The sequence below is a fragment of the Neophocaena asiaeorientalis genome, unplaced genomic scaffold (assembly GCF_003031525.2).
Source record: "Neophocaena asiaeorientalis asiaeorientalis breed wild unplaced genomic scaffold, Neophocaena_asiaeorientalis_V1.1 scaffold385, whole genome shotgun sequence".
In the NCBI taxonomy this organism is placed as follows: domain Eukaryota; kingdom Metazoa; phylum Chordata; class Mammalia; order Artiodactyla; family Phocoenidae; genus Neophocaena; species Neophocaena asiaeorientalis.
The window spans coordinates 205,224-277,312 of record NW_020175013.1 but is presented as its reverse complement, the minus strand read 5'-3'; positions in this window follow the sequence as shown (position 1 = coordinate 277,312).

Genomic DNA, 72,089 nt, shown 5'->3' with positions numbered 1-72,089 from the left:
AATTGAAATGAATTTCCAGTAAATTCTTCACAACTCATAAATTAACATAGTCCTGTGGGCTCAAAACGAAAGCTTTAGGTCAGGCATGAGAGAATTCAAATTGCAAGCTTGAACAGTTTTCAATAATAATTGAAAATACAGTTCATACACTGTAACAATTCTCTGAGGCTTGCTGCCAAATTATCTGTCATTTTCATAGAACTGATTTTATTTCTTTTTAAATGAAAGAATTTTAAATTGTTTTTACATGGTGGAGGATAGGTGTGTGAGCAAATTTAATTTTTCAAATATGTTGAAAAGGAATAACTTCTTAAAAGAAAAAGCTTCACAATGTCTCATATTAACCATATTGATAGTTTGAAATGTATTTTTGAAAAACTGTAGAAAAGGGCTGGGAATACACATGCTCCAGGATTCTGGAACTGGAATTTCCTTTGCATCTTACTTTTTCCTTTGTGCTCAATTCTCTACATGTATCTACTTTCACAACTGTGGGATCCATAGGTTGTTACCAATGTTTTGCTTTTTGATCTTTTCTGGTCACTGTATTGTCAACAAATACTATTCATTGCTATTTCAAAATGATCTTATATACCTCAGATAAGATACAAGAAAAATAAAATATTCTCTAACTACTTACTCTCTATTAATATCTGCTAGAATTTCAGTTTTCCATTATTGATGGGAGTGGAAGTGGAGCATGGCACTGTGAAAGTACCATTGTTGATTTAATACACTAGTTTTTATGTGTCCTATATTTTTGTTAAATCCTACCGTAAACTATAAATAGATAATGTAAAGCCAGTTGTTCTGAACCTCTCAAACTCTGTTTCTTCATTTGTAAAATGAAAGTGTGATCAGCTGAAAAATGGCCCTTCAAAACTATCAGGTCCTAATATACAGATCCTGTAAATATTATCTTACATGGCAGAGACTTTGCAGATATGATTAAGTTAGGATCTTGAGATGGGGTGTAGTAGTTTACTAGGGCTGCCGTAACAAAGGACAACAGATTGAGTTGCTTAAACAATAGAAACTTATTTTCTCACAATGCTAGAGGCTACTATCCAAGATCAGGGTACCAGCAGAGTTGGCTGCTTCTGAGGTCTCTCCCCTTGGGGCTCATAGATGACCATCTTCTCCCTGTGTTCTCACATGGTCTTCACTCTGTGTGTGTCTGTGTCCTAATTTCCTCTTTTTGTGAGGATACTAATCATATTGGATTAGGGCATAAACTAATAACCTCATTTCAACTTAATTACATCTTCAAAGACCCTATTTTTTTTATTTGTTAAACAATTTTATTGAGATACAGTTTACATGCCATAAAGCTCCCCACTTAAAGTGTACAATTCAGTGGTTTTAGCATATTTACAAAGTGGTGCAACCATTACTACAGTCTAAGTTTAGGACATTTTGTCCCCAAAAAGGGAGGCATAGCCACTAGCTGTCAATGCCATCCCACTAGGTCCCCCAGCCCCTGGCACCCACAGAGGTACTGTCTACAATTATGGATTTACCTATCCTGGACATTTTTGTAAATGGAATTTTACAATTTATGACTTCACTATCTGGCTTCTTTCACTGAACATAATGTTTTCGAGGTTGATCCATGTTGAGCCTGTATCCATATTTCGTTCCTGTTGTTGGCTAATCATAGTCCATTGAATGGAAGGACCACATTTCATTTACCCATTCATCAGTTGATGGACATTTGGGTCCTCTCCATAAAGACCCTATTTTTAAATGCAGTCACTTTCTGAGGTACTGGAGATTAGGATTTTAATATATGACTTTGGTCCAAGTGGGGGCACAGTTCATCCCATAACATTCCACCCTCCAAATTCATGTTCTTATAACATGCTAAATTCAGTCACCTGATTTCAATAGCCCCAAAAGTCTTAATCAATTCCAGTATCAACTCAAAGTCCAAAATTTCACCTAAGTATCATCTAAACCAGATAATGGGTGAGACTTGAAGTATGGTTCATCTGGAGGCAAAATTCCTCTTCAGCTATGAGTTCGTGCAGTCAGACAGATTATCTGCTTCCAAAATACGATGGTGGGACAACCATATTATAAACATTACTATCCACAAAGGGAGAAATTGGAAAGAAAAAAAGGATGAACCCTAAAGACAAACACTAGTCTTGTAATAAAGAGACAGAGGGAAATCTGAAACACAGAATGTAATGTGAAGATGGAGCATAAAGAGATGTGAAGATGCTGACCTTAAAGATTGGAGTGATATGGCTGTAAGCCAAGGAATGCTAGCAGCTGCCAAATGCTGGAATAGGCCAGAAATAGATTTTCCTCCAGAGCCTCTGGAGAAAGTATGGCCCTCTTGACACCTTTATTTTGGGACCTGTGCTACTGACTTTGGACTGCTAGCCTCCATAACTCTGGAGAATAAATTTCTGTTGTTTTGAGCCACCAAGTTTGTGATCGTTTGTTACAGTTGTCTGCAAAACTAAACAAAACCAATAAAGAGAATAAAATCTATATCATAGGATTTTTGTAAGGATAAAATATAGTAATTTATAGCACTTTGCACTGTGACCTGCACGTGAAGATCTGGTCAATGAATGTAGTTCTTCAGCTCTTCTTTTTCCATATCTTCACAACCACACAATCTGTCTCATCTTGTTTCTCTAGGGCTCACCCCAGGAATTTAGATACAGTCAGTGAATTTAATAAATATTATGGGTCATTAAATCAAGGTGATAGCCTGAAACATATTTCTACTACTTTTCCCGGCACAATTTCCTTTGTTACAAAGGAAGAGAGCAGATATAAGAAAAGAAACAAAGATCTAACATTACTAGAAAAAGAGTATCTTCAGAGGGAACAGAACTTTTGGTATACTGGAAAGATAGAAAATAAATAGGACACTCAGTTCTAATGTGGAACCTCTTTTCATGAAAAACAAATAGAAATGGTGGTTAAAATATTTGTAAAGAATTATATATGTTCATAGCTCTGCTCAGTAAGAGAAAAAGAAATCCCCAAGTGCCAGAATAAATGAGAAAACTTCTAACACGAAAGAGCTGGAATTCTTTCTCCTGATTATCAAATCAATGCACATTCATAAGAAAATATTATGAAACTATATAATATAGTGATGGAAAATCTCTCATTATCTCAGTCATCAAATATAAATTCTACTGACAGTTTTGGGAATATTTCACTTGATCTTATTCTTCCCTGCATTTGGTAACATTTGTATTTCTTTACTGACATACAAGAATCATGCTTTATAGTTCCATTTATATAAAGTTCAAAGTAAGGCAAAAACTAACCTACTTAGAAGAACTAGAAACAAAATCCCAAAATAGGTCATGCAATATACACCTCTTTGCAACTTACTTCTTTCACTTAATAACTCTTGGAATTCTTCCCATATCACTCTTTATAGACCTATTATTTTAATGTTTATTTAACATTTATATAAAAGATAGAAATGAACTAGTTTCTTTTAGTTTAAAAAGCACAATGTGTTTCACTTGATGTACTTTCACTGGCCAAATTAGAGTTAATATTCTAAAAATTATCCAGTAAAATATTTCTCACTTTCATGTAAGCACATTCATCTTTTCACTTATCTTCTGTGGTTTTTCTAAATCAGATAACTTCTTGAAAAGCACATTTAAAATTTTTAATGTTATATAATTTTATTTTCTTTTTAAAATATTTTTTTTTATTTTAAATTTTATCAAAGTAAAATATACATGCAAAGAGTACATAAATTGTAAGTGTTCAGAGAAGTGAATTTTCTGTGTGAATTTTTAAAAAATGAACATAATCATGAAAACTACCATTCCTATAAGAAATAGAATATTACTAGTGCCCCCAGGGCTCCTACCCAATCACCAAAAGTTGACTTGAAAGTAAAAATACTAAATCAGCCATATCTTCAGTCATTTTTAACTTGAACAGCTGGGAATAGAAAGCAGAAGGAAGCTTCTGGCTGCATTTCTATTTTGATAAACATGCATTTATTAATGAACAACTTCTAATGAAGAACTTTAATGATTGTCTGGAAGAATTATTCTCAGGGCTCCCTATAAAGTAGGAGAATTCACAGCAGCCAGAGGGAGAGAGATGCCAGACCCATGAAAAACAACCAATGATATAGCATTTTGGAAATAGGAATAGGTATGTAGTCTAATGCTTTTCAGATTATGTTAGTGGATGCGTTGTCCTTCCAACGAAATTATGAGTAGAAGATTATATGAAGTCATCTAGTTCAGGATGGTACATGGAACACACATCTGTCTCGCATTTCTTCTGGAATTATCTTAAAAACAATAAAAGAATAAAAAAGGGTATTAAGAGCCACCCATTTGGAAGTCTTTTCATTATCTGTACAATGAGAGTTGTACAAGGTATTTCCTAATAACCTACTTTGCTTTCATACTGAATTTTGTTATTTTTAAAACATTATATGGCTTCCCTGGTGGCGCAGTGGTTAAGAATCCGCCTGCCAGTGCAGGGGACATGGGTTTCAGCCCTGGTCCTGGAAGATCCCACATGCTGCGGAGCAACTAAGCCCGTGTGCCACAACTACTGAGCCTGCGCTCTAGAGCCCATGAGCCACAACTACTGAGCCTGCATGCCACAACTACTGAAGCCCACTGTGCCTAGAGCCTGTGCTCCGCAACAAGAGAAGCCACTGCAATGAGAAGCCTGTGCACCACAGCAAAGAGTAGCCCCTGCTCACTGCAACTACAGAAAGCCTGCATGCAGCAATGAAGACCCAACGCAGCCAAGAATAAATAAATTTTTAAAAATTACATGATTTATATTGGCATCACTATGGAAAATAAGTGAGAAGTATCTATGTTATATGAATAGATTGAAGCGCTGGTGACAAGACGGTAAATATTGTGTTGAATCATTTTATGTGCGTGGCCAGAAAAAAAATCTTAATAAATCTTCCACACATTTTAATATAAAAATTAAAGGTATCTACAGTTACCTGATAATGAAAAGATAATTTCTAATTTTAAAACTACCCTGAATATGTCTAGCCATTTATCCATTAATAGCTGGAAAAGGAATTTCAGTGTTCATTGTGTAGGGTACTTATCAATACAGAAAAGGAAGTGAAATGGAGGATGAGAAGTAGATGAGAAGAAAGAAGGAGTGAAGGAGGGAAGGAGTGAGAGGGAGGGGTGGGGGAGAGAGAGAGAGGACCTTCCTAGAATCTGTTTTTAAAAGTTTGAACCAGTCTGCTCTAGTTCACAATAGTGTGTGTGTCACAATCTAAAAACCTTAAGTCATTCTCTGTGTAATTTTTTCTCAACGAACATATATATGCACTACTTTATATGCATTATGTCAGTTATTCATCACAAGAGCCAATGAAAGAACCCTTTGCATTTTGAAATTGAAGAAACTTAGGTGTAGAAAGGTCAAATAATTTTCCAGCATCATCAGGATGAATGACAAAGCTGAGGATGAAATCCATGACTGTCCTCTAAAGGTTACATTGTCATCCGTTCTGGTATGCATCTCTTGTCTTCCCAGTTAACAGACCCCTCCTAGTGATTACTGAGGAAGGACAAAGTGAGAATATTTGACAGATACTTTCGGAAGGTATATGAATTGTCAATGGAATGTCAATTATTTCTAAATTAAAGGTTATCTTTTCCTGTACTGTCTTCTTTGGGTGTTCAATTTGACAAACTAAAAAGTTGGGAAATTTTTCAAAACTAAGAGAATGGACTTGAGGATATGGGGAGGGGGAAGGGTAAGCTGTGACAAAGTGAGAGAGTAACACTGACATATATACACTACCAAACGTAAAATAGATAGCTAGTGGGAAGCAGCCGCATAGCAGTGGGAGATCAGCTCCGTGCTTTGTGACCACCTAGAGGGGTGGGATAGGGAGGATGGGAGGGAGGGAGATGCAAGAGGGAAGAGATATGGGAACATATGTATAACTGATTTACTTTGTTATAAAGCAGAAACTAACACACCATTGTAAAGCAATTATACTCCAATGAAGATGTTAAAAAAAAAACTATTAGCAATCAGTGGTGTTTGAATAATCATGACTCTACCAGCTGCATTGTACTTTCGTATTTATTCAAACTACAGATTGTTGCGGAAAGGTAAAATTGCCTAAATTAATGTGTTTTGTGATTTATAATACCTCTTTAGTGAGAAATCTTTAGGTTTATAAAGCTTGTTACCCAAATGTAATTTATTTTAGTGATTGTTATTTTAGTTATGATAAAAGTTAAAGGAGGAAATCTAGATGGAACTGTTGTGTGCTATACTGGACACCTACCTTAAAGAGCAATGTCAAACCATCAGTAAACAGCCCACAGGAGCCTTGGCCTGTTTGCCCCCTTCTGTTTTCCTTTGCAGTGGGTAATTTCTTATCTACTGACACCCTTTATTACCTTTAGTCTTAGATTATTTTATTGTTTGTTATTGGGTATATTTGCAGATTGGGTAGGATTCTTTGGAGTTACACAGTGTTTTTATGTGATAGATATTTGGTTTTTATGTTTTTTGGGTTTTTTAAAGACTATTTATGGTTTTTTATCTATTTTAAATTCTCCAAAGGCATTAAATGGTCTCTAACGTAAAGCATATGGTTGTTTTATTTGTTTTTAAATTAATTTTTATTGGAGTATAGTTGATTTACAATGTTGTGTTAGTTTCTTTTTATAATTTATGTTTCATTATCTACTTTTCCTCTCTATGCACTTGGACATTTTACATGAATGAAATAATAATATATGGTATGTTGTGACTGGCTTCTTTCACTTAGCATAATGTTTTCAAGGTTCATCCTTGTTGTAGCCTATATTATTACTTATTCCTTCTTATTGCTGAATAATTTTCCATTGTATGGATATGCCACATTTTATTTATCCATTAATCAGTTTATACACAGTGGGATTGCTTCTATCTTTTGGATTTTATAAAGAATGCTACTATAAGCACTCATGTACATGTTTTTGTGTGGACTTAATGTTTTCATATCTCTTAGATGTATACTTAGGAGTGGCGTTTCTGGTCATATAGTAACTCTGTTTAACCATTTGAGGAACTGTAGACTTTTAAGAAGTGGCTACACATTCCCACCAACAGTGTATGAGGGTTCCAATTTCTCCACATCCTCACCTGTACTTATTGTCTGATTTTTTTTAATTTAATTTTTTTATACAGCAGGTTCATATTAATTATCTATTTTATACATATTAGTGTATATATGTCAATCCCAATCTCCCAATTCATCCCACCACCAACAGCCCCCCAACCCCTGCTTTCCCCCCTTGGTGTCCATATGTTTGTTCTCTATATTTGTGTCTCTATTTCTGCCTTACAAACCGGTTCATCTGTACCGTTTTTCTAGATTCCACATATATGCATTAATATACAATATTTATTTTTCTCTTTCTGACTTACTTCACTCGGTATGACAGTCTCTAGGTACATCCACGTCTCTACAAATGACCCAATTTCATTCCTTTTTATGGCTAAGTAATATTCCATTGTATGTATGTACCACATCTTTATCCATTCGTCTGTCGATGGGCTGTTACATTGCTTCCGTGTCCTGGTGATTGTAAATAATGCTGCAGTGAACATTGGAGTGCATGTGTCTTTTTGAATTATGGTTTTCTCATGATATATGCCCAGTAGTGGGATTGCTGGGTCATATGGTAGTTCTATTTGTAGATTTTTAAGGAACCTCCATACTGTTCTCCATAGTGGCTGTATCCATTTACATTCCCACCAGCAGTGCAAGAGGGTTCCCTTTTCTCCACACCCTCTCCAGCATTTGTTGTTTGTAGATTTTCTGATGATGCCCATTCTAACTGGTGAGAGGTGATACCTCATTGTAGTTTTGACTTGCATTTCTCTAATGATTAGTGATGTTGAGCATCCTTTCATGTGTTTGTTGGCAGTCTGTATGTCTTCTTTGGAGAAATGTCTATTTAGGTCTTCTGCCCGTTTTTTGATTGGGTTGTTCGTTTTTTTTACTATTGAGCTGTATGAGCTGTTTATATATTTTGGAGAGTAATCTTTTGTTGATTCATTTGCAAATATTTTATCCCATTCTAAGGGTTGTCTTTTCGTCTTGTTTATGGTTTCCTTTGCTGTGCAAAAGCTTTGAAGTTTCATTAAGTCCCATTTGTTTATTTTTGTTTTTATTTCCATTACTCTAGGAGGTGGGCCAAAAAAGATCTTGTTGTGATTTATGTCAAAGAGTGTTCTTCCTATGTTTTCCTCTAAGAGTTTTATAGTGTCCAGTCTTAGATTTAGGTCTTTAATCCATTTTGAGTTTATTTTTGTGTGTGGTTTTAGGGAGTGTTCTAATTTAATCCTTTTACATGTAGCTGTCCAGTTTTCCCAGCACCACTTATTGAAGAGGTTGTCCTTGCCTCCTTTGTCATAGATTAGTTGACCATAGGTGCATGGGTTTATCTCTGGGCTTTCTATCCTGTTCCACTGATCTATATTTCTGTTTTTCTGCCAGTACCATATTGTCTTGATTACTGTACCTTTGTATTACAGTTTGAAGTTGAGGAGCCTGATTCTTCCAGCTCTGTTTTTCTTTCTCAAGATTGCTTTGGCTCTTCGGGGTCTTTTGTGTTTCCATACAGACTGTAAAATTTTTTGTTCTAGTTCTTTGAAGGATGTCCTTGGTAATTTGATAGGGATTGCACTGAATCTGTAGATTGTTTTGGATAGTATTGTCATTTTTACAATACTGATTCTTCCAATCCAATAGCATGGTATATCTCTCCATATCTTTATGCTATCTTTCATTTCTTTCATTAGTGTTTCATAGTTTTCTGAGTACAGGTCTTTTGCTTCCTTCGGTAGGTTTATTCCTAGGTATTTTATTCTTTTTGTTGCAATGGTGAATGGGATTGTTTCCTTAATTTCTCTTTCAGACATTTGTTTTTAGTGTATAGGAATGCCAGAGATTTCTGTGCATGAATTTTGTATACTACAGCTTTACCAAATTCATTGGTTAGCTCTAGTAGTTTTCTGGTTGCATCATTAGGATTCTCTATGTGTAGTATCATGTCATCTGCAAAGAGTGACAGTTTTACTTCTTCTTTTCCGATATGTATTCCTTTTATTTCTGTTTCTTCTCTGATTGCTGTGGCTAGGACTTCCAAAACTATGTTTAGTAAGAGTGGCTAGAGTGGACACCCTTGTCTTGCTTCTGATCTTAGAGAGAATGTTTTTCACCATTGAGAATGACGTTTGCTGTGGATTTGTTGTATATGGCCTTTATTATGTTGAGGAAAGTTCTCTCTATGCCTACTTTCTGGTGGGTTTTTATCATAAATGGGTGTTGAATTTTGTCGAAAGCTTTCTCTGCATCTATTGAGATGATCATATGGTTTTTCTCCTTCAATTTGTTAATATGGTGTATCACGTTGATTGATTTGTGTATATTGAAGAATCCTTGCATTCCTGGAATAAACCCCACTTGATCATGGTGTATGATCCTTTTAATGTGCTCTTGGATTCTGTTTGCTAGTATTTTGTTGAGGATTTTTGCATCTATGTTAATCAGTGATATTGGCCTGTAGTTTTCTTTCTTTGTTTTGGCATAGAGTTGCTTTTAGTAATCTCTCATGATCTTTTGTTTTTTCTGCAGTGTCAGTTTTTACTTCTCCTCTTTCATTTCTAATTCTGTTGATTTGAGTCTTCTCCCTTTTTTTCTTGATGAGTCCGGCTAATGGTTTATCAATTTTGTTTATCTTCTCAAAGAACCAGCTTTTAGTTTTATTGATCTTTGCTATCATTTCCTTCATTTCTTTTTAATTTATTTCTGGTCTGATCTTTATGATTTATTTCCTTCTGCTAATTTTGGGGTTTTTTTGTTCTTTTTTCTCTGATTGCTTTAGGTGCAAGGTTAAGTTCTTTATTCGAGATCTTTCCTGTTTCTTAAGGTAGTATTGTATTGCTATAAACTTCCCTCTTAGAACTGCTTTTGCTGCATCCCATAGGTTTTGGGTCGTTGTGTTTCCATTGTCATTTGTTTTTAGGTATTTTTTGATTTTCTCTTTGATTTCTTCAGTGATCACTTCGTTATTAAGTAGTGTATTGTTTAGCCTCCATGTGTTTGTATTTTTTACAGATCTTTTCCTGTAATTGATATCTAGTCTCATAGCATTGTGGTCGGAAAAGATACTTGATACAATTTCAATTTTCCTAAATTTACCAAGGCTTGATTTGTGACCCAAGATATGATCTATCCTGGAGAATGTTCCATGAGCACTTGAGAAAAATGTGTATTCTGTTGTTTTTGGATGGAGTGTCCTATAAATATCAATTAAGTCCATCTTGTTTAATGTATCATTTAAAGCTTGTGTTTCCTTATTTATTTTCATTTTGGATGATCTGTCCATTGGTGAAAGTGGGGTGTTAAAGTCCCCTACTATGAATGTGTTACTGTTGATTTCCCCTTTTATGGCTGTTAGTATTTGCCTTATGTATTGAGGTGCTCCTATGTTGGGTGCATAAATATTTACAATTGTTATATCTTCTTCTTGGATTGATCCCTTGATCATTATGTAGTGTCCTTCTTTGTCTCTTCTAATAGTCTTTATTTTAAAGTCTATTTTGTCTGATATGAGAATTGCTACTCCAGCTTTCTTTTGGTTTCCATTTGCATGGAATATCTTTTTCCATCCCCTTACTTTCAGTCTGTATGTGTCTCTAGGTCTGAAGTGGGTCTCTTGTAGACAGCATATATATGGGTCTTATTTTTGTATCCATTCAGCGAGCCTGTGTGTTTTGGTCGGAGCATTTACATTTAAAGTAATTATCGATATGTATGTTCCTTTTACCATTTTCTTAAATGTTTTGAGTTTGTTTTTGTAGGTCATTTTCTTATCTTGTGTTTCCCACTTAGAGACGTTCCTTTAGCATTTGTTGTAGAGCTGGTTTGGTGGTGCCGAATTCTCCTAGCTTTTGCTTGTCTGTAAAGCTTTTGATTTCTACATCAAATTTGAATGAGGTCCTTGCTAGGTAAAGTAATCTTGGTTGTAGGTTCTTCCCTTTCATCACTTTAACTATATCATGCCACTGACTTCTCACTTGTAGAGTTTCTGCTGAGAAAAAAAAAAGTTTCTGCTTAGCTGTTAACCTTATGAGAGTTCCCTTGTATGTTGTCATTTTTCCCTTGTTGCTTTTAATAATTTTTCTTTGTCTTTAATTTTTTTTAATTTGATTACTATGTGTCTCACTGTGTATCTCCTTGAGTTTATTCTGCCTGGGACTCTCTGCACTTCCTAGACTTGGGTGGCTATTTCCTTTCCCATGTTAGGGAGGTTTTTGACTATAATCTCTTCATATATTTTCTCAGGTCTTTTCTCTCTCTCTTCTCTTTCTGGGACCCCTATAATGAGAATGTTGGTGTGTTTAATATTGTCCCAGAGGTCTCTTAGGTTGTCTTCATTTCTTTTCATTCTTTTTTCTTTATTCTTTTCTGTGGCAGTGAATTCCACCATTCTGTCTTCCACGTCACTTATCCATTCTTCTGCCTCAGTTATTCTGCCATTGATTCCTTCTAGTGTAGTTTTCATTTCAGTTATTGTATTGTACATCTCTGTTTGTTTGTTCTTTAATTCTTCTAGGTCTTTGTTAAACATTTTTTGCATCTTTTCGATATTTGCCTCCATTCTTTTTCTGAGGTTCTGGATCATCTTCACTATCATTATCCTGAATTCTTTTTCTGGAGGGTGTCTATATCCACTTCATTTAGTTGCTTTTCTGAGGTTTTATCTTGTTCCTTCATCTGGTACATAGTCCTCTGCCTTTTCATTTTATCTATCTCTGTGAATACGGTTTTTGTTCCACAGGCTACAGGATTGTAGTTCTTCATGCTTCTGCTGTCTGCCCTCTGGTGGATGAGGCTATCTAAGAGGCTTCTGCAAGTTTCCTGATGGGAGGGCCTGGTGGTTGGTAGAGCTGGCTGTTGCTTTGGTGGGCAGAGCTCAGCAAAACTTGAATCCTCTTGTCTGCTGATGGGTGGGGCTGAATTCCCTCCCTGTTGGTTGTTTGGCCTGAGGCGACGCAGCACTGGAGGCTACAGGCTCTTTGGTGGGGCTAATAGAGGACTCCAGGAGAGCTCATGCCAAGGAGTACTTCCCAGAACTTCTGTTGCCAGTGTTCTTTTCCCTACGGTGAGCCACAGCCACCCCTGCCTCTGCAGGAGACCCTCCAACAGTGGCAGGTAGGTCTGGTTCAGTCTCCTTTGGGGTCACTGCTCCTTTTCCCTGGGTCCTGGTGCGCACACTACTTTGTGCCCTCCAAGAGTGGAGTCTCTGTTTCCCCCAGTCCTGTCGAAGTCCTGCAATCAAATCCTGCCAGCCTTCAAAGTCTGATTCTCTGGGATTCCTCCTCCTGTTGCCAGACCCCCAGCTTGGGAAGCCTGATGTGGGCTCAGAATCTTCACTCCAGTTGGTGGACTTCTGTGGTATAATTTGTTCTCCAGTTTGTGAGTCACCCACCCAGTGGTTATGGGATTTGATTTTATTGTGATTGTGTCCCTCCTACCATCTCATTGCAGCTTCTCCTTTGTCTTTGGATGTGGAGTATCGTTTTTTGGTGAATTCCAGTGTCTTCCTGTTGATGGTTGTTCAGCAGTTAGTTGTGATTCCAGTGCTCTTGCAAGAGGGAGTGAGCGCACATCCTTCTACTCCACCATCTTGAAGCAGTCTCTCTGTTGTGTTAGTTTCTGCTGTACAGCAAAGTGAATCAGTTATACATATACATATTTCCACTCCTTTCTAGATTCTATTTCCATATAGGTCATTACAGAGTACAGTTCCCTGTACTATACAGTAGGTTCTTGTTAGTTATGTATTTTATATATAGTAGTGTATATATGTCAATTCCAATCTCGCAATTTATACCTCCTTCCTCTCCCCCCACCCAGTAACCAGAAGTTTGTTTTCTACATCTGTGATTCTGTTTCTGTTTTGTAAATACATTCATTTGTACCATTTTTTAAGATTCCATATATAAATCATATCATATGATATTTGTCTTTCTCTGGCTAACTTTTGGTGACAATGGTAAGATGCTAAATTAGTCCTTAATTTCCCAAGGTTGTATAGGATTAATGGTGGATCTAGCATTGAAATCCATGGCTGTCCTACTTTAAAAGGTCATACTTTATTACAAGATAATGAGAGCTCACAAGGAGACAAAATCACGATGGGCCCCTTGAGTACTGGAGCCTGTGATTGGGGACAATGTTTAAATTCAAAATCTCCTGTTTTTCTGAAAATACTCCAAATGTCTATAACAGACTGTACGTTTTTTGTTATTCTTGTTTTTAATGCAGAAGGATGATTCAAAATGTGTTGCAAAGGAGAAGAGTTTACAGCTTTTAGCTAAACTTATCATTCTAAGTCACCTACATCTAGGATGACCTGTGACAAAATGAGGTTGATAAATTCTGAAGAATCTGAAAGTGAGAATGGTATCTACTCTCTTTCTCAGTTACCTGGACAGGGCTTCCCTGGTGTTGCAGTGGTTGAGTGTCCACCTGCTGATGCAGGGGACGCGGGTTCGTGCCCTGGTCCAGGAAGATCCTACATGCCACGGAGTGGCTAGACCTGTGAGCCATGGCCTCTGAGCCTGCGCGTCCGGAGCCTGTGCGCCGCAATGGGAGAGGCCACAACAGTGAGAGGCCCACGTACCACAAAAAAAAAAAGTCAGTTACCTGGATGACCTGAAGAAGCCCACAGATAACTGAAGTAAGTCACAGTTTTCTAACACTTTTAAGAAAAAATTATCAATTCATAATTAGCTTCCAAATGCTTTTTTAAACTGCTTTTATTAGATCAGATGCACACACACACACATACGTACTGACACACTCATACACACTTACACACACACACAAACACACAATTTAATGTATAGTGACAGAAAGCAAATCAGTGGTTGCCTGGGGATAGAGGTGGGAATAAAAGAGAAGGATTACAAAGGAGTATGAGGAAACTTTTAGGGATGATGGATATATTCATTGTGTTGATTTTGGTGGTGATGTCACAGATTTATGCATATATCACAACTTATCAAATTGTACACTTTAAATATATGCAGTTTATCCTACATCATTTATACCTCAGTAAACCTATTTTTTTAAACACCCTTTGAAGACCATGTTATCTACACTCCTTTCTGGAACAGATATTCTATTTTGTTCTCCTTTTAATGTTACCATATACCTTCTCAATACATGTGTAACAAGGAGTAAATATTGGTCTTTTTGGTTAAAGTATGAGAACATCTTGATATGCCCCAAATTATTTTTAATCTTTATTAAATTATTTTCTATCAACTAGTCCTAGCACAGATTCTGCCCTATGTTAACATGCTATTTGTAGACCAGATGAGGAAAAGTACAGTATTTTCAATAGAGATTTAACCTATTCTAATGACTCATCGCAGAGAAGAGGGGAGATTTAAGAAAGTTGTCCAGTCATCTGACTTCTCACAACAGTTGCTTTTTTGATAAACCAAGTGGCTTTTCCACTATTCCTAATTAAATGAGCAGCGTTGCCTTTCACTCTCCCCCAGCTTCACTTTGAGTGCGCCTAATAGAAAGTAAAGACTTTGAGAAAACAGGATACCTAGAAAACAATTTCAGTTCTATAATAAATTGTTGATCTCAATAAAAATTTTCTAATCCCTGTGGGCCTTGTTTTTCACATAGGTGAAGTAGGAATAGTTATACTTACTCCATACAACTTCACTGGTTTGATTTGATTTTAATGAAGGTACAAAGAGATAAAGTTTTCCTTCAGAGCTTTCTTCTCTTTCTTTAGAGCATTAGGAAAGCCTAGACTCTGCTCTGCTATTTCTGGCAAATTTATCATGAGTGTATTCTTAATCTCCTGCATTATAACTTCTTTTCTACCTCCAGAAAAGGTGTGGTTATATTCTCTATGATTTTTCCTTTAAAGGCCACATACACTTCCAGGGCCTCAAATGTCACTGCTGTACAGCTGAATTAAAGTCAAGACCCAGACTGTCTAGAATTCTATTCATACTTTTCAGTTCTGTAGATTTTCCTTTGGATATCTTGGTGTTATTCAGGTGTGACAAATAATGCATATTTCAACTTAGTTATTATTCCTGTCATACTGTTTTCACTTATAAAATATAACTTCTAATTACCCATGCTCAGCACCTCAACACTAAGCATTGTGTTAGGCCCAAAGAAGAGTCTCAGTAGATATCTATGGATGTTACATACTCTTCATCTTCATTGGGAGCCTCAGCATAGTTTGTTCAGAGCACCACATCACTTTGGATAGAGCTAAAGTGCTGTCTAAGGGAAATTAAGAGTGAAAATCATGAGTGTTGATGATAAAAGGTTATGTTTACGGGGAAGCCTGCATCAATGAATGGAGATGCTGGAACGTCGTGTCAGTGTAGACATTCTACAGAGCTGTGGGTACAGTTGCAGAGAGATATAAATGTTATATGTCTAGATGATGTCCACTAAGTACAACTGAGTATTAAAAAGTGCACTCTCATCACTGTGTATTCCATTAGTAGTCACAGAGAAAAAGAGACGCAGAGCTTAAGAGCAAGACTGAGGGATTCATAGAGAAGGTTGTCAGCTGTAGCAATAGGAAAAAGAAAGCTGAAGAAGGGAGGGTACGTTTCTCAGAACACAGAAGAAGCTGGAACATAGTTGAGGACTCTGCTATGGCAGACTAGATAAATTTTGTTAGTCCAAATGATTTTTTAAGGCTATTTGTAAAGCTGGCTTTAATATACCTTGATAGGGATTTATTAAGGAAATGGCTTGTTACCATTCTTGTGTTTAATGATTATGGCATATTTCCTTAACTAGACGTGCAATTAATTGCTTTAAATACCCAGCTCTACAAGGCTATTTCTGTACTTTGCTGCATAAGATAAGCTTTCTTCATAGAAATGTTTCTATTCACTGGGAAGAGATTATATTTAAACACCTGTAGTTTGTAAAATAACGAGAGAGAGCACACATTAAACACAAAGACAGTGATTTTATTATTAAAGTTATGATTTTTCAGTGGCCTTATATTTCATTTGTTACTAAGTGATACATATGCATACCCTGGTGGGAGATGACATAAAAACTAATTACGGACAAAAGAGAGATTCAGAGACTTACCAGGGCTAATGTATTTTTCTATATTGTTATTTTTCCCTTCTTGCCTTTATTAGCATGATTATCTTAGTTTAATTATTTCCATTATGCTCCTGTTCAAAGGAGTTTACTGATAGTTTTAGTCCTGGTGACTCCATCAATGAGCCTGTGGTGAGTAACAGACGTCTAGCATTTTAACATCCCTTATATGTTATCTGGAACAATCTCCACATCACATGTTTGCTTGCTTGAGAAATATAAGTGCTAGAGAAAGGCACTGTCATAGAGTGAAAGAAACCTAGACTGGGAGTCCAAAGATATCAATTCTAGTTCTTCTTCTGCCACCTGAGTAAGCTTGAAAAATCATTAAAAACTGCCTAAGCTTATATATCTCTACCTGTAATGTAGAGATAACACTTTCACTATGTCACAGAGTTATTGTAAGAATCAGATACATTCATTGTAGCCCGTATTTGTTCTTCTATGCCTATCATAAAATATGGCACTCACTACAGCATACAAGATATTTAATATAAATTTTAAAATATTTTATGGCATCATACTAGGTTACTATTTTTGTCTAGGTTTAAATTATATCATCTAGGGATCTGGCAGTCACATTAATTCTTTCTGGCCAGTAAATGACATTCAGATTTGCAAATCTAAGTTTCCCATGTTGTTCCTATAGGACACAGGAAGGTTAAAAGTTAAAATATGGAAAAAACGCCAGACAAATATAAACAAAAATAGAACTGATCTAGCTATATTAGCATAAGGAAAGCTTTTTAAGGCAGAAAAATATGGCTAGAAATTAAAGATTACCATAAATTTTAAAAGGTTTAATTCAGTAGAATATATAATAATGCTAAATTCATTAAGACACAAAACAAAGCATCACAGATACAAAGGGAAGTGGATAAATCCACCATTTGATATTTTCTGTGAAATTTTAAACACATTTCTCTTGGTAAATGATAGATGAAGAAGACAAAATATTTGGTAAATATATAGGTTTGAAAAAGTCTTCCTAAACGAGTATATAGAACCATGTACTGAATAATTGGAAAATAAAGATTATTTCTCAAGGCCACATGGAACACTTATAAAAATTGAGTAACTATTAGGACATAAACAGAATGAAAAATAATTTCAAAGAAGCAATATTGTTGATTGCATTGTTTTACAACAATAAATTAAGATGTAAATTGATAGCAAAATGATAATGACCCTTTATATATTTTAAAAGATAAAGTGCCAAATAAATCCCATGTTAAAGAAAAATTATAAAATAAATTTATAAGGTAATTTAAAATATGTGAGAAGGTCAGCATTGCATTGAATACCTGTTATGTGTCAGGCACTGTTCTAGGACAGGTGAACAAAATGGACAAGTTTCCTGCTTTCTTGGAAGTTTACATCTTGGTGCGGACGGGCAAACAATAAATAAGATGCCAGAGGCTAGTAACTGTTAAAAACTGAGAAAAATAGAGCATGGAAGGTGGTGAGGGAGTGCTGGGAAAGTTTGGGGGAAGAAAAGCATTCAGTTTTAAATTGAGTGTTTAGAGAAACTATGGCTGAGAATGTGACATTGAAGCCAAATCTTAAAGGAGATGAAAGAGCAAACCATGCAGAAGAGTGTGAGGGAAGATCAGATATCTGATACACGTGTGTGCACGTGTGTGTTTTTTTTTCTGATTTAACTCATTTTTCTAAAAGCAGGGTAAAACTGAGATGAAGCAGGCTAATTCCTACAATATGTCATATCCATTTAAGTTGAAAACATCTTAAAATCATAAGTAGTGCACCTTTCTTCTCTTTTAGCATTCTATCGGTGATTCAGCTTATTAAAATGGAAATTTTTATTTATTTATTTATGCATTTCCTATGATGCTGTTTTATCATTTCATATTTCTAAAAGAGAATATGCCATTTACTTTACATGTGAGCTAATATTGACTAGGAATATAAAGCAGCAATTGTCTGGCTAGCTGCCAAGGTAAAAACATATTTAGAAAAGTAATTCAAGAATGTACTCATTGTTAAAGGGCATAATTTTTATTAGTCCAATTACCTTCTTCTTAATACACATTGTGAAGAACAAGTGAACTGCCTTTTTTGCATTTCATGAATGTAGAGTGTATACAGTTTCTCAAGTTATAAGTAATTCTATCCATGGGAAAAAAAAAATGCCAAGTACAAAAATATGGTTCACTAAGATCAGCTACTTTGACCCTGAGTGTACTAGATTTTTAGCACTCAAGACAGAGTATTAATCTTTAGTAGTGCCTTTTTAAACATTACAGTGAAATTCAAGGTTATAAATAAAATCTGAATGAATGCTGGTGGTGTAAGAGAAAATTAGGCAGGGTTGTTCCCTCTGTATGTTACAAAGCAAGTTTCTAAAAAAAAAGATCTGTCAATGTAGGATTATTGCTACTTGAAAACAAATTAAGATTGCTGATTTTGGCATCAGAGAACTGAATCCTAAAACTTAGCACTAATTTGTGTTATTATTTTAGGCAAGTTATTGACTTCTCTTAGAGTTTGTTTCCCCCTCTATAAAACTGGCATAATAGTACCTACTATCAAAGATAAATGTGAGAATTAAACATGAAAAAATATGCAAAATTGTTAGCACATTATATCATAAGTATTTAATAAATGTTAGTGTAACATGTTTTTAAAGTGAACTGGACTTAATGAAGTGCAAATAGAAAAGAACTTCTGTATTACTTGGGGTTCTTCAGAGAAACAGAACCACTGGAAGGTGTGTGTGTGTATAATAAGTAATTGGCTTATGCAGTTAGGGAGGCTGAGAAGTCCCAAGATCTACAGTTGGCAAGCTGGAGACCCAGGAGAGGTGATGATGTAGTTTTAGTCAGAGTCCAAAGGCCTGAGAAGCAAGAGAGCCAATCATGTTAAGTTCCAGTTCAAGTTGGAGCCCGAAGGAAGGAGAAGACTAGTGTCTCAGCTCAAAGACAGGCAGAAACAGAACAAATTCTCCCTTACTTAAGCCTTTTTTTTCCATTCAGCCCTTCAGCTGATTGGGCATCCTTGCATTAGGAATGGCAGTCTGCTTTACTCAGTCTACCCAATTCAAATATTAATCCCATTCAGAAACATCCTCACAGAAACACCCAGATAATGTTTAACCAAATATCTGGGCATCCCATGGCCCAGTCAAGTTAACATGTAAAATTAAGTGTCACAACACCCTTTACCATATTGCCCTCATACCTCCTGTGATGTGTCTTTCCTACATTTGAATGTCTTATACAGACCCCATGGATTTGGTTCATTTTTAGGTATCAAAAGAGTCAAGCCTAAATCAAAGTATTACTCTTATCTTTAATTAAAAACTTGTCCTCTTTCCTGGCTCATACTTGAGCCTTGTGGGGAGAAGCTTAGAGAGGAGAACTTGAGGCCTCTTTCACACTGTCATGCTCCTCCTGGTGGCTATTACATCCGACTCCTTTGGGTTAGATATGGGAGTTAGAAAGGGTAACATGATTTTATTTTGCTTAGTTGATACTGTTTATTGTTCTCCCTTGGCTCTTGAAAGACTTGTATCTTGGTAGGCATCCAAGAAGCCATAATTGAAAATATTGATACATTTAAATACATTAAAAATAAGTGATGGACTTCCCTGGTGGTGCAGTGGTTAAGACTCCCCCTGCCAATACAGGGGACACGGGTTCGAGCCTGCTCTGGGACGATCCCACATGCCACAGAGCAACTAAGCCTGTGTGCCACAACTACTGAGCCTGCCTGCCACAGCTACTGAAGCCCACGTGCCTAGAGCCCATGCTCCGCAACAAGAGAAGCCACCGCGGTGAGAAGCCTGCGTACCACAACAAAGAGTAGCCCCTGCTCATTGCAACTAGAGAAAGCCCGCGTGCAGCAACGAAGACCCAACACAGCCAAAAATAAATAAATTAATTAATTAATTAAAAAAGAAAAATAAGTGATATGTATAGCTCCTAAAAGACCATAGACTTTAAACAGCAAATGACAAAGTAAATAATATTTTTATCACAATGCAACAGATATTTAATCTTTACCATTTAAAGAACTCTTTTTTTAAAATCAAAGAAAAAGACATTTTATTTTTTTAAAACTATATGGGCAAAGATCATGGGCCATTAACTCATAAAGGAAAACAAGAAAAGTCCAATAAATAGACTAGTTGTGAAGAAGAAGGAATTCAGAGTCATTTACTAGCTGTGAGAATGTTGGTTAGTTACGTGTATTAACCAAATATCAGGTCTCTTGTTTGGTAAAAAGTTATATTCATTTCATATTCATTTTGTAAAGTAGTGCTTAGAATGGACCTGATACGTAGTAAGTGCTAACTAAATGGTAGGTATCACTATATAAAAATGTTAAATAAAGCAAATAACTACACTACAGAAATATAATTAAGATAAGCAACTATAACTCTATTACAAATGAATAGTAGATCCACACTGAAAAAAAAAAAAGCCAAGTTGGACAACATCATTTTGACCAAAGCCCTCTACTTTATTTTTTTTATTATTATTATTATTTTTGTGGTACGCGGGCCTCTCACTGTTGTGGCCTCTCCCGTTGCGGTGCACAGGCTCCAGACGCGCAGGCTCAGCAGCCATGGCTCACAGGCCTAGCCGCTCCGCGGCATGTGGGATCTTCCCGGACTGGGGCACGAACCCGTGTCCCCTGCATCAGCAGGCGGACTCTCAACCACTGCACCACCAGGGAAGCTCAAAACCCTCTACTTTTGACCAAATTGTACAATTGATTAAAATATATACACAAATATTTTATGCTTTTCAGTAAATTTTTTTCTCACAGGGTTTTGGATTAACGATTTAACTCTGAATCAACTTTGTGTGTATTTTAGAATTTAGAAAACAAGTAAATATTTTGTGAATTATGAGAGCTAGGTTTCTCACCAACAAGAAAAGAATTTACAAATAAGGAAAAGGGGAAGGCTAAAATAAACCTGTGCTATTGTATTGCAGTCGAAGCTATTGCTATGAACTCATGTTTTTTAATATATGGACAGATAGATATATAGGTATAGATGTGTGTGTTTGTGTAGTGTGTTTATGTGTGATCAGTGTATATTTTTGCTGGCTTTTTCTGCTGGGAAAGCCTAGAAGCAATCACATCCCAGTAGGAATAGGCACAACTAGCACACAGATATTGTGTATACCTATTGCAAATACTATTCTCCAATAAAAGGAACCAACACTTCTTAGAGTAGTGGTTGAATCCAGGACTTGGGCAGGAAAAATACTAAATGAAACTGGAACATGTTGTGAGACCAGAAAGTAAGGAAACCTTCAAAACATGATAGGAGTATGTCGAAAGAGCATAGAAACTAATTTGAAGGTGTGCCCGATGACCAAATCCAGGACAATTTAAGGTGAAATACTTAATGATGAGTTATAGCCCATCAAATAAATACCTATGAGTCCGTACTGATATAAATAACATAATATATAAATAAATGAGAAGGGACAGATCTTTCTTACAGTGTAATTCCAATAAATGTAGAAATAGTGAAGGAACTAGAGAAATCACCATTTAGCAAACACCACATTAGTCTGAGTTTTTAGTGTTGATAGGTTACATAAGATTACATATGGTTATATAAAATGTTAACACTGGGAAAAGCTGGGTGAAGAGTATAAAGGAATTCTGTTTATTATTTTTGCAGCATTTTTGAAAAGTTAAAATTGATTCAAAATTAAAAGGAAGAAAAGATATGTGGGGGAGGGAGGGGAAAAGAAGATTTGGAAAGATGAAAGAAGACAGTGTAGGGTAGAGGTAAATTTTGAAGACCGAGTAGGAGTTAGTTTTGGACATGTTGAGTTTTGTTTCAATAGATCCCTAAAGTAGAAAAGACTAGAAAGCAGTTGCATATAAGCTGTTAGGACTAGAGACACATTTAAGAATCTTTGACTACCAGGAGATAATAGAAGTCAGACAGACAAAATCAACCAGGAAGATTGTATGCAAGCAGAAGCATGGAAGACAGAGTCCTAGGGAGTACAGACTGAGAAGAAATAGTAAGAAAAAAGTTTAAAAACCAAGAGCAGAGAGTTTAAACAAGGAGGAAGTTATCTGCTTGCCAAGTTGTTCAGTGGAGGATGAGGAAAATGAAGACAGAGAAGAAGACATGCTGTTAGATACACTGTGGCTAAATTTCTGAATTTCAAGAATAAGAATAAAAAACTAAACATGCAACTAATACACAATCTGGCGATCATGTTCCTGGGCTTCTATCCCAGAGAAATGAAAACTTACATTCACACAAATTTTGTACACAAATGTTCATGGCAGATTTATTTGTAGTAGCCCCAAACTGAAAATAACTCAGATGTCCTTCAGTGGGGTGAATGGATAAACAAACTATGGTATATCCCTACCATGGAATACTACTCAGCAGTAAAAATGAACAATCTACTGATACATGCAACAACCTGGATGAGCCTCCAGAGAACTATGCTGAGTGAAAAAAGCAAATCCCAGAAGGTTATATACTGTAATATTCAATTTACATATTCTTGAAATGACAAAATTATATAAATGGAGATTAGTGATTGCCAGGAGTTATGGAAGTGGGGGGGACAGGAAGGAACTGGGTGTGCCAATAAAAGGGCAACATAAGGAATCCTAGTGGTCATAGAAATATTTTGTATCTTGCCTGTATCAATGTCAATATCCTGCAATATTGCACTATAGTTTTGCAATATGTTACCATTAGAAAAAAACTAGATAAAGTTCGAATCTCTGTATTATTTCTTATAGCTGCATGATAATGTACAATTTATCTCAAAATAAAAAGTTTAAAAGAGAAAAAAAAGAGAAGAGAATTTTACAAGCATCTGGACAGAAACACTTAAAAAACCCATTTAAGGTAAAGAATTTGTATCTGCCACAATGGAAGCTAAGATACGGGGTAATTATCTACAGATTATTGAGAGCAAACGATTGTGTTTCAAGAAAACTATATCCAGCTGAGATGTAATTTATCTGTTGGATAAAAGAGAAACATTTTGAGCATGACAGGATTTAGCGGGAATACCAACCACATTATTTATCTGAGAAAATGTTGAAGAAAATATTCCAAATATTAAAAATTAAACACAGATCTAAAAGGAAGACAAAGTATGTGAAATATTGTTAGAATTTTTTGCAATTCAATTCTAAATGGATTATAAAGTTAGTAGGATTCTTTAATACATGTGTTAATTATTTGTGAAGTTGAAAAATAGATGAAAGGAGCAGAATAATAATAGTATACAACCAACATTTCCACACTGTCTCCGGAAAGCACAAGATTTGAATAAGGATGAGGTGAATGGGAAATAAAGCTTTCATTGTGAAGGACAGATGCACAGGAAGAATAACGCATTAAGTATCTCGAGGGCAGTGCTATTCTCATATTTATATAATTACATACTTTTTGTATAGTTACAAATCTTTAAAAAATTGAATGCCAGAGATGGGAAAATAAATATCAGTGGGACAGAAAATCTTTGTATTAATAAGAAAGATAAAGAAAATTAAGATTTTCCCAACTTGGCAAAAGGCAAGAAAAAGAAAAAATAAAGATGGAAGGAGAGGCTTGGAATTTGATAGCTTTATTTAATCCATTTAAAAATAAAACTAAAAATACAGGTGTAGAAAATGAGTCTTCCCCTGAAGAGCAAAAAAAACATTTTGAAGAACAGGGTCCTTCTTTGAAACAGTCAAAGTTAGATTTTTGTTTGCCCAAGGTCTTCGATTCCCTCTGTGAAGGTATATTTCTTATATTCCTCTCCCTTGTCTACTTTCTCCTTCAACAAAATCATATTATTTCACATTCTAAGGAAATATTATTTCCTATGGCTCAAATGTATCAAAATTTGTTATTTTGTTCATCTCTGCTACATGATTACTTAGGATAAGTCTTTACCTGTTTTCAAATATAGACATGTTTTTTTGCTTTGATTATTTCCCAACACTGTCTCACATAAATCCCTGGAGGTTGATCCTTTCCGTGCTGACTCAGTGCCTGCCATTCTGGTAGCCCGTTAATGGATATATGACTCTGTGGAGAGACTCTTCATAAGTGGGAACTTGAAAGAAGTACAAGATGTTCATGATTCTGCTTATTCTTTAAGAATGGAATTCTTTATTAAAATAACAAAATGCACACTTGGAAATGTAATATCCTTTAAAATATAAATAAGTAAATGTAAAACAAGATTTAAAGAAGTAGAGGGCTTTCCTGGGGGTGCAGTGGCTAAGAATCCACCTGCCAATGCAGAGGACACAGGTTCGAGCCCTGGTCCTCAAAGATCCCACATGCCGCAGAGCAACTAAGCCCATTTGCCACAACTACTGAGCCCACGTGCCACAACTACTAAAGCCCGCACGCCTAGAGCTCGTGCTCCACAACAAGAAAAGCCACTTAAGTGAGAAATTCGCACACAGAAACAAAGACCCAACGCAGCCAAAAATAAATACATAAATTAAAAATTTTTTTAATTCTTAAAAAAATATATATCTAAAACTAGTTATCGTCCTATTTCCCTCATAAATTCAACTGCTAACTATAGTACTCATGTAAATTCTGCCTAAGAGAAAAATTTTACTTCTCTTCCTCAAATTTGGATATCCAGAAGTTCTCCATAATTTGCCACGTAAGGCAAAATATTCACAGGCTCTGGGGATTAGAGCATGGATATCTTTGGGGGAGCATTATTCTGACCACCAAAGTATTTATTAGAAGTTTTAGAGACATATTGATAGAGAGGATGGGCAGAGATCACAGAGCTCGTACCCTTGAAATATAAAAGTGGGTAAGGTTGTAGGAAATAATCTTTGTCTCCTGTTGTAGACTGAATGTTTGTGTCCTCCCTCCCTGAAATTCATATGTTGATATCCTATCCTCCAGTGTGATGGTATTGGGGGTAGGGCTCTTTGTCAGAGCCCTAGTGAGTGGGATTTGTGCCGTTACAAAAGAGACTGGGAGAGTTACCACACTTCTTCCACTATGTGAAGACACAGAAGAGGTGTGGGTTTGCAACCCAGAAGCTGGCTCTCACCAGACACCAAGTCTGCTGGTGCCTTGTTCTTGGACTTCCCAGCCTCCAGAACTGTAAGAAATAAATTTTTATTGTTTAAGCCACTCAGGATGTGGTATTTTTGTTATAGCAGCCTGAATGGGCTAAGATACCTCCTTTATAATTTCTCCCTGACCACTTTTTTCCTACAAGACCTCTTCTGTTTATGACTAACCTATCTTCTAGTCATCATAAAGCTTGTGAATTTTAGTCCTATTTGCAAAGATAGAGTTCATTACTTCCAGTGTTATGTCACTAACACACTCTAGTCCATAAATCCAGAATGTGGATAAAAATAATAAATAACAATGTTTATTTTATTGTTCTCCAGATTTACTTTGAACTCTTGGGTGGGTGCAGTATAGAATTATACATAGATCCTAAGAGAGAATTGATGAGAAAGCACTTCATATAGCATAAATCATTATGCAAATATATTATACCTAAAACCTGATAGAAAGTTGAATATAGATTATAGGTGAGTTATAATAAGGCAATGTTTAAGCATAGACTGAGAGGCATTTTCTCATGGATTGTACTAGATATAATCTCTGTAATCCCCACTGGAAAAAGTCACAAGGAAATTTCTGTATACCTCATTTGAAAATGACTGGTATAATCTATTATACACATTGTTGTATGTACTACAATCAGCAAGAACTTCATGACATATTATTGTCCAATTAACTAATGGGCTTATATATTTTGAAAGGATCTGAATTCAGAATCTGCTATATTTCTTCTCCCATCTTTGCAGAGTGTTTTGTCTGTTATCGTGTTGTAATTCAGGAATCCCCAGGATCATGGATTTCAGGCTAGGAGTAACTGCACAGGGTTTTTGTGCAGTAGCCAAGCTAGGTGTAAACTGATTTGGCCTAATTATTGTGAAAATTTAAAAATTGATATTTCTGACAGGTTATCATACTTTCCAAATTTGAGCTTTATTACAGATAGGATCTCCTCATGCATCATTTTTTAAAATAAATTTATTTATTTTCGGCTGCATTGGGTCTTTGTTGCTGCACACGGGCTTTCTCTAGTTGCAGCGAGTGGGGGCTTCTCATCGCGGTGGCTTCTCTTGTTGTGGAGCATGGGCTCTAGGCACGCAAGCTTCAGTAGTTGTGGCACGTGGGCTCAGTAGCTGTGGCTCGTGGGCTGTAGAGTGCAGGCTCAGCAGTTGTGGTGCATGGACTAGTTGCTCTGCAGCATGTGGAACCCATCTCCCCTGCATTGGCAGGCAGATTCTTAACCACTGTGCCACCAGGGAAGCCCTATTCATGGATCTTTGATGGGTACTTCTTATTTAATGTTTCCAATCAGACAGCAATAAGAGGGACAAGAAAAAGAGGAATCATTTATAAAACTTTTTTCTCACTGTCCTGGAGTCAGTAGTATTCTTGACTTACCCTTTCATTTTATTTTTATTCTGGGGGCTGAGCTCATGATTTCAACTGCAGGTTTGAAAACCAATGTAAAACCTGGAAGTAACATCACATTGACAGGAGAAATGGCAAAAAAAAAAAAAAGAAAAAAATTGAAAAGGCAATTTATTACACTGTTTGATATTTACCTATTTTACTTCCTAAAATAGCAATCTTATTTTTCTGGAAAGAGATCATATCTATTTATTTTCATTTAGTAAATTATCTGCACATGTGAATCTCACTATATCTTCCCTTGAGGAATGATTGAGTGATGCCTTATTGAAAAGGAATTGCTCTGTGTACCCAATTAATTATTTCAGTAAAATTTCCTCACCAACAGCATCACTCATACTGACTGCTTATGAACCTGTTAAATCCTGGCTCTAGGTAACTTTTGGACCTTGTGCAGGGGCGTCACATCAATCTTGTCTTCTCATTGGCCTTGGAACAGTCCTTAGGAAACTGTATAAAATCCAGTGTATTTTTCAAAGACTTGCTTGGAATTGATTAACAAAGAACATATAATTGAGATATATTATTTGACATTGAAAGAACATTTATTTTAAAGTGCAAAATTCAAAGCTGAGGTGCCACAAGGTGGGTACCAGGAAGTTACTTACTGAACAGAAAACATAAAGGATTTTTTCTCAGTTAGGCAAAGTTGACAAACTGAAATCTGTAGAGAACATATGCAGGAGAGTTGAGATCTGAGTTTTTGAGCTGGTTAATTGTGTTCAGCAGTGATTGGTGATAAAGTGGTAGCTCCACAGAAGAATTGCAGTGTTGCTATTTCTCTTGTATACACAGTTCTTGGGCTTTCTTTTTGGTATTAACCAAACCAAGAAGATAATGTTGTTTTTGTTCCCTCTAGTAAAAATCTCAAGTCTAGTACTGTAGTTATCCTGTAAGTAAGATATCTTTTCACAGTGGAGTGGACAAAGGCAGAAACCTGACTGGTGAAGACAAATACTTTGTCATTTATGTGGACATATAGTCAATACCTGGTAATAAACAGCACCCACCCAATCCAGATGACATAATGGCTTGGGATGAAATCAGTGCAGTTGCCCAACTCATTGATAGCCTTCATGACCTGCCAGAGAAAGAGAATAAACTCAATATTCATTCTGTTGTGAAAAGATGTTTTAAAAGTAACAGATACTTAATGTGTATTTTTATAATAGTTGTTTACTCAGAGGTTTAAGTACTAAATCTGACTCTTTTCAAAAAAATTCAGCTACAGTCTCAACAAATTATCCTGCTAAATGTTCAGATACAGGTCCAAAATGCCATCTATTGAGAAACTCTCCAACCCACGTGCTTTCCAGATGTGCCCAGGGAATATAATCCCCAAACGGCTGTTTTCCAGCTTGTCCCAGAATATGAGCACAGCATGCTTACCTCCCAAATGTGGAAATGCTACAGAAGCATGGTGAATTTAGTAGTAGGGAATGACATGGAAGTAGAAAATGGCATGAGAATGTAATGAGTGGTGGGTAGGACTTAATTAATTGTAAAATTCGACAACAATAAAGTATGCTACTTTTATCTACAAAGCAGACTGAGCCAGAGCAGATGCCACCGATTCTGCTACAGGCCCGTGGAAATATAGATAAATATATTTTAAAAGAAATAGAGGGAATTACCTGGCTGTCCAACAGTTAAGACCCCACGCTTCCACTGTAGGGGGCGCAGGTTTGATACCTGATCTGGAACTAAGATCCCGCATGCCATGTGGTGCAGCCAAATAAATGAATGAATGAGTGAAGTAGAAATTGAGTCCTCAGACCTGTAACACTCATAAATGTACAATCTACAGGTTCAAGTGTCATAAAGAGAAAAATGTTTGTAAATTTTTTCAGGATCATCAAAAGCAGAAGTAGGTTCAAACTGTTCCATAGTGACATTCTCAAAACCCAGTTCACAGGGGATTACCACACAATAGACATCTTTTGTGGTAGATGAACTCACACTGTTGTACAATATGCAAGAAAATGAAACATACTGAGGAAGGATCAACAGATGCAAGAAGGCAAAAGTTAGCACCCCAAAAAGTGAAAATAATAGGAAATTCTGAAAGAGGCTGTGAAATGAATTTATTTCATACGATTAAAGAAAGCAAATGAAAAAATATATATTTTAAAAACACTATAAAATAGAACAAATAGGTTTATAGAAATAAGCAAACAGAAGTTTTTGATTTTAAAAATGTACTGAAATTAAAAGCTTGATAGATTAAAAAAGCCACAAACTAGACACACCTAAAGAGATACTAGAGAAGCAGAAGATAGATACAAGGAAATCACACAGAGAGAAAACAGAATGTAATTAAGAGACACGAAAGACAAAATGAGTAACATATACAAACACACCTACCTTGTTTTGGGGGTAAAATGTTGACTATGTGAGATAAAATTGAAGATGTAACTCTCAGCATTTACCCTTTCATGATTTATATACTAAAAGTTCTATATGTACACAAGAACATATACAAGACATATAAAAGGATGTTCATTGAATCTCTTATAATAGCAAAAAAAATTAGAAATATAGACATTTATCAACTGGGAAATACATGACTAACTTAGAGTACATAATGGGTACATTATAATTAAAATAAATTTATTAACATGTATATGTATCAAAATGGAAATCTGTACATTTTACAGATGAGCTTTAAAAAATGAATCACAAAACAACAGGTAAAAATTTGATAGTAGCAGTGTAATCATTAAAAGCACAAAAACTGTTTTATCATTACAAACATAAAATCATAGGAGGAATATGAACATACAGGATAGTCATGATACTTCAGAGAAAAAGGCATAGAAAAGGAAGAGTCAGATTTCAAACTGTATCCTTATTTTAGAAACAGATTTGAAGCAAATAAAAGCAGAATATTAACTTCATTAAAAAATTGAGAGATAATTCTATTAGGCTTTATTCCCCGTTACTTGTTTTAAAAAAACTTACAAAAAATCTACAATAAACTCTAGGTTGCAAATACAGTGATTATTTGGCAGCCATCTTGCTTGACCTCTCAGCAGCAGTTGACACAGTTTATCATTTGCTACCTCTTGAAACTCTTGACTTTGAGTGTATTATGTTCCCAGTAAACTTTGAGGTGACTCTCTTTCTGACCACTGTATTGGGGAACTCCAGGGAATAGGGCTATCTGCTCTTCCTTATGTGAAATAATTCTTGGGTGATCTATTTACTGTTGTGCCTTTAAATACTATACTCCCATACGTATCCTGTAGTCTTGATCACTCCAGAATTCCTAACTCACGTGATGCAGTGGTTTACTCTACATTGAAAATTTCATATATCTACGCCCGTTCTCCATACAGCATGCAGAATAATGTAGTGTCACTCCCATGTGGAAATCTCTATTGGTGTACCACGACTTTTAAAACAAAATCTTAATTCCTTGCTATAGTTTATTGGGCTTCAAGTTACCTGGCCTCTAGCTACTTCTCCAAACAGCTACACAGCTGTTTCCCTAACAAGTCACAAATGCTCTTGCCTTAAGATCTTTGTTCTAGCAGTTTCTTATGCTTAGAAGACTTCTCCAAAGATATTTTTAGTTTAAGCTTTTGCTTAAATGTCATCTCTTCAAAGATGCATTTTTGGCTCACAATGTATGATTCTTCATAGTCTATACACTTATCCTGCTTTATATTTTCTTCATTATCACTTTTAACCCAATGTTTTATAAATAATATATATTTTTGTCATGTATGTTTCCCCTGTGAGAATGTAATTTCTTGAGGTCAGATATTTTTGTCCATCTTGCTCACAGCCATGTTCAGTACCTTGAACAATCTCACATGAAGTACCTGCTCAATGAATATTTGTTGATTGATAGATCAGTTATTGCTATATGACTATTTTTCAGTATGTTTGAACTCTTCCATTAGGAAAGAAAATAGCAGTTGTCCTAGTAGAAATAAGATTTGCTAGCACTTTTTTTTAATGAAAAAATTGTTTTCCATAGTCATTTATTGAATATGTTTGCCTATAGTATGGTAACTTATCATTATACTCTCAATTTCACCTATCTCAGCAAACTATTGCAGGAAAATGGGGGGGAGGGGGACATTGTACAGAACAGATAGCATTAATCTTCCTGTGAAAGATTGAGCAACATTCACTCTCCAAAGCAGTTGGATTATAATTTAATACTTTAAACCTGACAAATGTGTCAAGTATTACCTTCATATAAGATTTAGTTTAACTCTAAATGGGAAATATTATAGAAAGAGACAAAGGGTCATTTTTTTAAGTTATTAATCAACCATGGTATATGAGTAGCAAATATTAAAAGCAAATTATATATGTAGTATTTACTTTATTAATCAAGAACAATAACCAAAAATGGAGGAGTAGAGTCCAAACAGTCTGACACTGTGACTAGTAACAAATTTGTATCTCTGGATATCTAAAGAATGGTAGCACTTGGAGCCAGACTTAGGAACAGTATAAATGGAACCATGAGAATCCCAAACCTTGATCCTCCACCCTCATTCTTAAAAACCTCTTGTGACATGCTGGGTATGCAATTAGATAAACAAGAGAAAATGCTTTTTGTATACTAATTAGTTTAAAAACTAGAGGAACCTGTTGGAAGCATTTATTTAGCCAAAGGACAAATAAAATCAGATCCTTCAGTGTTTTAATTGATGGAAAGAAGCATAAGATTAGAAAAGAGCAGTAGTGAATGCACACATGGCTAATGCACGGCCAATTCTCAGATGCTAATCCTTGAGGAGTCACTTCTTTTGCAAAGCTAGAAAGGAGCCAGGCACCTGAAGGATAGAGGGGGCATTGCTGATTGGAGAGTGTGTAAAAAGCAGTAGCCAAAAAGATGCTATTTTCCTGGGTAAAACAAGTGTGAGTCATAATATGAGTTCTTAAAGTCCTGTATGGCTGAGGATACTGAGCACCTAGTCTGGAACTATGGCAATAAGGCAGTTATTTTCTAAAGCTATCAGTCTTGGTATAGGTCTCTGAAGGTGAAAAGCACACTGAGTTCAGAATTTTAGCAACCTCCTCCCTCTGGAAACTAATCATTGTTAATTTTTTGGTTCCTCTATTCCTCTTTTAAAGAAATGAAGCCACAATTACAGAGGGAGAGGACTGCATGCCTGCCTGGATACAGATCTGTGTTTATGGATTTTGAGGTCCAATCAGGCAATTTCTGGCAGAGAAGCTAAGAGACTGCAGCTGAGAATTGAAAACTAGTGGTAATTGTTGCAAATTACAACATACAGTTGCTAGTTATATTCATAAACAATGGTCCCAATTTAGGAGTGTAACCAAAACTTTCTTGTAGCTTTCCTTTAGAAAACTTCAGTGTTAACCTTTAATACTATTTTGAAAGTTGCTAGATTGCAACCTGACTATATTCTGTTAATCTTAGTAGTACCTTAAAACAGATGTTCCATAGTTTTCCCAAAAGAGTTCGTGTTATCATGTCTCTGTGCATAGCTCAATCCTTGATTTTCTCCATAATGTTACACATAGAATAATGCCACTATACTTGAACATATGCATTATTACTAGGGATCATTTTTTCTAGTCAGTCCCAGATGTTGAATTTTTCTTCTGCAAGTCATTTTGACTTAAAAGATTTTAATATTTTGTTCAGAATATGTTGTGAATATTTTCCAAAGGGCTTATGCAGAGGTAAAAATTTCAGGTGAAGCAATATATCTATTTTTGATAATTCTGATTAACAAAATAAGAAGTGTGCGTTCAATCAGTCAGAATCAACTAAAGTCCTTGGAGATATGAGCATTTGTATCATTTCATTGAATGTGCATAACTAACTGACCCATTTAATTATGAGAGGATTTGGTTAATCCCCATAAGGGCTGGGGCCGATGCTGTTTCATTGTGGTTAACTCCACAGTCCTGCTATTGAAACTCAGAACATTAAGGGTGTTACTTGATTTCCTGCCATTTTTTAATCATCCAAGGCTGAAAGTTGAATAAAACTAATATTTTTGTAGAAAAAATATGTCACATCTTATCTCAGCTTCCCCAAAATGAATTCCTTAAAATACAAACAAGCAAAGAAACCCAATATTCTAAGAAAAAAAATGACTTAGAATAATCCAAGCACAGCTTATTTAATTCTTACAACAAATCACTAAGGGGGGTAATTATTATTTCTGTTTTACAAATGAAGAAATAAATGCATAGAATTTAAGTGGTTTTCCTGAGGTCACATACATACTAAGTTGACAGGGGTGTGATTAAAACCTGGATCTAATTTGGTTTCAGTGCCAAACAATTAGTGACTGCACCAGTGAAGCAGAGCAATAGATGGAGCTCTGGCGTCTCATTGCCTGGAGTCAGACCCCAGCTTCACAACTCGCTACCTGTGTAATCTGGGGCAATTCATTTATTTTCTTAACTCTAGAGATCTCTCAAACCAAAATGGAGAGGATAATAGTATAATTTATCTCATTATATTGTTTTAAAGCTGTATGAGAAAAGGTATGTAAAGTACTCAGCACCATATCCAGCACATCCTAAGTGCTCGATGAATATTATCTATCCCAATGTGCACAGAATTCGACATTCTCATAGGAAGGAGGATTTTCTGGATCTGTCTGAGACAACACTGGTGGACAGAGTAAAGGAAGCTATAGATGGTAAGCTTTTCCTTGAGAATTTAGTTAACATATATTCTAATCAATAATGCAACACATATTTATGGAATGTTTCATATTTTCCAGTTTACTTACAAGGACCTAGAGAAATAAAAAAGAAAGAAATTGCATCTGTATTCAAGTAAATCACCCCTGTTTGGTTGGAAGGGAGGCAAATAATAAATAGAAAATTCAAAATAAATAAACTGTGAGAAAGAATTAAGGGAAGCTCTTGAGCTCCTAGCTTTACTAATTGTTACATTTGTTATAAATAAATTTTTCAAACACTCTTTAAAAAAGAAGAAAATTCAAAATAAAAGCTATTGATAAAGGAGCTGACAGATTCCAGAAACAGCCAAGAAAGGGCTTTGCAGTGGAACTTAGAAGATCACACATGACTTCTCAGAAGTCTACAGGTCATTTCATAAACTGGGAAGTGATCTGAGTTGGGGAGCGTATAGAGATGGCTAAAGACTTAAGAAGGGGTCATAGAGGATAGTAAGTGGCAACCTAAAGAATTTCAACTTTGTCCTCTAAGCAGTAAGGATTCAATGAAGTATTTTAAGCAGATGGACACAGTTACAAGCACACTTAGGAAGTTCCTCCAAGGATGGATATTTCATTAAGATGCACTATATTAGCAGGATTAAGTTTAGCTGCACTTAACAGAAATCACAAAAAAAGCAGCAGCTAAGTACAAAGAGGCAAACATGAGATGGCTTGGTGGCTCCACCATCATCAGGGATCAGGCATCTTTCTGTTTGTCGTTCTTTTAGAACATGGCTAAAATCCTCAAGCTCACTTAAAGATCACAACTGAACATCTATTTATGTCACATTTACATTCTAGCCATCAAAAATAGAGAGAGGGAAAACAAAAGAATAAGCCAGTCAAGTCAACCCATTTTAAAGAGCTTGCCAGGGACCCCACCCCACATCCTGTTTTTATCTTACTGTTTAGTCCAAAATGGAACAAAACTGTTATACACTGCTATACTCAACAATATAGAGTCTCAGTTACTGTAAAAAGGTTGACAAAGAGTTATTGAGTAGTTAACTAGCTAAGAGTAGCACTGTTAAGTACTCTTAAAATAATTGAGTTCTTATGAGAACTTCTTATCTAAGAATATGATATAGAGTCTCTGTCTAAACCTTGTTTTATATTTTTTTATTTATAATTCTTCAGATAGCTCATTTAATAATGTGACATTCAATAATGTTTTCCTGATTTTCTTATATTCTAACCCAATCTTGCAAATTAATTTTTCTCATTACATTATCTAGGAGAATATAGCTTTATATAAAGAAAAAATATTAACTTTTTTACATTTACCTTGAATCAAGCCACATTATTAAAATATACTGTTAATTCCAGCAGGGTATTTCTAAAGTCTCTTGGTTTTTCTAGACATAAAAGTGTATCATAGTAAAAAGAAATCTTTCTTTTCCTGCATTTTTACTGTTATTTCTTTTTTGTCTTACTGCATTCACTTGAACCTGCAATTCAATGATGAAATGTAGTAGGCATGTCTGTCTGTCTTGTTTCTGCTTTTTGTTCAAATATTCTAGCATTTCAGTATTCAAAATTTATACTGTTTTGTAATTTTTAAAAAATACTAAGTATTCCTTAGTGAATTATGTACTCTTTCCTGTTCCTTAGAGATTTTGTTATAAATAGCTGCTAAATTATCTTAAATACCTTAAAACATTTATTGGATGGATTTTTATTAACTTTCTCAGTCAATTTGTTAATTAAATCCATTACTTTGATGTATTTCTGATATTTAAGCTATTCATGCCTTTCTGGAGTAAATGCAGATAGGTCATTCATTATTATTCTTTTCATATATTGATGAACTTTTTAACTTAACTTTCTAACCTATTTTCATATGCTACTTTGGGCTTGTAGACTTTCTTAAAACTAGCTTTTCTGCATTTTGTTGTTATTTTTACCTTATAAAGATAATTGGGGAGTTTTCTATCACTTTCTATGGCCTAGATTAGTTTAAATAACTCTGGAGTTATCTGTGCCTTATGGATTTAATTTGAAAATGGTGAAATGATATGGTCTTCATGCCTTTTTCAAGGATAGATTTTAACGACCTTTCCAGTGTCTGTGAAAATTAAGTTAATCAAGACTAAACAAGGAGTAGAATTTCAGGAGCCACTGGACTTTAAGGAACATGTGGGCTTGGGCAAGTGAAGACCAGAGCTAGGAATGACTTCTCAAACATGTCACTGCAAAGATGTTTGGAATCTTTGCACCTCCTTGGGCAAGGGCATGGGCAAGAGTCCTAAAAATTGCCAAGATTAAGTTGTCTATCAGTCTGGGCAGAGATGAGGTCAGATTAAGTCAGATTTAAAGAAACGGTAAAAAAGAAAAATGACTTTGACCATTCTTGCATACTCAAGCTCGTGAAGTAAGAATTATATACCTACATTCATTAACACTATCTAAGTTAGATAACTCAGCCAACTCACAGAACTCCTAACCTTAGTTCTTTGCGGAGCACAGGCTCCGGACGCGCAGGCTCAGCGGCCATGGCTCACAGGCCCAGCCGCTCCGCGGCATGTGGGATCTTCCCGGATCAGGGTACGAACCCGTGTCCCCTGCATTGGGAGGTGGACTCTCAACCACTGCGCCACCAGGGAAACATTTGTCACTCTCCACCCCAGAGCCACATACTTCCTAGAAAATGTGGCAGTGTTTTGAAGGTCTCCCACTTCTGTGGCCTTAATGAGATTTGTGGAAATTGATACAATGGCTATAGGATCTCTCATAGACAGCAGAAGCCAAATTTTCCAAACCTAAATCCTCTGAGTCATTAATACTGAATCTTATTTCTGTGAAGCATAGTAATCATTTCTATCTCAGGAAGTTTATACAAGAAGAAACTCAAAATTAACATTCTTAAATGCTCATATTGTGCCAAGAATTGTTCATAGAGCTTTCTATGTATTAACTCTGAGCCCTTACAAGGACAGTATGCAGCATGAATGTAATATGTATATTATTAGCATTATCATTATTATTCACATTTATAAATGAATAAATTATAAGGAGATCATTTAGCAAGTGATTTGAATGAGAAGTCAAACCCAGCTAGTCTGTCTTGAGTGTGTGTGCTGGGTCACTATCTTACAGTGCTTATGTAGACAATAAGAACTAGTCGAATAACGAAAAGATTTACCAAAACTTAAAAGTTTCTGAAACCTTCCTTTGGATTAACTGCTAATTTGTTCAATGAAATCGAAGTCTCTAATAAAACAGTAATAACAGTGGCAGCAAGAACCAAACCCCACATCAGAAATACTTAGTGACTTTGTAGGAAAAGGAGAAAAGAAAAAGGTAGGCATGCCTAAATTGCTGGACAGTTTGGCATTGTCTGATTTTTCAAGGTCCCTGTTATGGAGCTTACATTCTAATGGGAGAGGAAGATAACAAAGAAGTAGATAGACAATATAGTGTATGTAGTGATAAGTGTCAGAAAGAAAAAAACATCAAGATAAAGGGATAGTGAATGCCAAAGGGAAGACTCTGAGGAAGTGACATGTAAGTGGAAACTCAAATTATAAGAAGTAAGGCAAATGAAGGTCTAAAAAAAAAAGATCTAAGGTAAGGCCATTCCAGGTGGGCAGAAGAACAAGTGTAAATCAGTGTTCTGATGTAGGGATTTGTCTAATACAGCTAGTGGAGCCCCTTTTGAGGGCAGCTCAGCTGCAAAAAAGTGAGGGAGGGGAGCAGTAAGAGGTGATGAGGTCAGAGAGATGGATAGAGACCAGACAAGTGAGGACTTGTGAGACATGGTACAGATATGGGTTTTATCCTTCAGTGTATCACTGAAGCATTTCAATCAAGACCATGATTTGATGAATTTTTAATATTGCTGCTGTGCAAAGACAAAACTATAGGGGACAGTGGGATGAGTGGGCGCAGTCAGTATAGGGGACAGTGGGATGAGTGGGCGCAGTCAGGCCACTGCGGGTATCCAGGGTAGAGATGAAGTTGTTTACACAAGAGTGTTAGCGGTAGAGGTGAGGAGAAGTGGAAATTTAGAATATATTTTAAGGTGGAGAAAGAAAAGACTTGTTGATGGATTGAATGTGTTGTGGGAAAGAAAGAGATCAAGGATGGTTTCTCTGCTTCTTTCAGTCTATGTGAAAGAAAGAGGAAGAATAACCTGAAAGAACAATAAAACAGGCTAAATTCAGATTACATTTATTACAGAATTAAAAATATAAGTAACTTGTAACCATCATACTGTTTCCATTTCCCATGAAGTTTTTGTTTCCAAACAGATTTTCTGCAAGATTTCCATTGACTTCTCCTCTTTCCGCTGAATAATTTCAATATATTCTACTTGCTTGCGAAGGAACCTCTGGACAATTGAATCTAACATTGATTTTTCAATAGTCCATCTGATTTCTCTTCTTCTGGCTAAAGTAATTTTTAAAAAATTTGCTAAAGTGAACAATCTTAGTAATCTTTAATGCATTTTACTTCTTGTTTTTCTTTAGCTGGGTGCCTCAGCTAATCAAATTTTCAGAAGGATATTGTTTCTTGGCTTGTTAAAAATTATGAGATTTTGATTCATCTTGATTTATAGATGTTGATCTTAAAAAAAAAAACGCTCAAGTGGAGAAAAATGCATTGTTTCTCATGTTTAGAATAGTGAAATTCCTAAAGGAAGAGATAAAATAAGGCATGTGATTGTCTTTAATCCTGATCTCAGAACTGAACTTGTGATTCAGCTGTAATGATAAGGTTATATCGTATAGTATATGTGACAGATGAATGAAAGCGTGTGGCACCAGGAACCTGAGGCTGCCCTCAGACCTTTAATGTCCTATTTATTTCTATGCCAGAGACTTGGAGCTTGACATGTTTAATTGTACAGCTCAACTGAACTAAGAAGAAGAAGCTGAAAAGCATTTTGATTTAAGCATGAAAACCTTTAAAACAATTTCAATAATAACCTCAAAGCATAGAGATGCTTCTGATATTAATGCAATCGTGTTTTTCAGCTATGGCCAACAGTCTCTGTATATTGAATGGGTTTTTAACTGCTCATCTCAGGTCAACCAGGGACTTAAGTACCAGGTTCCCATTACTCAAACAAGGAATTCACTTCAGCTATTTCTGAAACCCTTCCTCTCTGCAGGTAAATGTGCTAGAGTTCATTTTCTGATAAGTAAAATCGATTTTTCTAAGTGACATAACCCCATAGCAACAAACAACACTGCTGTAGCTCACATAGTGTATCAATACCCCTTTTAGCTGGTGAGAACTGCATTTCACAACCAGATAAAAATTACTTACCTTAGACTCCCCCGGACCCCCACCTCCAGCTGTTTGGTCTGGAGTCTGACCAGTTAGGCCCTCGTCATCAGCTTCTCAAGCTTACCGACCTCATTGTAAGCCTCAAGTCTTTTAGATGTTTATCTTACCTGCCATATTTCATAATTTCGGCCAAGATCTGCAAAGAAATTTTATATTTACTGAGTAAGAGTAAGGCTTGGACACTGAATTTATCCAAAAAAAAAAGTGCCTCAATAAGGGCTTTCTTGATGAAGAGAAATATAATTTTGTGGATCTCCATTACTCAGAGACTGTGTAAGAGCAGGATGGAATTGAAGGAATAAGCAGAGGGAAAGGTGAAATAAAAGGAGGGAAAGGTGAAATAAAAAGAGGAAGAGGAATTGTGACTAACACAAAAGGATGAGTGGGGGAGAAACATCATGTGCTGAGTGTATAAACGTGTGTGGCATAGATGAGTGTTGAGGGAAATCAGCACCGGAAAGTAAGTTATTCTTATTTCCTCACCAGCGTTTTTTTGATATTCTATATACCTGGTGTGTGCTTGAGTAGCATTAATTGATAATTATTTATTTTATTAAAATAACTCTACAGATATGTACCATTATGCATATATTGTCAATGCAGTTATAAAGTTGCACTGGAAGACCTGTTTATTTGAGTCCCTTTGTGCCTTATTATATTCAAGAGAAGAAATGAAATAAAAATAAATGTATTTATACTGTTGTCATTTAATAATTTTAAGCTGTGCTAAAATGTCATTTTCCTTATGCCTTACATTAGAAAAAATTATAAATGAAAATTTCATCATATATTAGCAGAAAAAAATTATTTTAAACAATTCAGTATATAGTTTTTTGATTGAAGTATAGTCGATTTAGATTAGATTAGATTCTGGTGTACAGCATGGTGATTCAGTATTTTTGCAGTTTATACTCCATAGAAGTTATTACAAGATAATGGCTGTAATTTCCTTTGTCATACAATAGATCCTTGTTGCTTTTCTATTTTATACATAATCCCATACCCCTATCTTGCCCCTCCTTGCTTCCCTCTCCCCACTGGTAACCACTGGTTTGTTCACTGTATATGTGAGTCAGTTTCTTTTTTGTCATATTCACTAGTTTGTTTTATTTTTTTAGATTCTACATATATAAATGTTAACGTAGCATACTTGTCTTTCTCTGTCTGACTTATTTCACTAAACATAATACCCTCCAGTTCCATCCATGTTGTTGCAAAAGGCAAAATTTCATTCTTTTTTATGGCTGGGTAGTATTCCATTGTGTGTGTGTGTGTGTGTGTGTGTGTGTGTGTGTACACTACCTCTTCTTTATTCATTTGTCTGTTGATGGACACTTAGGTTGCATTCATATCTTGGCTATTGTAAATAATGCTACGATGAATATTAGGTGCATGTATCTTTCTGAATTAGTGTTTTCATTTTCCTTGGATATATACCCAGGCGTGGAATTGCTGGATCATATGGTAGCTTTATTTTTAGTTTTTTAGGTACCCCATACTCTTTCCTTTAGTGACTACACCAATTTAAAGTCGCACCAACAGTGTACTAGGGTTCACTTTTCTCCACATCCTTGTCAGCATTTGTTATTTGTAGACATTTTGTTGATAGCCGTTTTGACAGGTATGAGATGATACTTCATTGTGGTTTTGATTTGCATTTCTCTAATAAGTAACAATGTTGAGCATCTTTTCATGTGCCTGTTAGCTCCTTTGGGGGAGAACTCTACCATTCAGATAGTCCCAAATTATTGTAAAATGTTTTCTTGGATATTATCTAGGTTTGGAAATTAGTTCATAAATTCAAGACAATTGCTAAGTCATATGAAAGGTGAACATTCTTCATAGATAGTTTATCAGGTGTTATAAGAATGTGGTAATCATGCTCATCATTTATATTCCCACCAACAGTGTACAAGGGTTCCCCTTTTCTCCACATCCTTGCCACGTCTGTTATTTTATTTTTTTATGGTAGCCATTCTGACAGATGTGAGGGGATATCTCATTGTGGTTTTAACTTGCATTTCTCTGATGATTAATGATGTGAGCATTTTTTCATGTATATGTTAGCCATCTGTTAGTCTTCTTTGGAAGAATATCTGTTCAGGTTTTCTGCCCATTTTTTGATTCAGTTGTTTGGTTTTTTTTGACATTAAGTTGTATGAGCTGTATATTTTGGATATTAACCCCTTGTTGGTGGTATCACTTGCAAATATTTTCTCCCATTCTGTAAGTTATCTTTTCATTTTGTTGGTGGTTTCATTTGCTGTGCAAAAGCTTTTAGGTTTGATTAGGTCCCATTTGTTTATTTTTTCTTTTGCATTAGGAGACAGATCTGAAAAAATATTACTATGATTTATGTCAAGAGTGTTCTGCCTAAGTTCTTTTCTAGGAGTTTTATGGTGTCTGGCCTTACATTTAGGTCTTTAATCCATTTTGAGCTTGTTTTTCAATATGGTGTTAGAGAAAGTTGTAATTTCATTCTTTTAAATGTAGCTGTCCAGTTTTCCCAGCACCGCTTATGGAAGAGGCTGTCTTTTCTCCATTGTATATTCTTGCCTCCTTTGTCATAGATTAATTGACCATAGGCACATGGGTTTATTTCTGGGCTCTCTATCCTGTTCCATTGATCTGTATGTTTGTTTTTGTGCCAATACCATGCTGGGTTTTTTGTGTGTGTGTGGTATGCAGGCCTCTCACTGTTTTGGCCTCTCCCGTTGCGGAGCACAGGCTCTGGACGCGCAGGCCCAGTGGCCATGGCTTGGACCCAGCCACTCAGCGGCATGTGGGATCTTCCCGGACTGGGGCATGAACCCGTGTCCCCTGCATCAGCAGGCAGACTCTCAACCACTGTGCCACCAAGGAAGCCCTACCATGCTGTTTTGATTACTATAAGTTGTAGTATAATCTGATATTTTGCCTCTTTTAAAATTTACGAATAGCACATGTTGAATACTAAGGTAAATAAACCATTATTTGAAGTCACTTAAAAGCAAGGATCCCTTTGAGAGAGAGTAAACACATAGGCTGAAGTTTAGTAAAAGGATTGGTAAGCTTAGCTTTTAAAAACCTGGGTAAGTATAAAACTAATGTGAATATAATAACCATTGATTCACATTTGATATTCTCCTGTGTGATATATAATGGTATGATTACCTATAAAATGTTTTAAATTTAGTCTTCAGGGAGAATTGACATTCCAAGGATCAGTAACAAATCAATCCTATGGATTCCCATTCTCTTGGCACATGGTAATATAGTCCTAGCAATATGTTTGCTCTACTTTGAGATGGACAATACAGGACTGTGATCATTTTGGGCAATCAGATTTATGAGGTCTTTTCCCTTTATTGCTTTACATTTTTCCTTTTTCACCCCTCACTCTTTCCTACCACAGTCTATCACTCTATCCTCATCTCCTTTTCCTTCTTCCATTCCTATCTCTCACTTTTATCACTTTGAGATAAAATGCAACACAGCACAAAGAGCTCGAATAGAAACATGAATATGTGGCATCAGAGCACTATGGACAAGGATATTATTTTCTGGATATGGGACTTGAGGTGAGCTGTGAGCTGTCTTAAAGAAAAGGGAGAAAGGAGTAGGAAATTTCTGGGCAAAAGTAACAATTTTTACATGGGTAGAGATGAACATAAGGACATGGTATTTGCTGGTACTGGTGAAGACCTTAGTATGTATGTGGAATTTAAGTTGCAGTAAATAGGGGATAGATCTCTTATGTCATAATAATGCATTTGAATTTTTTTTCCTGATGGCAATAGTGAACTGATGGAGTTTTGTTTTTGTTTTGTTTTTTGTCTTAGATTGGGACTTAAATAATCAGATTTGGATTTGGGGAATATAACTCTGATAGTGGTTTAAGAGTGAACTGGAGGAGAGGGCCTGAGTAATGCCTAGCATAATAGACTTAGTGTGCCAATATATATTTGTTACATAGATACTGAATATATGAATGAATGGATACTAGTCCATTCATTAAGGAAGCTATTGGCATATTGAAATGCTTAGCTCCTGTAGAGGAGACCTTACCATTCACCTATTCCCAAATTATTGTAAAATGTTTGCTTAGATGTTATCTAGGTTTGGAAATTAGTTCATAAATTTAAGACAGTTACTAAGTCATATGAAAGGCGGACATTCTTCAGAGATAGTTCAGCAGGTGTTATAAGAATGTGGTAATCATGGAGTGTGAATCAAGTCAATATTTTCATGGCTCAGTGTCAGTAAGAGAGCCTGTTAACCTACATGAGACACTTTGTTTAGAGTCAGGTCAGCTGTGGTCTGCAAGGAACTATTCAGAGAAATTTGGAGGATTTCTTTATGTTACCATTGAACTCTGAGGCTAAAGGTAGGAGCAGCATTAGTAAGGAATTCTCAAAGAAGCCTCCTGAAGTCCTACCATCCCAGCACAATTTCCTGGGTCACTCATGTGGTCAAAACTGTTATGCATTTTAGAACACCTGGAGCTCCAGATGAGAATGTGACCTCAGGCTTAGGTGCCAGGGCCTTTCCATCAGATGTGGGTGCTACCTCATGGTGCCACTTTGGTAGCCAGTGATGGCTACCTTTTATTTTTCACCCAGTAAGTGTCCATCAGCCTCCTTGCTAAGTGTGTGCTTAGAAAACCTATTTTTATTTGAGCTTCACATTACTCTGTGAAATATCTATTATTAATCCAATTTTATAGATGGTGAAATTGAAGCTCAAAAAGGTTAAATGACTTGCCAGTTGTTTCAGAGCTACAAAGAGGTGGAGTAGGCAATAAAAACCCAGGTCTAACCAACTGCAAGTGCCTTTCTTTTGGAACATTCTTAACAATGTGATAGTTCTGTAGATAAAAATTTAAGTATGAAATCTTGGGAGTGAAAGATGTGCACATCTGGGCAGATAGGGTAAAGCATAGAAGTGTGAGCTATATCTCACCATTCAAAATATGAAATATTAAATTAATTTGATATAATATATAGCAACACATTCCTACTTTGCCTGTCATTCCCCACTCACATGTAAAACACACACATACATTCCAATAAAAACATGTTTCATGTGCAGAAAGAAAGTCAGCCTTCAGGGTTTGATTGCTGATATGAAAATTTGTTTTGTGGATGTCACCATTACTCTGACAAGTGAAACTGCCCATATGAATACAAAGCAGAAGCTGCAGCAAAAATCAAAAGAGAGAATCTAGTTGTTTAGGCTGAAAAAGTCCAGACAATATAAACTACTACTTGTGAAGAGATGGAAATTTTGTTTTTCTTTTAATATATTATAGGAAAACATTAAAGAGCAGATGCATGAAAAAAAATTGCAGTTTTTAAAAATGGCAACTACATAAGGCTCCATAGCTTATTCCAATATGTAGGACGACTTCAGAAAACCATATGGAAATTTATTGAACTTCTTTAACATTTCCTGCCTTCTGCAAAGTAAAGAAAATATACTTTTAAAAAGCATGATGACAGGCTAATGTTTTATAGATGACAAGAAGGTAAATACTTCTTTAAGACTATTTTGAAGCTGAGAAGTGACACTATTATATAGAAACTCAAAAGAATATTACAAAGTTAATTTGCGTATCTGTAAAGTAAAATGGAAAACTTTGTTTTTCCAAAAATGTCATTTTAAATGAAAAGAGCATCAAGGTGTTACAAGTAACCCCATAGTTCTAGATAAGCTTATCAATCAGAAATTCGGAGTGTAAAAATCAGCAGGATGATTAATTGATGATATTATTGGTATTAGAGTTAGTATCCCAATAAAATGGCTTCTGATAGTTGTACTTGGCTGTTTGCTTTTGTTTCCCAATGATAGCAGGCACAATAAAATTTATTCAATAATTTATTCAATTTATATTTATTAAGTGCTTGTCATTTGCCAGGTACTTTTCTGGGTCAGTAATGTGGGTAAATCAATGAACATGAGAGAAGATTCATTGACCACTTGTGGCTTACATTCTAGCAAGAAAATATAGACAAAAATTTATATCAATATGTACTATGGTAGGTTGAGGTAAGTGCCATGGAGTAAGGAGGAGAAAGAGTATCAGGAGTGGATGCCATTTTATGTAAGATAGACAAGGTGAGCTTCTCTGATATGGTGATATTTGAACAGAGGCCTGAAGTAGGTGAAGAAGCAAGCTGTGCAGATATCAGGGAGAAATGTTTCAAGCAGAAAGAACAGGAAGCACAAAAGCCCTGAGTCCTTAGTGAGTTCAAGAAACAGCAAAGAAATCAAGTGTTGCTGGAACGGTATAAATAAGGGAGCAGTGAAGTGAATGAAGCTGAAAAGCGGGGCCAGATCTCATAGATCCTCACAGGTCATTGCAGGAGCTTTGGCTCTTACTGTGAGTTTAATAGGAAGCCAACAGAAGTCTTTGGGCAAAGGGTTGACAGGATCTGAATTATGTTTTAAAAGGCTTTCTGGCTACTCCTGTGTGGAGAATAAATTTTACTGGAGCAGAGAGGCCAGGGAATATTGCAGCAGTCCATATTACAGTTATCAAGACAGTGAGAAGTGATCGGATCCAGATATATCCTAAGGGCAGGGCCAGTGAGACTTGCAGATGTATTCAGTGCTAGGGGTGAGTAACAGAAAGAAAATAATCAAGAATGACACTAAGAATTTTGGCCTGAGAAATTGGTTGAATCAAGCATCTATTTACTGATAAGGAGAAGACCATGTGGAAGGTAGAAATATCAGTATTCAATGATGGAGATTTAAAATTGTATCTTATACATTCAATTGGAGATGTTAATTAGGCAGTTAGATATGTGAATCTGGAATTCAGGGGGAGTCCAGAGTGGAAATATGAATCTGGAAATAATCGGCAAATATGGTGTTTAAAAGCAGGATATTAGATGAGGTCATAAAGGGAGTAAATATAGACTTTCATATTTAAATTTATAAATTTTAGTTATCAGAAATTTAGGTTATTATTTCATATAAAGTGATACTCTGGATAGTTTATTCAGAGTTACTAATATTTAATAATTGGTTTTGATAATATACTCAGTAAAAGTTGCTTTTCATATTGAAGCATTTTTATTTCTACATGTCTTAGCTTAATGAATGAATTTTAAGCTCCATTATGATACTGTGATGCCGTAATTATTTTGCATCTTCCCATAATGCTTAGTAAAATACTTGACATGAATTTCAATAAGTGTATTGAATTCATAAATTTAAGGATATGAAAAAATAAAAACCCAGGTCATTTATTATGATAGACTTACAGCTTGGTGCTCTTATTAAAATACACATTTAAAAATATGATCTCACCTGTACTCTAGCAGTTTCTTATTTCTTATACTCCCTCACAGATTCTATTTAAAAACAGAATAATTCAGTTTCATGGTAGAATTACAGCTGCTGCTGTTGTTGGGACACTGAACTGCTGTTGCTGCTACCACCCTTATAATTGAATTGAACATTTACTATGTATTTGACATGCATGTTTTCTAATTTTTATAACAATCTAACAAGAAAGGCTATATTATGTCCATTTTACCATTTTAAATATGAAAACTAAGAATAAAAGAAGGTAAATTATGTGTGAAGGATTATAGACTAACAAAATTGCAGAGTCTGGATTCAAACCCAGATCTGTTTGGCCTAAAAGAACAGAATTTTATTTTCATTCTACTATCACTCTGATCTAAGCAGTCTGTATTTAAAACATATTCTAATAGATGTGAGACTGAAATATATATAATAGAAAACACAGTCATTTTGAGGAAATTCAGGAGAGGAAAAGAGAAAAAGAAGAAAGAAATTCATCTGTATAGACTATGTAGAATATTGTCTTGATTCTTGGAAACATAAGAAGCAGGGTGAAGAATTTTCCCTTTGTTCCTTAAGATTTCAGAGATGCCTCAAATTTATAATAGCCAGGTTTAGAAAGTTATGTCAAGTCTTTGCTTTTATGGCTCACATCTCACATATCGATTTAACATTTGCCAAACGCCTAGTATGTACCACCTCCAGTGCTGGATGCTGACAGCACAAATATAATAATTCATGGTCCCTGTTCGAAAGGAGCTTCCATTTTATTGAGGGAGACGAATGAGTTAACAAAATTTATAATAAACTGAAACAAATGCTTATTATTGAGCAGAGGGAACTAACACTTCCCTGAGAATGTGATACCTGAGCTGAATCTTGAAGAATGAAAAGCATTAGCCAGTCAGGGAAAGTACTCCTGGAACAGGGATGGCACAACCAAATATCTTCTTGGGGAACTCTAAGCAGCTTACTCTGGCTGGACCAGACATCAGAGGACAGGGAGTAGGGGAGGGGGAGGAGGGAGTTGATGAGTATTCAGGAAAGGTACTGGACAAGTAAATAGGTGATAGATTATGCAAGTCTGTGTAATTTTTGCTAAGGAACTTAGACTTTGGCCTTGAAGGATTTCTATCTTGGAAATGACATGATAAAATTCATAATTTAGAAAGCCACCCAGATGTAGTATGTAGAATTTATTGAAGAAAGAACAAGGTCATTCGTCAATAGGAAGACAGATTACAGCCTATTGCAGTAATCCAGGTGAGCAAAGATGATGGTCTGCAGCAAAGGAGATGGAGATACATGTAACACTTAGAAAGTTTAGAATTGATCAGAATTGTTGACTTGATGGGTATGAGATAAAGGATATATGGACCATTTTCTAGGCTTTGGGGAAAGGTGGTGTCATGCTCTAAAATGGAAAGTCAGGAAAAAGAGCCATTTGGAACAAGGATAGTTAGATAATGATGAGTTTAGTTTTTGACATGCTGATATTGAATAACACATGAACTTGATTGCATAATGCCAGTAGCAAATGTATATATAAGTCTGAAGCCCAGTTGAGAGATCTGAGCTAATACATATACTTGAGAGTCAAAATTATTTACATGGCCACTAAAACTATGAGGGTAGATGAGATCACGTTCTAAGTATGATCTAAGATCATCTTTTCTAAGAAGAGAGAAAAAGTATCACAGGGAACTCTGCTCAATATTCTGTAATAACCTAAATGGGAAAATAATTTGAAAAAGAATAGATATATGTATATGTATAACTGAATCACTTTGCTGTACACCTGAAACTAGCACAATGTTGTAAATCAACTATAGTCCAATATAAAATAAAAAGCAAAAAAAAAAAAAAGAGAAGACAAAGAACGGGAGGGAAGGGAAAGGACAGGTAGTGAAGGGGAAGGAAAGAACAGGAAAGGAAGGAAAAGGAGCAGAATGGAGGATTGGGAAATTCCAAGTAGAAGCCGCATTCTAGAGACCCGAGAAGGTGGGTTTGGAAGGATATATATGAAAATTCAAAGTGTGTGTCACGGAATCTAGAGAAGAGATGATTGCAAAAAAATAAGAGAAAAGTTAGAGATATATAATTCAAAGATATATTCGTTCCTCAACTTCAGATTACATCAACTCATCTTGAGAGCTGATAATATGTGAAATTATCTCCAATAAGTTATACACGCGATAATATCTATGGGGAGGAGGGCACACAGAGGAGTACTGACTTACAAAGCTAGTTTTGGCTGAATTCAGTAAGCCTCTGAAACATCTGAAAATCATGAATTTAAAGTTTCAAACCAATTTGTCTTTAATAGAGCACTGAGGCTACCAGTTAAGTTCTAACAGTTTCCACTTCTTGAAGAACATTTTTCCATCCTGACATTGATCATTGCTCTCAGGTTGGCAAAATTTTAAACCTCCATGGTTTCATTTAGAAATATCTGAAAATTTACATGGCATTCTTATATCAGAAACGGGCTGACAGATGAACATACAGTTAAACAGGCAAACTTTTAAGGACACCTTAACTCTTCCTGTTTTATCTTATGTTCTCAAAGCTGTTTACATATGCTTTCTCTTTCTCAGTGCTAGGGTGACCAACTGTCCCAGACTGTCCAGAATTTAGCACTGAAAGTCCAATGTCCTGGACAACCACTCAGCACCAAGCAAAGTAGTCGGTCACCCTAGTGCAGTGCTGATAAGCTATACCATAACAGAAAATACCATGTCTAAAAGATAAAAATCTGTGCTGACCATTCAATTGAGTGAGTATAAAATTACCACCAAAAAGTAATCCTCTGGGACTTCCCTGGTAGTCCAGTGGGTAAGACTTCACACTCCCAATGCAGGGGGCCCAGATTCAATCCCTGGTCGGGGAAATAGATCCCACATGCATGCCGCAGCTAAGAGTCTGCATACTGCAACTAAGAAGTCCGCATGCCGCAACTAAGAGTCCTCATGCTGCAACTAAAAGATCCTGCATGCTGTAAGGAAGATCCTGCATACTGCAACTAAGACCCGGCACAGCCAAAATAAATAAATAAAAATAAATAAATAAAATAAATTTTAAAAAAATTGTAGAGCCTTGACCATTTAAAAAAAAAAAGTAATCCTCAACAAAGACAACCATATAAAAAGAAATGAATGAAAGAACAGGATTTCAAAATAAAATGGTAAGAGCCAATCATACAATGAAGCTACTGCTAATTATACGAAGTATCTGTACAAGTAAAGGTTAGAAAAGTAGAGATTTTTTTCTCCCAAGATAGGCAGAATAAGAAAGCAGAAACAAGATCTATCATGGTGTTTAGACTAATCTTCCATTTGTAATATACATTGTGTTTTTGTTATTCTTTTCAGCTATTGGTGTATCTTAAATGATTAATTCTCATGTCAAATGGTTATTTAATCTTTATAATTCCCTTCAAATCTGCCAGGTGCTTCACATTATTTTATTAGTTTTTCCTGTTTTCAAGAAAGGGTAAGACCTTACTTGGGTCACAAGGAACACGGCCCCAGGTACTGATGATGAGCTGGCAGGATAATTAAAGCTAAAGAGAAACAGCTATTTCCTTTGAGGCTCTAGACACTACAATGGAGACTATAATATTTCCATTATGATAGTAAACAAATAGATCTTTTTCAAGTGTTCATAACCTCTCAAGACCTGCCTATAAATCTCAAACTAACATTATAAGCAACAAAATCATTTTTATTAAAAGATATTCAAATTTTTCAATGAATAGAAAATATCTTCTCAATCATTATATATCAATAATTTCATCTGATTCCTTTTAAGACTATAAGATAACCCATAATTCAATATTTCCTTAGCCTACCTGAATGAGTGGCCTTCCTTGTTAAATATTAGATCTCTCAATAAATGTTACAAAGTACAGACACATTTTTCATTCCTAAAATTTACAGCTAAATAGAAATGGAGTTGTTGTTGGTTTTTTGTTTGTTTGTTTTTTAATATTCTTTCTGAGTGTTCATCCCTGGATCCTGACCATGGACTGAGATTCATTGTCTTCTAAAGTTGAGGGCCTAAATAATGTGCTTACAAATTGCTTTTGTTCAGCGGCTTGAATTACTGCCCAAACTTAAATTATCCCCCTTAAGTACATACAGATTTCTAGAATCAGCATCCAAAATTCAGTCTCCTGTTAATACAAGTAATTAAACAAAATGCATACCAGAACTTTAGGACAAAAACTATTAGAGGTGAAATTGTATTTCTACTTCAAGTCCTCCCAAATAAACTAAAATGTCATTATTTTCATTTCCATCTTCCCTGTGTTAAATCTGAGCTAATTTAATTTCATGTGGTCAGGTTTTATCTCTTTGCTATACAATCTTTATTCTTAAATTTATGTCTGCTAACCAGGTTGCAGAGAAGTAGCTACACAATGAAAATCTTATATTTGGAACAACAAATTCAAAGTTAGTTTCCATGTACTCACTTGCTGAACACATATTTTTGGCACTGGGGATAGATACATCGATGAATAAAGATGGCAAAATCTTTATTCTCATTTTACTTACATTCTTATGCATTTAGGGGTAGAGAGGTAAACAATAAGAAGCAAAACTATTAAAAGAATAGTACAGATTGCAAATAAGTGACCTGAAGAAAATAAAATTTGTATCTGTGATAAAGAAAGGATGAGAACCACTAGATTGCTTGGTTAGGAAGACTGAGACCTAAAATGCTGGAAGGAACCAGTCATACATCAGTTGGAATGGTTAGAGAATTCCAGTTAGAGAGAAAAACAAGCCACTCTTAAGTTTAGAGCAACATTTATGTGTTTTAGAAGAGAAAAATAGAGAGAGGATAGCTAGAGCATAATAAGTGAGGATGAGAGGATAAGAGATGAGCAAGAATGGAAGTTGATGAAGAAGAGAAATTGTTTTGGCACTTAATAAATTATATTAAAGAGTTTGGACTTTATTCCAAGAGCTATGCAGAGTCATTGGTAGGAGGCAGGAGAGAGGTCTAAAGAAAAGAATGACAAGAAATAATTCAGATTTTAATGATTACTCCCAGTTGCTGCTTAGATAGTGGACTGCAGAGGAGCAAAAGGGGCAGCAAGAAAACCATTGGGAAGATATTTTAACAGCCCAGGCAAAGATAACTGTGGATAGAACTGGAATGCTTTTAGAGAAAACCAGTCAGACTCAACATGGTGGTGTTTTGGTTTGGGGAGGGTTGTTTTGGTTTTGGGTTTTTTGGAAGGTTAAACCTATAGAATTTGCTGATGAATTGGGTGTAGGTGATTATTTTAAAAAACAGAAAAAAGGATTAGTCTCATTTTTCTGCCTGAGCAACTGGTGGAGAGTTGGCTTACCAACAGAGATAAGAAAATTGGTTAGAGAGGACAGAATCAGGATTTCTGCCTTGGGCCATTTCATTGTGCGCTGCTAGTAGATGTCTGAGTAGAGGTGTCAAGTAAGCAGCTGGCTACACGATTTCTCACTTGAGTGAAGGAGTGTGGGTTGGTGTTACAAAAAGAAGAGCTAGAGAAGAAAATATTTCAAGTTGGAAGAAATGAATAACTCCTTGGAGTTCTGCTGAAAGTAGAAGCAGTGGGCACAGAGAAATATGCACTTTGGAAACATTGATTATCCTAACGAGCATTTTTCAGTGGGCAGTGGGGATGGAATCCTGACAGAGTAGATTGAGGGAAGAATAGAGTTTGGGAAGAGTGGTTTTAACTTGTGGTTCCTGACACTGAGTGTCTTTTCAAGTGCTTATTAATTATTTTATATATTTTCTTTTGTGAAGGGTCTATTCAAATCTTTTGCCTGTTTTAAGGGGTTGTTTTTCTCTTTATTACTGAATAGTTGTAGTTCTTTACATATTCTAGATACAAGTCCTTCATGAGATATAAGTTTCACAAATATTTTTCCAGCATTTGACCTGTCTTTTTCTTTCATTAATGGTGTGCTTTGAAGAACAAAATACTTTAATTTCAATGAAGTCCAATTTATCAAATGTTTTCCTTTTATAGATAGTACTTTTTGTTAGAACTAAGAAACCTCTCCTACCCTTAGTGCATGAAAATATTCTCCTATTTTCTTCTAGGGAAAGTCCTAATTTCTCTCTCTTTCTCTCTCTCTCTCTCGCTCTCTCTCTCTCTATATATATATATGTATATATATATATACACACACACATACATATGTATATATATACACATACATATACACACATACATATATACACACATATGTGTATATATTTATGCTAATTGTGTCTATTTTTTAATCTATCAGCTTATTTCTCTATTTCTTACAGTGTATATGTTGTTACTTATGCCTGTAATACCTGTATTTTGAGGAACTAGGATTGCTTTATTTTCAATCTTTTTATGTGTCATATGGACAACATTTTGTCAGAGCTTGATTTCGTCCATTCAGGGAGACTGTCTTTTAATTGGTGAGTTTAACCTTTCTACAAATCGTTTAATAGCATGACATTGGTACTTTTTATATGATCTTTTTACATTTTGTGTGCTTTCTTACTCTTTTTTTCTCCTTTTCTCATTTCTATTAGATTATTTTCTGTTGGCTTAATAGCTTATATACTATTTTTCCTTTATATTGGCTTTTTTTTAGCATAAATGATGATCATATTTATTTCCTCACATTTATTTATTAAAATTATCTATAAATTAAAATCTGTAAAATAAAAATGTCAGTATCTGTATCATCTCTCTAACAGGAAGTATTCTTTACTCACTCTCATGTGTTTTTGGTTTTCAAAGCCTCATGTTTATGATGTCTATAGTTACAGTTCTTGACTACTAGGAATATATGTTCTCTTTATTTCTATTATTTGGTTGAATTTTGTTTATTTCATTGTTCACTTATTTTTTTGTATGGTAGAATAATAAATCTCATCAAGACATTTTATTATTCATAAATTTCTGGCAGTATCTCCAAGATCTGTTTCTCCTCTTGCATGAAAACTTCCTCCAAAAGGGTTTTCAATGTGAGTTTTTGATGGCTGTAAATATTTATTATACACTGATATTTCAATAAATATATGGCAAAATATAAAGCTCTAAGTTCAAATTTCTTTTTTACTTTAAAATATCACTTTATTGTCATTTTTTTACTAAAACATGGCACACATACAGAAAGTTATAGAATCATAAGGGTACAGCCCAGTGAATTCTCACACAATAAATGCACCCATGTTACCACCAATAAAGTTAAGAAATAGAACATTACTGACATCTGAAAAGCCTTGACATGCCTCCTCCCAATCATCACTCCTTCTGCCTCCTGATGTATCTCTTATCCTATTTGTAACCTCGTAGATTAGACTTGTGATTTTTTTTCCTTATAAATAGAAGTATACTGTGTATATTCTCCTCTGTCAGGCTTCTTTTCTCAATGTTATATATGTGAGACTTATCATTTATATTATGATTTATTTTTATTGCTGTGTAGTGTTCCATTATGTAAATATAGTTCAATTCAGTTTTCCGTTTTACTGTTGATGCATACTTCCAATTTTTGCCTATTGTAAATAGTGCTGCTGTGAACATCCAGTGCACATATCTCTTGGTACATATGTGCATTGGAATTGGTTGGCTATACACATAGAAGTAAAACTACTAAGTTGAGACTATGCCAGTGTTTCAGTTCAGTAGATAATATAAAGGAACTCACCTTCCTGCAGTTCTCCTCCTGAATCTTGGTCTGTCTAGTTCTTGTTATTATAGTGGCTTTCCAGTGTATAAAAGCATAATTTTGCATTTTTATCTGGCTTGTTAGTTTTCTTTGTAGGAATGCTGTTCTGCTGCAAGGTCATCAAGTATAACTGTATTCATTTTCTTTTAAAAAATTGTCCTTTAAGCAATGACAATATTTAACTAATATGCTTGTAAATATGTCCTTGAATGCATCTACATGCCATATTTTTTATACAAAGTATTCTTATGTTTGTCATTTTCTAACCGTTTGTTTTTCTTTTTGAACAAACATTGGAGTAATTTTAACCTTTCCATGGTTAATGCAGCCTTCTAAGTCTAGTCTGATTTTTAGTTACAGATTTAAGGGTTTAGAGAATAAGGTGATAATTTTTTTTTTACTAAATTATTAAGGCAACCATATTCCCTGCCATAATCAATTGAAGAATTTTTAAATTGTCAAGTTAGGTACTATTAATTCATATCCATTTATAAAATCATAAATTATACAGCACACTTTTGGTAGACTGTGATTCCTCTTTCATATATGCTACCAGGTTTTGTTTCTGGGCATTTTCTTTCTCCTGCTCATCACTTACTGATACCTTCGGGGACATGAGGGAGGAAGTGAGACAGCGGAAGGACAGATGAGTCTTGGATCCTAAACAGGAATTTCAAAGAGGAGGTAGTGGAAGAAGACAGCATTGTTTAGTCATCTGCCTCTCAAAATAATCAGATTTAACTTTCAAAAAGGAAGTTTGGGAGAATGTAACCTAAATTCTTTACTAGCAATATTTTTCTATTCATGATATGGCTGGGATAGGTTAAACATGGTAAGTAAATAGTTCACTCTTTTTATAGACCATTCAGTTGACAGGGAAAGAAATGATTTATCTCTCAATATTTGCATCATTCTCCAGCTTGAGGACAATCATATATTAACCTTTCATACAGCACATCTTCCATGAATTATCCTCACTGATGGTCTTCCATTTTATTGTGCCAGAGACCCCTAATTGCTAACCATACATTTATTCTCCTTCCTCCTTAGTATTAGAACTCATTGATTTTTAATATGTGCATGCATGCATGCATTTAAAACCTGTATTCCCCAGCTTCCTTAACAAGTGAGTTAGCCAATGACATAGAAACAGATACTGAATTGTAAGCAGGTTTTTATAGAAAAGTTCTTTAAAGGTGGCTAAGTGTAGAAGAGACCCCTTTACCTTTACTCCTTTCTTCTTCATGCCTCAAAGGAGAAACCACGGTCACTAGCATTCTTTTTGTTGTTGTTGCTGTTGTTGTTGCATTGGGTCTTTGTTTCTCCGTGTAGGCTTTCTCTAGCTGCGGCCAGTGGGGGCTACTCTTCATTGTAGTACATGGTCTTCTCATTGTGGTGGCTTCTCCTGTTGTGGAGCATGGGCTCCAGGTGTGCAGGCTCAGTAGTTGTGGCTCGTGGGCTCTAGAGCACAGGCTCAGTAGTTGTGGCGCACGGGCTTAGTCGCTCCACGGCATGTGGGATCTTCCTGGACCATGTCCCCTGCATTGGCAGGTGGGTTCTTAACCACTGCACCCCCTAGGCAAGCCCACTAGCATTCTTACTTTTTTTTTTTTTGCGGTACACGGGCCTCTCACTGTTGTGGCCTCTCCCGTTGTGGAGCACAGGCTCCAGACGCGCAGGCTCAGCGGCCATGGCCCACAGGCCTAGCTGCTCCGTGGCATGTGGGATCTTCCCGGACCGGGGCACGAACCTGTGTCCCCTGCATCGGCAGGCAGACTGTCAACCACTGCGCCACTGGGGAAGCCCCCAACTAGCATTCTTGAAAGCTATTTGGGGAGAAGAAAAATGGCAAATGAAAGAGAAGTTGGATAATTGTACCATAATAGTATACTCTGCAGTAGCCAACAATAGCATCCAATTTGGTTCTCAAAACTTCCTTTCACAGCTCTCTACATTAATTATAAGCCACTGTCTCTGTGAATTTGCATAAACAAGTCAAAAAGTAAGATTTATGTTTTGAAATATAAAAATTTAAAATGTCAGTTATTGTTTTAAAAAGATAGTTATAATTTTGTGATTTAATGAGAAATACTAAAATATAATAGTCCATTTGTAATATAAAAGCACAATGGGTTTCATTGTTTCCTTCATGGAACATATATATTGGTTTCAGGTTTTTAAAATTATCTTTGATTTGCCTATGTTCCAGAAAACACTTGGTTTACAAATTTAACAGGTAACTACTTGCAAACCAGGAAGCCTCTTCACTCTCTATTTTTCAGTATTGTCAACATTTTTACTCCTGCTTAGTTTTTAGCTACTTTGGATTAATCTTTGCCAAGGTTATGTCTCATGATACATCATAGTTCAGGTAATGTAAAGAAAATGGAACTATTAATATTTAAACTTGTGCAGTAATCAATATTAATGAGAATATTTTCCTTTTGCCTTTAAAATTTGTGAACTTATTGTTTCAAAGAAGTTAGAATATTTTTATAATCCTCCACAGTAGAATTGTGAACTGTATACATTTATTCTAATTCTTAAGTATCAGAATAGTGAAGCCTCATTGATTTGCATCCTTAATTGATAATTGAAACTAATATGGATGACAGATATTGTAGTTTACAGTTATTAAACCTGTGCATCATGAGAACTTCGAAAAAATAAATTTGACATCAGAGTGTTTGTAAAGGTATAAAGAAAATATTTTTATACCAATACGTTAAAACTGAATGCTCATTTAATTTTCAGATAAGGTCCAAAGAGGCCAGACAACTCTCTGATGTCACAGGCAAATGAAAAACTTAGAAATACAGTTCAGATTTCCTAACATGGATACAGTGCTTTATCCTTTCTCTAAATTTTCACCTCTACAGTTAGCTTATCAAATCCTGAGGATGTAAAACATATACCCAAATTTATTTTTTTTAATTTTATTGGAGTATAGTTCATTTACAATGTTGTGTTAGTTTCAGGTGTACAGAGTAATGATTCAGTTATGCAATCTTTTTCAGATTCTTTTCCCATATAGGTTATTACAGAATATTGAGTAGAGTTTCCTGTGCTATACAGTTTCCTGTGCTATACAGTAGGTCCTTGTTGGTTATCTGTTAATATTTTATATATAGTAGTGTGTGTGTGTTAATCCCAAGATCCTAATTTATCCCTCCCCCTACACGTTTTCCCTTTGATAATCATAAGTTTCTTTTGGAAATCTGTGAATCTGTTTCTGTTTTGTAATAAGTGTATTTATATCATTTTAAAAATTAGATTCAACATGTGTGATATCATGATATTTGTCTTTGTCTGACTTACTTCACTTAGTATGATAGTCTCTGTTTGCATCCATGTTGCTGCAAATGGCATTATTTTGTTCTTTTTTATCACTGAGTAATATTCCATCTTATATATGTGCCACATCTTCTTTATCCATTACTCTGTCGATGGACATTTAAGGTGCTTCCACATCTTGGCTATTGTAGATAGTGCTGCAGTGAATATTGAGGTGCATGTATCTTTTCAAATTACAGTTTCTCCGGATATATGCCCAGGAATGGGATTGCTGGATCATACGGTACTTCTATTTTTAGTTTTTTAAGGAACCTCCATAATGTTCTCCATAATGGTTGTACCAATTTATATTCCCACCAACAGTGTAGGAGGGCTCCCTTTTCTCCACATCCTCTCTAGCATTTATCGTTTGTAGACTTTTTGATGACAGCCATTTTGACTGGTGTGAGGTGATACCTCATTGTAGTTTTGATTTACATTTCTCTGATAATTGGTGATGTTGAACATCTTTTCATGTGCTTTCTGGATATCTGTACGTCTTCTTTGGAGAACTGTCTGTTTAGATCTTCCCATTTTTTGATTGGGTTATGTTTTTTTGTTTTTTGCGGTACGCGGGCCTCTCACTGTTGTGGCCTCTCCCGTTGCGGAGCATAGGCTCCGGATGCGCAGGCTCAGCAGCTGTGGCTCACGGACCTAGCCGCTCTGCGGCATGTGGGATCTTCCTGGACCGGGACACGAACCCATGTCCCCTGCATCGGCAGGCAGACTTCCAACCACTGCGCCACCAGGGAAGCCCTGGGTTGTTTGTTTTTTTGACATAGAGCTGAGTAAGCTGTTTGTATATTTTGGAGGTTAATCCCTTGTCAGTCACTTTGTTTGCAAATATTTTCTCCTATTCTGTGGGTCTTCTTTTCATTTTGTTTATGGTTTTCTTTGCCATGCAAATGCCCAAATTTAATAAAAATGAAATTTTTACCATACAGTCAGAAAATTAGAAAAATCCAAATGTTCAAGCCCTTATAAAGATCTCTTTATAAATAGCTAAAATTTAAAACACTGACTGAACCAAAGGTTGGCAAAGATGTGGGGCAACTGGACCTCTCATGAGAATGTAAAATGGCACAATCGTTTAGAAAATGATTTGGTAGGTTTTACAAAGTTATATTTATACCTACCACATGACTTAGCCATTCCACTCATAGAGTATGAATGAAAGAATACGTTTATATAAAGACTTGTATATGAATGTTTATAAGAACTTTATTTTTAATAATATGATCTAGAAATAGTCCAAATACCATCACCAGATTAGTGGATAAACAAATGGTTATCTTTCCATACAATAGAAAAATACTTAAAAATAAAGAAGAATAAATCGATGCGTGCAACAACTAAAAGATTCTCAGAACAATTAGGCTGCATGAAAGAAGCCAGTTAAAGAATAATACGTACTGTATGCTTCTATTTAAAATTCCTGAAAATGCAAAATAATCTTTAGAGACAGAAAGCAGGCTACTGGATGCCTGGAGATGGGAGAGGGTGGGTATCAAAGAGGATGGGGGGGCAGGATTAAACAAGGACATGCAAAAACATTTGAGGGTGAACAGTATGTTCATTTTCTTGAATTAGTGGTTTCCTGAGATCATAAATATATACCCAAAACTATGAATTGTACACCTTAAATACGGACAATTTATTATATATTTTTAACTATACCTCAATAATCTGTAAAAACTAATTTCAGTTGAATTAAAGACCAAAATGAGAAGAAAGCTTTAACATTAAATAAACAAAATAAACCAAACTATTTTTATGATTTAAAAAAATAAATATGCAAAGTGCAGTTACAAAAATGAAAGTTGGAAATTTTGAATAATTATATTTTTAATTATAGAAAAGTCAAACTAATACACAGATTTAGAAAGCAGAAAGCTTATTTCTAAGATAAAGAAGTTCTACAATGAATTGAAAAAAACAAAACATAGTTTCAAAATGGTGCAGCAACACAAAACAGGAATCAAAAGTGAAATACTGAAAAGATGCTCACTCTTACTGGTAACCATGGTAATGGAAATTAAAATGATCGTGCATTACTATTTGTACATAGAGACTGATAAGAATTTTTAAATTCTGAGAAAATAAAACGTTGACAGAGATATGGAGAAACATGAAATGTATTCATCACTGGTAGTTGGCTTAACTATTTTCAAGTTTTTGTTGTATCTTTTAAATTTGATGACTTACATCCTTTACAACCTAGCAAATCCACTACTAGGTATGGACCCTAGGAAAATTCTAGAATAAGTGCAGAGGAGACAAGTACTGCATTGTTCTTTGCAGCATCACTTGCAATGCTGAAAAATGTAAACAAGCCAATTATGCATCAAATGGGATGAATAAACCTTTCTTATAATGTATTATTACATTATTAGTTTAAATCAGTGATTCAAAACCAAGAACGATTTTGCCCTCCAGGTAACAATTAGCAAAGTCTAGAGACATTTTTGGTTGTCACAACTGGGGATGAAGGATGCTCCATTGCTATGATTACCAGTAAGGGTGAGCATCTTTTCAGTGCATAGAGACCAGGAGTACTGTTAAACATTTGAAAATGTATAGGACAACCCCCCACAACAAAGAATTATCCAACCCAAAATGTTAATAATACTGAGGTTGAGAAACTCCGGCTCAAATGAATAAACAATTTTTGTGTATGTCAACATGACTATATCACAAAAGCATAATATTAACACAAAAGAAAAATGGCAAAAAATATAGATAATATTATTATATACAAATTTCAAAAAACCAACAAATCAGTACTACACATCATTAAAATCCTACATGCTTTTTATAAATTTTAAAAAACATTCATGGACAGGAGGAGATCAAGATTGCAGAGTAGGAGGATGTGGAACTCACCTCCCCCATGAACACATCAAAAATACATCTACATGTGGAAAAATTCCCACTGAAAACTAACTGGAGACTGGCAGAAAGACTTCTATACAACCAAGGCTGTAAGAAAGATATCCACACAGAACTGGGTAGAAAGGGAAGAAAAGCGATCAGGTCAGGACTTTTGCTGCTGGGAGGGGACTCAGAAGATGAGGGGGATTACATGGGTGGGGATCCTCCCTGGGGAGTGAGTGGTTTGAGTCACATACTGGGTGCCTCAGCCCTGGGATCTGACACCAGGAAGATGAGTCCCCTTGGCCGGCTGGAGGGCTGGTGGAACTAACAGGAGAACTGTGGGAAGCCTGGATTCCACTTGTGAGGAGTGCGGACACAAGTACTTATTCCAAAGGCAGAGAGGGAGGATTGAAATTGCCTGGGTCATAGGCCTCTTTCCCACAATCACCCTGGCGCACACCCTAGCTTGAGCTGAGTGACCAGTCCTATTAACTTCATGACACAACTCTACACAGGAGTGAGGACTGCCACAACTGAGGAAAGAACTCGGCTGTAAGGCACAAAAGTGGCTCAGACCCAAAGCAGAATTTGGGCAGGGAGGAGGCAGCCATCACTGATGCTTACACATGTATCTCTTCAGAAGCAGTCCAGATTTCTGACTGTGGCCCGACTGCCACAGCCCATGTCCCAGCCCATGCTGAACAACCATACCAGCCCAACCTGCTCTGCAATGCAGCTACATACCAGGGCAAGGGTGGCAGAGACTAAGGGGAGAGCTCAGCTGTGAGTGAAAAAGGCATCTCAGACACAGAGCAGCATCTGAGCAGGGCAGGGGCAGCCATTACTGGCCCTCACACAGGCAGCACATCAGAAGCAGTCTAGGTGTCTGACTGTCACAGCATGCACCCAGACCTATACCAAGTGCCCTCCCAGCCCCTCTTGCTCGACCACTGCTTCCCTCTGTGGCTAGGGTACTTGGGACCCAATCCCACCCCTGATAGGGTGGTGATAGCCACTGAGCTGATAAGAAGTTCCAGCATACAACTGGCTCTGGCCCTAGCCCTCCATCTCCAACCCCACCTCCTACCAAGGTAGTAGTTGCCAGCACACCCTGGGGAAAAACATGAGTTGTGTTCACATCAGATCCAGCTCTATCACCATGCCCACTGGGCACACGCAGACTGTATAGGGATGCTTCCACACAAGACACTCCTTCAACACTGCAATAGGTAACTATTTCACCTAATTTCATAGAGACAAAGTTAAGGAAAATGAGAAGACAGAGTAATTTGTTTCAATTGAAGGAGCGAGGGAAAAACCCTGAAACAACAACTAATGAAACAGAAATAAACAATTTGCCAGATAAAGAGTTCAAAGTATTAGTAATAAGAATGCTAAGTGAATTAAGGAAAAGAAGAAATTAACATAGAATTTCAACCAAGAGGTAGTAAGTATGAAAAAGGATGAGTCAGAAGTGAAGAATACAGTAACAAATGAAAAACACACTAGAAGGAAATAACAGCAGACTAGGTGATAAAGAACACATAAGTGATTTGGAAGATAGAATAATGGAAATCACCCAATCAGAACACCAAAAAGAAAAAAAAATTTTTTTTAATGAGAACAGTTTAAAGGATCTCTGGGGCAACATGAAGCATAACAACATTGTCATTATCATGGTCCCAGAAGGAGAAGAGAGAGAACGGGGTAAAAAATGTATTTGATGAAATTATGGCTGAAAATTTCCAAAACAAGAAGGAAACAAGTATCCAGGTAAAGGAATCAGAGGGGCTCAAACAAGATAAACTCAAACCAACTGACACCAAGACATATCATAATTAAAATGGCAGAACTTAAAGATATAAAGAGAATTCTAAAGACAGCAAGAGGAAAAAAAGAATCATATACAAGGGAACCCCCATAAGGCCCTCAGCTTATTTTTCTGCAGAAACAGTGCAAACCACAAGAGAGTGACATGATATATTCAAAGTGCTGAAAGGGGAAAACCTGTAACCTAGGATACTCTGCCCATCAAGATTATCATTTAGAATTGAGAGATAAAGAACTTATCAGACAAGCAAAAACTAAAAGAGTTTATCCATACTAAACCTACCCTAAAAGTAATGTAAAAGGGTCTTCTCTAAGTGGAAAAGAAAAAGGTATAACAGGAAGTAAGAACCTATAGGAAAGGAAAAATTCCACTAGTAGAGGTAAATATATAGTAAAGGCTGAGGATCAACCACTTTAATAAGCTAGTATGAAGATTAAAAGACAAAACATTGTAAAATCAACCAAAGCTACAACAATCAGTAAAGGGATAAACATGAAGCTGTAAAATATGACATCAAAAACAGGAAATGTGGGGGAAAGAAGGAAAATAATGTCGATCTTTTAGAATGTGTTTGAACTTAAATGACTCCTTGTTTAAAGCACATAGATATAGTTGTAGAACAGATATGAACCCCATGGTAACCATGAGTCAAAAACCTACAAGAGATACACAAAAACTAGAGAGAAAGGAACACAAGCATACCACTAAAGAAAATCCTCAGACCACAAGGAAAGAAACAAAAAGAAGAAAAGGACAGTAAAGAACTATTTAAAAAAAAAAGACAACAAATAACAAAATGGCAGTAAGTGCATACTCATTAATAATTACTTTAAATGTCAGTGGACTAAATTCTCCAATCAAAAGACAAGGGGGGGTGATTTGATAAAAGAACAAGAGCCATGTATATGCTGCTTACAGAGACTTGCTTCAGAGCTAAAGACATGCTGATGGAAAGTGAAAGGATGGAAAAAGATATTTCATGTACACAGAAGTGACAAGAAAGCAGGGATATCAATATTCATATCAAACAAAATAGACTTTAAAACTAAGTCTGTAACAGAGAAGGAAGATCATTATATAAATGGATCAATTGAAGAAGAGGCTATAACGCTTGTTAACATATATGCACCTAACACAGTAGATCCTAAATGAATAAAGCAAATATTAACGGACATGAAGAGAGAAATTAACAATAATACAATAATAGTAAGAGAATTTAACACCCCACTTACATCAGTGAACAGATTGTCTGGACAGAAAAAGTAGTCTTATATGACACATTAGACCAGTTGGGCTTGATAGAATTCTAAAGGACATTCTACTCCAAATTAGTGGAATACACATTCTTTTCAAGAGCACATGGAATCTTCTCCAGGGTAGATCACATTCTAGGCCACAAAACAAGTTTCAAAATTTAAGAAGATAGATTATATTAAGTGTTTTTTTCTGAACATAGTGGTATGTTACTATATGCATATCAATTACAGGAAGACAAGTGAAAAATGCACAAACACATGGAGTCACAACAAGATACTACTAAAAAACCAATAGGTCAATGAAGAAATCAAAAGATAAACCTGGAGAAAATACCTGGAGACAAACAAAGAAGAGAAACACAACTTTCCAAAATCTATGGGATGCAGCAAAAAGAGTTATAATAGGGAATTTTATAGCAACACAGGCCTTCCTCAAAAACAATAAAATCTCAACAACCTAATCTACTATCTAAAAGAATTAGAGAAGAACAAACAAGCCCAAAGTTAGCAAAATGAAGGAAATAATAAGGAACAGAGAGGAAATAAATAAAATAGAGATTAAAAAAATAGGAAAGGTCAATGAAACCAAGTGCTGGTTTTTTGAAAAGATAAAATTGATAAACCTTTAGCAAGGCTCATTGAGAAAAAGAGAAACAAAATAAGAATTGGAAGAGGAGAAATAACAATATCACAGAGACACAATAATTCATAAGACAATACTATAAACAGTTATATGCCAACAAATTGTGCAAGCTAGAAACACAGTTTCTAGGACAAATTTCTAGAAACATACAACCTACCAAGAATGAATAAGGAAGAAATAGACAATCTGAACAGACCAATTGCTAGAAGTGAAAATGAATATGTAATTTAAAAACTCCTAGCAGAGAAAAGTCCAGGACCAGCTGGCTTCACAGGAGAATTATACCAAACCTATAAAGAAGAGCTAATACCTATCCTTCTCAAACTACTTCAAAAAATTGAAGAGGATGGGACACCCCAAATTCATTCTACAAGACCACCATAATCGTGATACCAAAAACTCGATAAAGATACCACAAAAAAAAATTACAGGCCAGTACCTCTGGTGAATATAGATGCAAATATCCTCAACAAAATATTAGCATACTGAATCCAACAATACATAAAAAAAGATCATACACCATGATCAAGTTGGATTTATTCCAGGGATGCAAGGGTGGTTCAATATTTGTAAATCAATCAGTGTGATACACCACATTAATAAAAGGAAGGATAAAAGTTACATGATCATCTCAGTAGATGCAGAAAAAGCTGTTGAGAAAATTGAGCATCCATTCATATTAAAAGCACTCATCAAAGTTGGTCTAGAGGGACTATATCTTAACATGTTGAAGGCCATTTGTGAAAAAGAAATAAAAGGTAACCAAATTGGAAGAGGTAAAACTGTCACTATATGCAGATATGATATTTCGTTTAGAAAACCCTAAAGTCTTCACCCCAAAATTATTATAAATAATAAAAAAATTCAGTAAATTTGCATGATACAAGATTAATATACAGAAATATGTTGCATTTTTATACACTAGTAATGAACTATCAGAAAGGAAAAGTGAAAAAACAATTTTGCTTAAAATAGCATCAAAAATAATAAAATACCTGGGAACATACTTAACCAAGGAGGTGAAAGAGCTATACTCTGAAAACTATGAAACATTGATGAAGAAAACTGAAGATGATACAAAGAAATGGAAAGATATCCCATGCTCTTGGATTGAGAAAATTAATATTGTTAAAATGTCCATACTACCCAAAGTACTCTACATATTTAATGCAATCCCTATCAAAATACTCATCACATTTTTCAAAGAAATAGAACAAATAATCCTAATAGTCATGTGGAACCACAAAAGACCCTGAATTGCCAAAACAGCCTTGAGAAGAAAGAACAAAGCTGAAAGTATAACCCTCCCAGACTTCAGACTCTCCTGCAAAGCTACAAGAATCAAAACACCATGGTACTGGAAGAAAAACAGACACATAGGTCAGTGGAACAAGATAGAGAGCCCAGAAATAAACCCATACACCTATGGTCAATTAAACTGCAGCAAAGGAGGCAAGAATATACAATGGAGAAAAGACAGTTTCTTCAACAAGTGGTTCTGGGAAATCTGAACAGCTACATGTAAAAGAATGAAATTAGAACATTTTCCACACCATATACAAAAATAAGCTCAAAATGGATTAAAGACCTAAATGTAAGGCAGGAAACCATAAAACACCCAGAATAAAACATAGGCAGAACACTCTGACATAAATTGTAGCAATAATTTTTTGTATCTGTCTCCTAAGACAAAGGAAACAAAAGCAAAATAAATGGAACCTAATTAAACTTAAAAACATTCTGCACAGCAAAGGAAGCCATTGATGAAACAAAAAGACAACATCCTGAATGAGAGAAAATATTTGCACATGATATGTTATTAATATCAAAAATAAACACCTCATACAACTCAATATCAAAAAACAAAAAACCCAATTTAAAAATGGGCAAAAGACCAGAATAGACTCTTTTCATTGAAGATACACAGATGGCCATAAGCATATGAAGAAATGCTCAACATTGCTAATCATCAGCAAAATGCAAATCAAAACCAGAATGAGATATCAATTTACTCCTATCAAAATGGTTATGATTAAAAAAACTGAAAATAAAAGATGTTGATGAGGATATGATAGGAATGTAAATTAGCATAGCCACTATGGAAAACAGAAGAGAGGTTCCTTCAAAAACTAAAAATAGATATACCATATGATCCAGCAATTCCACTGCCAGATACATATCTGAAGAAAATGAAAACACTGATTCAAAAAGATACATGCATCCCAGTGTTCGTAGCAGCATTATTTACAATAGCTAAGGTATGGCAGCAACCTAAATATCCATCAAAAGATGAAAGGATGAAGAATATGTGGCACACACACAGTGGACTATTAGCCATAAAAAAGAATGAAATTCTGCTATTTTCAACAGTGTGGATGGACCTAGAGGATCTTATGCTTAGTGAAATAAGTCAGACATAGAAAGACAAATATTCTGTTTATGACGTGGAATCTAAAAAATAAAACAATCAAAGGTATATACCAAAGCACAAGTAGATTCACAGATACAGAAAACAAACTAGTGTTTACCATGGGGAATAGGAAGGGGGGAGAGGCATGATAGGGGTATGGGATTAAGAGACACAAAGTACTATGTGTAAAATAAATAAGCAGGGCTACCCTGGTGGCGCAGTGGTTGAGAGTCTGCCTGCCGATGCAGGGGACATGGGTTCATGCCCCGGTCCGGGAAGATCCCACATGCTGTGGAGCGGCTAGGCCCGTGAGCCATGGCCACTGAGCCTGCGTGTCCGGAGCCTGTGCTCCGCAATAGGAGAGGCCACAACAGTGAGAGGCCCGCATACCGCAAAAAAAAAAAAAAAAAAAAAAAAAAAACACAAACCAAAACAAAAATAAATAAATAAGAAACAAGGGTATACTGTACAGCACAAGGAAATATAGCCATTATTTTGTAAAATTTTTAAATGGAGTATGATCTATAAAATTTTTGAATCACTACATTGTACACCTGAGACTAATATAATATTGTAAATCAACTATACTTCAGTTTTAAAAATAAATGAATGAAGGGCAAAATAAATTCATGGAAATTATACTCACTGACATTAGTAGTACCTTACTTTGAGGAAAGTGGGAGAGTTAAAGAATGTTAATGACATTTAGCTATTTATTTCTTTAAAAATAATGTATCTGTAGCAACTATAACAAAATATCCATTTTTTGTTAAACATGGGTGGTGAATCCTGGTGCATATTATAAAATTGTCTGTATTTTTACTAGTTTTGAACTCTTTATAATTTCTATTGTTAAAATATAAAAACCAATGCATTGAATTCATGAGTTTCTTTTTAAAAAGCTATAATAAAATACCAGGGAAAGGAGATAGATTAGAACAGAAGCAAAAGAATTAGAAAAAAGTATTTTTCACTACTCAAACAGTAAAATCATTCAATAAAGCCAAGATCATCTTTTTTAAAAATGCAAATAAAGTTTTTTAAAACTTAAGAAAAATAAGGAAAGATAAACTAATGGTAGCTATAAAAAGGGAACATAATACTAAAATGATAGAGGAAGATTATTGTAATAAAAACACCTACCACAAAAATAAAAGGGCAGAGCATATGAATAGTTAACAAAGAAGTAAATAAATATTCTGTAATGTTAGCTCAATGATGGAGCAAGAATTATGTGAATAAACTCTAAAATGAATTCAATAAAAAATTGAAAAATGTATACCAAGCCATTAAATATTATATAGTCATTAAGAGTGTTACAATGTTTAAGGACTTTTTTTTAATAAAGGGAAATACTTATAATAATATTAAAATCAGCAAATACAGCATGATCTAAGTAGTTAAGATAATTGTATACAAAAAAATTAAAAAGCAAATATGCCTAAGTGCTGACTAGACTTACCTGCAGTTGATAGGACCATGAGTACTAATACCCTTCTGCTTCTTTATAAATTTTTGTCAGTTCCTGATGCAGAGCATAGTGATTCAATATTTCTATACATTTCAAAGTAGTCAGCATGATAAGTCTAGTTGTCATCTGTCACCAATAGATATTACTACATAAATATTGACTGTATCCCCATAATGTACAATTCATATCTGTGAATCATTTATTTTTTAACTGAAAGTTTGTACCTCTTAATCTCCCTCACCTATTTCTCTCCTGCTCCAATCCCCTTCCTCTCTGGCAACCACATGTTTATCCTCTGTTTCTATAACTCTCTTTCTGTTTTGTAATTTTTTTCATTTGTTTTGTTTTTAGATTCCACCTAAAAGTGAAATCATACAATATTTCTCTTTCTCTGCCTGACTTGTTTCACTTACCATAATACCCTCTACGTCCATCCCTCTTGTCCCAAGTAGTGAGATTTCATTCCTTTTTATGGCTGAGTAATACTACATGGTATACGTATACCATATCTTCTTAATCCATTCATCTATTGATGGGCATTTAGGTTGCTTCCATATCTTGGCTATGGTAAATAATGCTGCAGTGAACATAGGGGTGCGTATATCTTTTTGAATTCGTATTTTTATTTTTTTCAGATAAATACCCAGGAGTTGAATTGCTGGATTGTATAATAGTTCTATTTTTAATTTCTTGAGGAACCTCCATACTGTTTTCCATAGTGGCTGCACCAATTTACATTCCCACCAAAAGAGCACAATAATTCCCTTTGCTCCAGGTCCTTGCAAGCACTTGTTATTTGTTGTCCTTGCGATAATAGCCATTCTGACAGATGTGAGGTGATATCTCATTGTGGTTTTGATTTTCATTTCCCTGATGATTAGTGATAGCATCTTTTCATGTGCCTGTTAGTTATCTGTGTGTCTTTTTTTAAAAGTTGTCTGTTCGGATCCTTTGCTCATTTTTTAATTGGGTTGTTTGGTTTTTCATGTTCAGTTGTATTGGTTCTTTATATATTTTGGATATTAACTCCTTGTCACATACATCATTTGCAAATACCTGTTCCCATTCAGTAGGCAGCCTTTTTGTTTTGTTGATAGTTTCCTTTGTTGTGCAAAAGCATTTTCATTTTATGTAGTCCCGTTTGTTTATTTCTGTCTCTGTTTCCCTTGGCTGAGGAGACATATCCAAAAAAAAAAGTTGCTGAGACCAATGTCAAAGAGCATATTGCCTATGTTTCCTTTTAGAAGTTATATGGTTTCAGGTCTTACATTTAAGTCGTTACTCCATTTTGATTTTATTATTGTATATTGTGTGAAAAAACAGTCCACTTTCATTCTTTTGCACATAGCTGTCCAGTTTTCCAGAAAGCCTTGCCAGGTAGACTATTCTTGGTTGTAGGTTTTTCTCTTTCATCACTTTAAAAAGGTAGTCCCACTTCCTCTGGCCTGAAGTGTATCTGGTAAAAAGTCAGCTGATAGCCTTATAGGGAATTCCTTTGTATGTAACTTGTGCTTTTCTCTTTCTGCTTTTTATGTTCTCTCTTTATCTTTAATTTTTGCATTTTAATTACAATGTGTCTTTGTGTGGGCCTCTTTGGGTTGATCCGCTTTGGGAATCTGTGCTTCCTGGGCCTGGATGTCTGTTTCCTTTTCCAGGTTAGTGAAGTTTTCAGCTATTATATCTCAAAATATGTTCTCTACCCCTTTCCCTCTTTTCTCCTTCTGAAACCCCAATAATGAGAATGTTAGTATGCTTGATGTTGTTCTAGAGGTCTCTTAAACTGTCTTTATATTTTTTAATTCCTTTTTCTTTTTTCTGTTCAATGAGTGATTTCCACTATTCTGTCTCCAAGTTTGTTTCTTTCTCTGTATCATCTAATCTGCTGTTGATTCCTTCTAGTGTATTTTTTTTTTGTTTCAATTATTGTATTATTCAGCTCTGTTTGGCTCTTTATATTTTTTGACTCTGTTAAAAAACTTCTAACTTCTCACTCTGTTCATCCATTCTTCTCCCTAGTTCTTTGAGCATCTTTATGATCATTACCTTATGTGCTTTATCAGGTAGATTGCTTATCTCCACTTCACTTAGTTCTCCTCCGGGGTTTTATCTAATTCTTTCATTTGGAACATATTCCTGTCACTTCATTTTGTGTAATTCACTATTTTTATTTCTACATATTAGAAATAAATAAGGGAGTCATGGTCTTGGTGCTGGCCTACTGCTGGGTGGGGCTGAATCACATGGCAGCTGGCTACAGAGTGCTGGGGGGGGGGATCCTGGGGCTAGTGCTGACCCACTGGTGTGCACTGAGTTGGCTTGCTCTGGGGCCAGGGTCCTAGAGTTAGTGTTGGCCTGCTGGTGGGAGGACCATGGCCCATGGTTGTCCCAGGGTTGGTGTTGACCCACTGCTGGGTGGGGCTGGATCTGAGAGCAGCTAGCTGAGGTGTCCAAGGTGTGCTGGAGCTGGTGTAGCCCTGCTGTTAAGCAGGGCTAGGGCTCAGGGTGTCCCAGGGTGATGCCAGCCTAATGGTGGGTGGTTTGGTTTTTGACACAGCTGGCTGCAGGGCAGTGGTGATTCCCCAGGGCTGGTGTTGGCCTGCTGTTATGTGGGGCTTGGGCTGTGGTGTTCCAGGTCTGGTATCTTCCCACTAGAGGGTGAGGCCAGGTCCTGGGACTAGTGCCTGCCTCCTGGTGAGTGGGGCTGGGTCCATCACCTGGGTGTGGGGCACCAGGTGTGGGCCCACTGGTGGATGGGGCCAGGTTCTGGTCCCTCTGGTGGTGGGGCTGGGTCCTGGGATGGCTAGAGGCTCAGGTGGTCCTATGGTAACCAGCTTGCTGGAGGGTGGATCTTTGTCCTCACCAACCTAGCTGCTTAGACTGTGTGTCCCAGGACTGGTGCTGACCAGCTGGTGAGCAGGGCAGGGTCCCAGAACTAATAAGCTAGAGGGAGGATTCCAGAGTGGTGTTTGTCACCAGGGTCCTCACGGTGGGATGAGCTCCCAATAATGGCTGCCAGCAGCTATGATTCCACAGTATGTTTCAGTTGCCTCCTGCATCTCCAAGAGGCTTTCTGAGATCATCAAAGAACCAAGGATTCTTTCCAATTACTGCTTATGCTCTGGATCCTGGAGCACGTGAGACTTTTGTGTGTGTTCTTTGTGGAGTCTCTCTTTCCTATAGCTTTCTGGCTCTCCCAAAAGTAAGTGCCACTGACCTTGAAGGCCAAACCTTCTGGGGGCTTGTCTTCCCAGTGTAGTACCCCCAGGCTGGGGAGCCCGATATGAGCCTTGGATCCCTCACTCCTTGAAGAGAACCTCTGCAATCTGCAGAACCTCCAATTTGTGGGTCACCTACCCCAGGGTTATGGGTCTTTACTATATTGCATCCCTACCCCTCTTGCCCATCTCCTTGTGATTCCTTCTTTATATTTTCAGTTGTAGATGTTATTTATGCTAGTGTTCAGGTCATTCTCATTGACAGTTGCTCTATAAATACTTGTAATTTTGGTGTTCTCATGGGAGGTGATGAGCTCCGGCTCTTCCTTTTCTGCCATCTTTGCCACTCCCCCGTGAATCTTTTTTTTTCATTAATCTTACTCTTTTAATCTGCAGATTTGTGTTTTTCTTCACTTTTTGGAAATTGTAACTCTATACTTATTTAACACTTTGCTCACCTCTGACTTTCTTTTCTGTCCTTTTTGAATGTGTGGTTGTTTAGATTCCAAGATTAAGTCTCAGTTTATTTTATGTTTTCTTGCATAGTTGTGTCTTTGCATGATTTGTTCATTTACTCAACACATATTTATTTGTTTATTATTAAGTATAGTTGTATGCTATTATGTAAATTACAGGTGTACAATATAGTGATTCACAATTTTTAAAGGGTTATAGTCCATTTATAGTTATTATAAAATATTTGCTATATTCCCTGTGGTGTACAATATATCCTTGTAACTTATTTTATACCTGATAGTTTGTACCTTTTAATCACCTACCCCTATATTGCCCCTCCCACTTTCCCTTTCGCCACAGGTAACCACTAGTTTTCAACACATATTTATTGAATACCTTCAGTCTTAAGGCCTTGTTTTAGGAACTGGGAACATGGATATAAATAAAACATTAAAATCCCTATCCTTGTGAAAACGACATTCTAACATTCTTACATTATGTATTATGAGTGTTTTCTATGAATTCATCTTCTTATTGAGTTTAATTTATTTTGTCAATCACTATTTATTTTCTGTAACTTTTTCTTATTCCCTGATAATTCCCTTTTCATTACATCCTGTTCTTTTTTATGACTAGAGTATGTACTACAATCCTCTATCTCCTTATTAATCTGTTTTCCCTTTATAGTTATTCTTTTTTTTCCTGTCTTTTTATCTCTCATTGATTATTCTCCACATCTCCATTAATCTTGATTGTTCATATTATTAATAAAGTTATAGCATCATTATTCTAGAAAATGATTATGAATTTTCTCCCCTTCTGTTGTGTGGATAGAGTAAGGTCCCTGGTGGGCTTCTACTTTGGAAGGTCACCTTAAGGGTGCATTTGCTTGGAGCACAATTTAGAACTCAGTGCTTTCAGAAT